The sequence below is a fragment of the Malaclemys terrapin genome, chromosome 1 (assembly GCF_027887155.1).
Source record: "Malaclemys terrapin pileata isolate rMalTer1 chromosome 1, rMalTer1.hap1, whole genome shotgun sequence".
NCBI classification, from domain to species: Eukaryota; Metazoa; Chordata; order Testudines; family Emydidae; genus Malaclemys; species Malaclemys terrapin.
Genome location: NC_071505.1, coordinates 148,733,638 through 148,805,529, shown reverse-complemented (window position 1 = coordinate 148,805,529; position 71,892 = coordinate 148,733,638). Strand labels below are relative to the sequence as shown.

Below are 71,892 nucleotides of genomic sequence, written 5' to 3'. Positions count from 1 at the left end.
GAGAGAGAGAGTTAGCTCACATAGGGGACCTTGCCTTTTCCAGCTGATGCTGACTAGATAACCAACTGAGTGGGGGCAGGGAGGAAAGATGATTCTGCGATGAAAGCTTGTATGCCTGGTTCTGTCATGGATTTGCTCTGTGACAGTAGGCAACTTGTTCTGTGTCTGTGCCTCTGTCTTCCTTATTTGTGAAACAGAGATAATCTTCCCAAGGCTGTTGTGGGGCTTAGATTGTGAAAGCCCCTGGAGGTTTTTAGCGAAAGGTGAGGTTGTAACTGATGGCATTTCTCTGGTTGAAATACAACAGCCCCTGCATCTGCCTGGGAGCTGAGCTGTACCCACCAACTCAGACAGTGGGAGGGGAAAAGGATGAAGGAGCAAAGGGGGCTGCAGCCATTTAATGAGCCCCTTCCCCCTCAAGGTCAACTCTGCATTGGCCATACAGAGAGGATATGGGATGGATGCTGTTAGTTGCTATCCAGCCTGCTTTTGAATTGCCCATACTCAGTACTGACCATCTTAGTAAAATAACTGGATCACTGCTGTCTCTCTTTGGGGCACATATCAAAGTTGTTACAGGTACAAGCAACTGTGTCCAACAGTCTAACAAACCCCCTGAGCAGTGCCGTCTGCAGATGGTGTAACTGGTATGTGGTGCCCCTTATGTCACAATAAGCAGCCATCTGTGGCATATGCTCAAAACACATAAAAGTGAAGTACACTCACACAACTTTACTGTAAAATGTTATGGGTTATCCTGGATTTATAGGATAGAGTTTTAACCCCTCTGACATTTGGGGAGGGGTTACTCTGCACTTTCATCTATCTAACAAAGAATAGACTGTATCCCTAAAAGTTGGATTTAAGTATAGAAATTACACTTACAATATTTTCAGGGTCTTTTATACAATAAATAAATAGGTAAATCAAACCTTTCTTTTAAGAGTCTGCAGCTATGTCACCTTTAGCTGTCATCTGAACTCCACTTGCACTTAGAATTGAATGAGTGTCTTTTTCACTCCCTTTTCTTACCTGTTGGGTAATATTGTTGAGTCCTGTTCATCAGGTGCTGTGTTCTAGACCAGAAATGAGTGTATTTTCAGTGGAGAGTGAAGTGATCACTGTACACTTAAAGTTCTTTGGGTTGAAAGATGGTGTATAAATAAAATTATCATTGAACCTAAACCTCATCCTAAAACCCCTTCATAAATTAGGATTCACATGTTTGAGAACAAGTCTACTACTGGTAGAGAAATGTTAGGATTGATTTGGCCCATTCTGGGATGTGTGCATTGCGAGAACATAAAATATTTTCTAGACTATAGTTTCTCCATTGGATACCTTTTGCTGATGAAGTGTATTAGTGGGATAATCCACAGCTCAAAACTATGATGACAGGAATGTATTCATAATATGAAATCAAACTCCTTATACCCATAGCTGTCTCATTTTATTCCCATGTGTTTCTAGTACTTTTTATGGGAAGTGTATTTGTTAATGAGGCTTATTTTTTGTACATTCAGTTTTGGGGAGTGGAGGATTCTGTTGTGCTGTTTTTCTTTATTTTAATAGCATTTTAATTGTCATGTTTTCTATTAGTTCAGCTAAAAATAGCACCGTACAAAAATAAAACATGCATGCACTGAAATCGGTTTCTTCATCATCACTATCATTCTTTCCATTACAGAAGCATCTGAAGGCCTCAGTCCTGACTGGGTCCCAATTGTGCAAGTCTCTGTACATACACATAGTGAGAGACTATGCCTCAATCTAGGGCAATGTCATCCATGCCGAAAAAACAAACAACTTTGGCATAGCTAACTCAATGGAAAATCCCAGTGAAGACAAGGTACTATAATGTTCTCTTTGGCGTAGCTATTTGAGATCAACTCCAAGTGGAATGTATAGGGTTGACCTTGACTAGCTGTAGCAAAGTTAAAAAATGACCGTGCCTTGTCTCCACATAAATCCTCACTGCAAAATTAACTTGGATTAACTTGGCGTGCGAGCAGCCACAGTGCAAAACCCAACCCGAGTTACTGGGTCCTCACTGATGCTGCATTTACCCATGTGTGTCACTAGGACTTCTGGGGGAAATCTGTGCTGCAGTGAGCTGTGATGCTCTGTGAGTTCTGTCACAGTGAATTGTGGGAGATCTTGTCTGTGTACACAAGGGGGGAAAGGCACTGGAATACTATCTGCACCTGTGTGATTTAGCCTACATTTTCCCTGCAAAGTGGGTGGGTTACCAGCCTGTGTGAAAGTGGACTTCAGCCTATTAGCCCAGGCAAGCCAGCTAGCCCCAACTGAAAGCGCTGCTAAACTTGGTCAGTGATTTTTGTGTGTGTTTGTGGACGGGAGTGGGACTAAGAGCAACACCTGAGTTAGAACCTGGGTTGTCTCTGCCGTGAAGACACATCCTAGCATTTTATATCAAGAAAGCTATCTAGAGTTAGGCCTGATCTAGACTAGAAAATTAGGTCAGTTTAACTGCGTCAGTCAGGGGTGTGATAATCCACACCCCCGAGCAGCGCTGTTAAGATGGCCTAAGTCCCCGCTTAGACAGCACTGTCAACAACAGAAGAATTCTTCCATTGACCGAGCTACTGCCTCTTGGGGAGGTAATTACCTGTCAGCGTAGGAAGTGTTTATACTGAAGTGCTATGGCAGCACAGCTGTGCCACTGTAGCATTTTAAGTGTAGATAAGCCCTTAACTATCTTGATGCAAAACCCCAACGACTTTATGCAGTGAAGCCATAACTTCCAAGACCAGTCAGACCAGGTGTGGGAGGGAAAATGGAGAAGTTAAGCAAATCATTTAAGGTCATGCAGTAGGTCAGTGGCAGAACAGGGAATAGAACCCAATTTTTACCTTTCCCATCCAAGGATCTCAAGACACTTTACATACAGCAGTTTAGAGATGAATCCCTCCTGTAAAGAAGGGGAAAAGTATTAATCCCTGAGGCACAGAGTGCTGAAGTGAGTTGTCCAGGTCACACAGTAAATTACTGTTAGAGAGGAATAAGGGTCTGAAAATTAGATTGCCCATCCTGGGACTTAGGTAATCTATATTCACTTTCCTGCTCTGCCAAAGATGTCTTTGTGATCTTAGACAAGTCATTTAGTGTCTCAGTTCCCTGTCTATTAAAAGGAGATAATGGCACTGCCCTACCTCAGAGGAATGTTGTGAGGATAAATACATTAAAATTGTGAAGCGCTCAGATACTGCGGCAATGGGGACTGTGACGGGTTAGATCACAGAACCCCCACTTGGGAGCTGCCACCTGATGTGCCAAGACTACTTCTACCCCTGCCTTCCCTGCCAGCTCGGGGCCCCAGCACCCTGTCTTGCTGAGCCAGACACTCCTGTCTGCTCCAACAAAGACCCAGGGTCTGAATTACTTGCCCCAAAGCTGCAGGTTTACCTGAAAGCAGCTAACAGAAGTATTCTTGTCTTTAACACTCAGATGCCCAACTTCCAATAGTGTCTAAACCCAAATAAATCAGTTTACCCTGCATAAGCTTTATACAGGGTAAAACTCATGAATTGTTCACCCTCTATAACACTGATAGAGAGAGATGCACAGCTGTTTGCTCCCCCAGGTATTAATACATACTGAATTAATTAATAAGTAAAAAGTGATTTTATTAAATAAAGAAAGTAGGATTTGTGGTTCCAGGTAGTAACCGAGAGAACAAAGTAAGTCACCAAGCAAAATAAAATAAAACCCGCAAATCTATGTCTAATCCAACTGAATACAGAAAATCTCACCCTCAGAGGTGCTTCAGTAAGTGGTTTTTTCCTCTCTCTCTCTCCTCAGACTGGACACCTTCCAGACCTGGACACAATTCTTTCCCCTGATACAGCTCTTGTTCCAGCTCAGGTGGTAGCTAGGGGATTCTTCATGATGGCTCTTCCTGCTTTGTTCTGTTCCACCCATTTATATAATCTTTTGCATAAGGCGGGAATCCTTTGTCCCTTTCTGGGTTCCCACCAACAACCACCTTCTCAATGGAAAGACACAAGGTTAAAGATGGATTCCAGTTCAAGTGACATGATCACATGTCACTGCAAGACTTCATTACCCACTTGCCAGCACACAGGTATACAGGTAAAAACAGCCATCTGCAGTCAATTGTCCTGGTTAATGGGAGTCATCAAGATTCCAAACCACCATTAATGGCCCACACGTTGCATAATTACAATAGGCCCTCGGAGTTATATTTAATATTTCTAGTTTCAGATACAAGAGTGGTACATTTATACAAATAGGATGATCACACTCAGTAGTTTATAAGCTTTGTAATGATACCTTACATGAAGCATATTCCAATTACATTATATTCACTCATTAGCATATTTTTATAAAATAGACTGCAACATCACAGGGACCATATAAGTACCATAGAAAGTTACTGGCAGGGCTCGGGAGCCAGAAACAAGAATTCTGCTTCCCAGACTCCTCCTATATCCACTAAACTACATTGCCGACTTCTCATTCATAAAACTTTTCATGCGCTTAAGTGATTTCCTCTCTTGTTTTAGTTTCTAGCTTACAATGTTGCTTTATGGGCAATTAAAATAGAGCAAATACAGTGTCAGATTTATATCTGTAGCACTTCCACAAAACTGGCATTGTTGTTGTGGTGTCACTTTGCAATAATCCACTTCTCTCAACGTGAAAATCTGCATGGGAACTGGATAGGGTTACCATACGTCCTCTTTTTCCCGGACATGTCCGGCTTTTCGGCAGTCAAACCCCCGTCCGGGGGGAATTGCCAAAAAGCGGAACATGTCCGGGAAAATGGCGGCTCTGTTTAAGAGCCCGGCTGCCTGAACGCTACCGGCTTCGGGCAGCCCCGTGCCTGGAGACCCTGCGCCGCCGGAGCCCGGGAGGGGAAGTGCCCGGCTGGGGGCGCAGGGTCTGGAGGCACGGGGCTGCCCGAAGCCGGTAGCGCTCCGGCAGCCCGGCTCTTAAATAGAGCGGGGGCGGCTGGAGCCTCCAGCCCCCGGGGCTCTGTGTAACTGACCCAGTGTCAGTTACACAGAGCCAAAGAGGAGAAAAGCCTCCAGCCCCCGGGGCTCTGTGTAACTGACACAGTGTCAGTTACACAGAGCCCCAGCCGCTGGAGGCTCTGTTTAAGAACCGGGCTGCCCGAGAGCTACCGGCTTCAGGCAGCCCCCTTGCCTCCGGACCCTGCGCCCCCAGCCGGGCACTTCCCCTCCCAGGCTCCGGCGGCGCAGGGTCCGGAGGCACGGGGGCTGCCCAAAGCCAGTAGCGCTGGGGCAGCCCGGCTCTTAAACAGAGCCTAAGAGGAGCAGAGCCTCCAGCTGCGGGGGCTCTGCTCCTCTTCGGCTCTGTGTAACTTATACAGTGTAAGTTATGCAGAGCCACCGGAGCCCCGGTGGGGAAGTGCCCGGCTGGGGGCACAGGGTCCGGAGGCATGGGGGCTGCCCAAAGCCCGAGCGCTACCGGCTTCATGGTTTGCTGGGCAGCCTCCAGACCCTGCGCCCCCGGCTGGGCGCTTCCCCTCCCGGGCACCAGCTGCGCTGGGGAAGCACCGGCTGGGGGCGCAGGGTCTGGGGGCTGCCCGGGAAACCGTGATGCTGGTAGCACTGGGGCAGCCCTTTCCCCCTGGCTGGGAGTGGGAGGGAGGAGGGGGCAGAGTTAGGGTGGGGGAAGGGGCGGAGTTGGGGCGGGGCTAGGGGTGGGGAAATGGGCGGGGCCATGGCCCGTGGAGGGTCCTCTTTTTTTATTTATGAGATATGGTAACCCTAGAACTGGATTATCCCAAAGTGAAATAGCACAACTGTGTCCTTATCACTTTTGCTATGCAGTACTTTCAACACTCACTTGATAAAGCTTGGATGCCGAGAATGGAAAAACCTTCCACAAGTCTATTTTGTAAAGCACCCAGAAAATAATTCAGTGCAGCCACAACAGCCTCAGTCAAAACTGAGCTCGGGCACCAGAGCTCAGACACTAACACTACAAACTGGTAATGTATCCTGATACAGTAGATAGGGCCCAGGCCTGGGCATTGAGAGTTTTGAGTTCTGATCCTTAAAGAATCCTTCTTTCTATATGGTCTACTAATGTGGGCACTGACTGTGCAAAAGTGCCCACGCAATGATGCAGGGCTATAGCGTAGTCCCTGCCTCTTTGAGTGACATGCCTGATTGATGAGTCCCTGATTCAGCAAAGTGCTTAAGAGCTTTGCTGAATCAGGGCCAGAATGCACATCTTGTGCAGGACATGGCTGTCTAGCAAATAGTTTCAAATATTTTATTGATGTCTTTAAATCTAAATGATTAAAAAGATGGTCATCCAAGGCTTTAGGTGCCAAAACACACCATTAATACAATAAAACTCTTACAGCATTGATCATTTCAGCAGGAACTCAGCCAGCCACCTACATAGACTCCTTTCTACCCTTTCATCGTTCTGGAAAGCATACTCTCAGCCTTTTCCAAACACCCTATCGAAGAGATGATGCTGGCAGTGAGCTAGGAAGGCTACCCAATTCAGGCTATTTCAGACCAAGGAGGGGAAGTCCGTTCCAGAGTCCTAGGGAGCCCTCGGAGAACACTCTGTTGACAGGCCCCTTCTCTTTTATAACAAGGGGATCCAGTTTGAACCCCCTGCCGACTGGAGCTGTAGGAGTATGGTGTGGGGGGAGAAGGGCAATTCCCCTCATAGGCCAGTTCAGCCCATTTAGGACTTTATAGGTCACAATTGACACTTTAAGCTTCGTCCAGAGACCAACAGGCAGACTGGTAGTATGTGCTCCCAGCAAGATGCCCTGCTCAGTAAGTGAGGTGCACCAGCTTCACCTGAAAGGATTTAAGGTGTATTGCATACAGCACAATAATCGTGTCTCTATCTTACTGGTTTTCTTTTTAAAAGGTGTAGGCAATGCTATTTAAATAAAAGGACATTCCAAGAACATCAAGCTTGCAAAATGAAGAATTCAAAAATCAGTGAATGCCAAAGCTCAGTGAGCAATCGTAACTATAACTCTGCTTCCGTGTGCAGATGCTTTGCAATGTAGGACCAAATTCTCTGCTAGTGTACATGGGTGGCTCCACTGGAGTCACTAAACTAGTACTCATTTACACCCGCAGCATATCTGGCGCAGAGTCTTTATTTACAGGCTCACATGCGGTTATTCCTGCCGAAACACTGCCTTATGCAGTACAGAGGCTGTCTGGTGCTTAGTGAATGAGACCGGTTTTCCAGATCTGTGCTTGTCTTTGGTCAAATTCTATTTATACTGACCATTATGTAAATCTGGAGTAAAACCAAATGCACACAGGTGTAACTGGGAACATATTTCTACCCTCAGACTGAGTACAGTGAATGAGGCAGGGGTTCGTTTACTGAACGAGGATAAATATTGAACATCTCCCAGCCTCATTCACTGGGCACCATTCAGACTGAAGGAAGCAGGTGTTCTATGCCAATATTTGGAAATGAAGACTATATCATAATGCATATGCACAAAGGGAAGAGGTAAGGTTGCACTTTGCCACTTTCTGACATCTGCACTTTGCAAGTTTAATGTTCTTTTAATGTAGCTATTTTATATGGAATACTCTTATAACTGTAAGATTATTTTATTGTAGATACCAAGCTATTCTACAAACTATACATTACTGGTAGCTAGAAAAAACATTTAATGGGGAAAAATGCAAACATTTCAACCAGCTCTAATATAATGAAGCACTCATACATGATCAAAATGCAATCACCATAGTCGTGTTAAGAACATGTAGAAGACATATTTTTGGCTGAGGATGATGGGTGTAAGCACACTTACAAAGGGTGCTTTGGGGCTGTTAATGTACACAGAGGACCATGGGTGTAGGGTCTGGTTCAAAAGAAGCATGTACACAGTATAAACTACATGGTATTCAGCTTATCTCTCTTGGAATGTTGATGGGCTCAGACAACCCTGGAGCAATTTGAAGCTGTGGTTCCAGGGAGTCTAGGGATTTCCAAGCTGCTTATCTTCCAGATAACTTAATTGGCAAAGAGAGAGGCATCAGAGTCTGTCTACAGCTAGAGAATGGGATCCTATAGTACAGGTTTTCCAAATGTCACAAACATAGCTGTGGAGAGTATGTCTAGTGGTTAGATCAGGGACTGCGAGTCAGGACTCCTGGGTTCCAGTCTTAGCTCTGATTTGTTGTGCGTCCCTTAAGTCACTCCGGACACTTTTTTTTTAAATTTGTTTTGGAGTGCCTCCGTTTTTGAGATCTTAGTTTGAGACACCTTGAACTTGATATTCAGAAGTGCTGGGCAATTGCCACTCCCATGTCCTTCAGTTGGAGGTGCAGTTTGCTTAAGCCCTAAGACTGAGACACCTCAAAACCACCTTTTGAGTTTGAAGAGTTTGCCTCTCACCTTTTGTGCCTCAGGTGCCCCAACTTGAAAGTAAAAATACTTACATGCACTGCAGGAGGGAGGAGCAGCAAGGAGGGAGTGGCACAAGGCTTCATTGTTAATGTTTTGAAGGGGATTTGAAGGCCTTAGATGAAAGGCACTAGAAAAATGCAAAGTATTATCAACAATGCAAAATGTTTAGATTCCTCACCCAGAGGGGGAAAAAAGCATATGAAGAAAATTAGCAAAGAATGGCCAGCGTTTGTATGTTTATCTTTGGTATCCTTGATGCTTACGTGTGCTAAATGGCCTGGGTTAGTTTTCTGTTAATGGAATCAGGACCTTATCTTCTAAAATGATCTCATTAAAACTATAAGACAAGCCAGTAGGGGGTGTGAGAGCTGTAATTACAGCCCGGGAGGTCGATGGAAATGCAGTTACACACAATCACCTTGTGTTCTGTGTCCTCGGTAAGTGAATTACCCTTTAAAAAACACAAATCCCTTTTGCTTGCCTTTTTAACCTCATTCATAGAGAGTGCTACTCTCTATGGTCAAACATCTCATTTTATCTCTTCTGCTGCTGCTGCCTGGTTTGTGGGCTATAAGTAATACCATTCTTTGAAGACTTCAGAGATAAAGGGAGGGCTGGATGGGGAGAAAAGAGAAACTGCTTCTTAATGGGAGCTGCAGGTCCTTGGCTATTCTGATGTGAAGGTCATTCTACTGTCTAAAGGCCAAAGATTACCCCTACATATGTATGTGCAACAACTCCAACTGAAGTCAAGAGGAGCTGTTTATATATACTTGAGGGCCCCTATTGCAACACCCCACACAATGCTTGTAGGTGTATTGGTCCCACAATAAAAAAGGATCAGGCAGGTAATGGGACATTCGTATACTCTTTAACTCTCTTACGCGCGCACACACACCCAGCTTCTGAGCCAGCATGGTCCTGAGTTTAGGCTCGGTCAGATGAATAAAAAGCTTGGCTTCCCTGTTATGCCAATATATGGTACATTGTAAAAGCAGGTATATGTATGTGTGGAAGGCAGCATGTCTAGCAGTAAGAACAGGAGACTGGGGGTCAGGGCTCCTGGGTTCTTATCCTGACTTAAAGAGTATATGAGTGTCCCATTACCTGCCTGATCCTTTTTTATAGACATGTGCATGGCCTTGGGCAAGTCTGCCCTCTCTGTTCCTCAATTTAATAAAATTCACCTTTGTTAAGTACTATGACAAAAAGTGCTATGTAGCTATTAAATGTTATGCACATGTTAATAACTAATACATACTTGCATTTATATAATGTGCTGAGTCTCAAAGTGATTTACCTTGTACACTCCATCTGAGGTTCACTTCATCTGCCATTGAAATGTATCCACTTATAGGGTGGAACTTGGCAGCTGAAATGTGGTTATGATGTTGGAGTCCCTGAGAAGTTGCCAGATAGAAAGAACTTTCAGCCCAATAAACCAGGGTTAAATTTAATCCACTAATCTAGAGGTGAAAGTCTCTCTACGCCATTATTGATCCTCTGAGCCACCCAGTTCCACTACCCAATGTGCTTTTTAACTTGCACAGCTAGATGCTGAAATCACAGACTTACTGATTCCATTATACTGCTATACTACTTTCCACACAAAGCATAGGCAGAGGGTATTTCTATTTTTGCCCTTAGCAACTAAACACTCGTACATAGAAGTAACTCCATTGACTGTTCTGGGGTTACTCCTAATCTACACCAGCAGAAGTAGAATTAGCCTGTTTTCACCCAAGACATTTTAGTGGTGAATTTGCAGTGTTGTACACTACAGTTTAGTTGCATTTGCAATCACAACATGTGAGGAGTATGCCCCAATGGATTAAGTGTATAAAGTGTCCTAAAGTGGCAGAACTGCTACACTGCATGGGGCTGAATGGCTCTGGAGTTTGGAAAAAGGGTATGGCATTTTTCATCTCCAAGTTGTAACTGAAAGTTGATATTGTTGACAGCTGGTTAGTTATAAGTGGAAAAAGTGTGTAGTTTCCATCCAATTCCTAGGAGGCAGGTCTCCGCATCAGATCACCACCACAACAATCAAGAACTATCCCTTTTGCAGGCAGGTTAGCAGAGAGGTCAAGGATGAGTCAAACTCATGAAGATTTTGTTTTCCTTAGATGAGACGCTTCTATCCAGGTCAGGGGTAAAGTACCTGGGGAGCACAACCTGAGAGAACCTGCTGCCCAGGCAGTATCTGTTTTCTGGATAGATCAAGGACTGCAGTCTCAAGGACTGTTGATCCAGTCCCTTTCATCGGCACTTATAAAGAAAAGAATGGACATACTGAGTTTTGAGGGCCCTCCTCCACATGTAAAGCTAAAGTAAATTCTAGTAACACACCCTTGCCCTGAAAACAATTCAGTTTATGGTTCTATAAATTGCATCTTAACAGTGTCCAGCATTGAGAGCCTTTGCTGCGAAAGGCACTACAGCACAGTGCTTTGTGTGTGATCCCTGTACGTAGTGCACATTACTTACTGCAACACAGCCTCCTCTGCAGTGGAACGTGTTAGCTGTTTTAGGAGCTCGTGGCAACACCACACAATGGTTTTGGACAGTAAGGGAGGAAAAAAATCGGTGTCCAATTGAATTTTGGTAGGTAGAATGTAATGCTGGTGACTGGAATTTGCGGAGGGTTAACACACCAATTGAAAAGTGCCACAGAAGCATCTTTGAAAGTTGGCACCTCCAGCAGCATAGTGTTCCCAAGCAACAGGTTCAGGCACTGGTTCATTCTTGAATCAAGGGCCTTGTCTAGACCAGTGGCTCTCAATCTTTCCAAACTACTGTACCCCTTTCAGGAGTCTGATTTGTCTTGTGTACCCCCAAGTATACCTCACTTAAAAATCACTTGTTCATACAATCAGACGAAAATATAAAAGTCATAGCACACTATTACTGAAAAATTGCTCACTTTCTCATTTGTACCATATACAACTTTACCCCGATAGAACGCTGTCCTCGGGAGCCAAAAAATCTTACCGCGTTATGGGTGAAACCGCGTTATATCGAACTTGCTTTGATCTGCCGGAGTGCGCAGCCCCCTCCCGCCCCGGAGCACTGCTTTACCATCTTATATCGGGTCGCGTTATATTAGGGAGAGCTGTAAATCCATTGAAATTTAAATAATGTTCTTACATTTCAGTGTATAGCAGGGGTTCCCAAACTTTAGCAACCTGTGAACCCCTTTCACTAAAATATCAAGTCTCACGAACCCCCTCCAAAAAATGAATATATCCAGGGATTTTCTCCTTTACTTGAGTATAAATTATAAAAGCAGTGATCTTGGAAATATAAAATTTGTTTTTATGACATGCTTATTACACGCTATTTATTATTATTCATCATTACAGTATTTTATTACATTATGAAAACGGCAACACTCTTCCAAGAGATCCCTTTCCTTTCGTAGCTTGTATCACTTTGAATAAGCCTGTTATAAGACAAGGCTCCTATGTTTCATCAAGGAGTATCAGATTTGAAACAGCATGAAGGTATTTAAGAAGACAACTTGAAGAGTTCCTCCTACACAAGCCTTCAGGTCTTGAGCAGTCCAGGCAAACAATGCATGTTACAACAAAGCTTAAACTTATTGTTTTTAAGATTATTACGAAGAACACTAGCTGCCTATTTAATTTTAAAAACAGCAAAAAATATCCATTTCCCTTTCCATTTCTTATAAGGAGTCGTGAAGTTTAAATCTCAGTGTGATAGATATGCTTGCTTTGATCTGCTTAGCTCTTGGAAGTCCAGGGGCTCTGGGCTGCTGGCCCTATGGGGTCCCTAGGAACAGCTCTGTCTTCCATTAAGGATTTTTTTCCCGAGAACCCGCCAGGGGTTCATGAACCCCAGTTTGGGAACCACTGGTGTATAGTATATAAAGTAGTATAAACAAGTCATTGTATGAAACTTTAGTTTGTACTGACTTTCACTAGTGCCTTTTAAGTAGCCTGTTGTAAAACTGGGCAAATATCTAGATGATTTGATGTACTCCCTGGAAAACCTCTGTACCTCAGGGGTACATGTACCCCTGGTTGAGAACCACTGGTCTAGACTAGGATTTAAGATATAATGTTAGCATATGTTAGCTAACTTTTTTTTTTTAATCTAGCATAGGCATGACGCTCAGCCTTTAGTGCATGTTAACCTGGTTGAGCTGACACTTAGAGGGGAAGATGGGCTTTAATGGGACCAGCGTAGAACATGTACAGGTATGCACTGCCGTGTCTACACTAGACTTTTAATACGTGTTACTTAGCTTGTATTAGCGAACATCACCCCTTTTAAATCCTAGGCTGGGACAGAGTGCTGCTTACTGAATCATCAACACCTGGGTTTGCCTTGGAGCTCTCCTGTCCTAATTCAGCAGAACCCTTTTTCATTCAGATTGAATTGGAACCAGGGAATGTATTCTGACCAATAAAATGTTGAATCGTGCTTTTCCTTGTCAAGGCACCTCACAAATCGGGGAGTCTTTCATGCAAGTGATGCAAAGTGAGTAACATAACTGAAACAAGTATGGGAAGAGGGAGGAGAGGGGCCAATAAGAGGAGTTTCATTGTACCGGCTTGGCACGACCCGACTTATGTAGTTGTTTGGAGTTTTGTAGCTGTGTTGGTCCAAGGATGTTAGAGAGACAAGGTGGCTGACATAATAGCTTTAGTTGGCCCAACGTCCTTTGGTTGGAAAGGACAAGCTTGCGACTGCGAGCTTTGTAGAGCTGTAGAAGAGCTCTGTGAAGTTCAGAAGCTTGTCCCTTCCACCAACAGGAGTTGATCCAATAAAACATCGCCTCACCTACCTTGTCTCTCCCACTTATATAGTGAAAGATCAGAATGACAGCTGCAGGTCAGTTTCTTAACAGGGGACTCAAATGGATTTAGGAAGGATAAGAGTGTGATGCAAGGACATTTGTGTTTAAGGTCTAGGACTGGGAGTCAGGAGAGCTGACCTCCATTCCCAGTTCCACCCCATTTTCTGCATGATGTTGGGCAGTCACTGCCCCTCTCTGGGCTGGCTTCCCCATTTGTAAAATGAGATCATGATACTTGCCTAGCACATGGGGGAGGGGGAGCGGGGGGTTGTGTGGAGCTAAAATAATGTCTGTAAATTGCTTTGAGATCTCTGGCAGTATGGTGACTAACAAGTACAAAGCGTTCGGAACAGCATAAACAATGCTTGCTTAACAATAGAGTTGGTTCCCCCACCCCCATCCCCCTGGATGAAGTGGCTAAAATGGAATGTTTATTTAATAGATTATGCCATTAAAACCTGGGTTAGCATGGTAACACCCTGTTAAAGAGAGATTCAATGATTATATTACTGTATAATGTTTCTCTAAATAAAAGCTCACTGCTGTAGAGACTATTGTATTGTCTCTGATATTCATATAGCTAGGGTTTGTAAACCTGTTAACTTCCTAAATAAGACCTAGTTTAAAAAAAATGGGTTAGCATAGATATTAATTGTATCTCCCACAACACAGAAACCTTCTTTAAAATTGATAGATCAATCAATCATTTGTTATAAAATAAACATACCCATCTTAACAGTAATAATAAAATTAAGAACTCACATAGTGCTTTCCATCTTCAAAGCACTTTACAAACACAAATTAATTAATTTAGGTCCTACACATAAACAAAGGGGTGTAACCAAATAAACTGGAGTAATAAAAATATTTTAGCTTTATTTCTGTTAGGAGGTCCGAGGACATGTTTGCACTTAAGGACACTGCAGCTGTGCCGCTGTAGCGCCTGTAGTGCAGGCCCTTCCTACATGAGTGGAAGGGTTTTTCCATCAAAGTAGATAATCCACCTTACCAAGCGGTGGTAGAGAAGTTGATGGAAGCATTTTTTTCATTGACCCAGCTGCATCTACACCCAGGGGTTAGGTTGGTTTAACAATGGTACTCGGGATGTGAATTTTTCTCACACCTTAGCAATGTAGCTAGGTCGATCTAAATTTTAACTGCAATAAGAGACATTTCTTTTCTTTGACTACCTTGATTTGGCAAAAATCAGTTTTCAAAACAGCCTTGTCCAGGCAGATCCCCTCATAGAAAACATTGACATTTTAAGTCATTCTATTTAGAAACTCTCTTGCCTCAGAAATGACAGGCATTCTCTTATACCTCATCTGCACCAGTATTGTTCAGGAAATCTCCCACCATGGCAGCTACACTGGTAGTTTTAGTGTAGATTGGCTGCAGGCATTTCAACCACCATCTTTTCTAACCCTGCTCAGAGATCAGGATCAGACCCGGAATCCTTATTTCTTTAAATTTCACATGCTGCTAATTCCCCTATCTAAAGCTAGAATGCTCTGTCTAAAACATCACAGTTTGATGCTGTGGAAATGATTTTAATAAAAATAACAGTGATGCTGCCTACATATACTGCATCTTTCATTCATGGCTTGCAAAATGCTTTACAATTATTTGAATAGGGTTGATCCCTGTTTTACAGAGAGGGAATGTGAGCTGGAAGCAGTTTAACTGCACAGGACGATAAAGTGATAGAATCTTGCATGCTCCCATTTTCCCCTTTTTAATGATCTCTAGTCTATTCTGGTTTGGGGAATTTAAAGCCTCCTCATTAAAGGACTGGATATCCTTCCTCAATAAAATGAAGGTCCATCCACTTTGACTGCTACACCAAATCCAGGAGGTACTCTAGCTCTTCCACTCCATTGAAAATAAGACTTCATTCTCTCTTTGGCTAGCACCATTTCTTGCAATTGAGCTATTTAAGGATCCACATTTCTGTAATATTACCAAGCTTACTTCTTGAAGAAAACCTACCTCTGTTCAGGCAGGTCTCCCTTAAATATCAAGATACCTTTTCATTGTGGCTCAGCTCTGAAATGTGACTAGAGAGGCAGAATAGTGGGTCTTTCTGTGTGTCCCTAACTCTCACTGCCAGGGCTGAATGGGGTCTACTGGGCTAATGAATTTATTTGATTGGCTAAAATAGGATTTATAAGCAAAGGGAGCAAACCTGCTGAGTAAGGAGAATTTTTATAGTAATTTTTCATAGCTTTTTTTTTTTTTTAAGACCACAAGGGACCCCTGTGATCTGACTTCCTGCCTAGCACAAGCCATGGAATCTTCCATAATAATGTTTGTTTCAAGCTCAGTGTTGTCAACTCCTGTGATTTTTGTCATGAGTCTGTTTTCCTTAAAGCCCCAGCTCCTGGAGCCAAGTGGATATGTGATGATTTGAGTCTTCATTCTTAAAGACAAAATAAGTTTCTAGCCCCCCTGGCTGCAGGGCCGGTGCAAGGATGTTTCGCGCCCTAGGCAAAACTTCCACCTCGCGCCCCCCACAGCCCTACGGCAGCTCCCCGCCCTGAGGTGCCCCTCCCCCGCGGTAGCTCTCCCCCCCAGGGAGCCGTGCGGAAGCTCCCCACCCTAGCTCACCTCTGCTCCGCCTCCTCCCCGAGCACGCTGACCTCGCTCTAATTCTCCTCCCCTCCCAGGCTTGCAGTGCCAATCAGCTGCAGCGACCATGCGCTCGAGGAGGGAAAGTAGCAGAAATGAGCTGGGGTGGGGAGCTGCCAGACGGCTCCCCGGGCCGGGGGGTGGAGAGTTGCCGCGGGGGGCGGGGGGGTGCCTCAGGGCGGGGAGCTGCTGCAGGGCTCCCCATCCCAGCTCACCTCTGCTATGCCCCCTCCACAAGCACGCCGCCCCCGCCAGCAATGACAATAATTGCATGGAACTGCCGCTGTGCTGGGAAAGGGAGTCTGAGCCACACGTGTCAGTGTGCCCCTGGCAGCCCAGCCCAGGAACACTTTAAAAAAAAAAAAAAAAGATGGAAAAATGGGGGCACTGCTTTTTGGTGCCCCCAAATCTTGGCGCCCTAGGCAACCGCCTAGTTTGCCTTAATGATAGCACTGGCCCTGCCTGGCTGCAGAGACAGCTTCAAAATGTGACCTCAGTACACCCTAAAGCAGAGGTTCTCGCAACAAAATTTTTGGTGGCCTTAGAGTGCAACTACCAACTCTTGCTGGTGGCCACTCTCTCGATTTTTTTCCTAAAATACTTAATTAACTTTAGGAAAAACATAGAGAGGGGCAGGGCCCAACCACTACTGATGGCCCTGGAGGAGGGGCCGATCCTTTGCATGCTCCTCCCTCCCCCCCATCACTGCCCAGGAGGCTGTGGCTGCAAGAAAAGCCCCTGGTGGTCACATGTGGCCACAGTGGCAGTACACCTCTACTCCAATATACCGCGACCCAATATAACATGAATTCAACTACAATGCGGTAAAGCAGCACTCGGGGGGGGTGGGGGCAGGGCTGCATACTCCAGCGGATCAAAACAAGTTTGATATAACACGGTTTCACCTATAACGCGGTAAGATTTTTTTGGCTCCCGAGGACAGCATTATATCGGGGTAGAGGTGTATTTGAGAAACACCGCCCTAAAGGCTCAAAAAGCAGAAGGCAAATAAAAAGCACACCAAATCTATTATTTTTACATAAACTCATGATTTTAAAGCCAATCTCATGATTTTTTGGTGAGCCTGACTCATGATTTTGGAACAATTGGGGTTGGCAATACTGCACTAGTCACAACTTGCTGGTCATAACTATGCTTGAAAGCACTGAAGTTGGCACAGTAAAATCTAGTGCAGTCTCTCATCTGATTGTTATTCAGAAGCTATTTTTTGTGGGAAAAAATAATCTATATATATTTACTGGCCTTGAGAACAGGCTGTATCAAGGCTTTAATCCTGGGATAGCAGGGCCACTGGCATTTCAAGTACTATGTCATCCAACCCTGCTCAGAGTGGGTCTAATCAACATGGTGCCTAAAATGGTGTCAGCAGCTAGTGGCCCATCTCTAGTAGAGAGTCCAGTATTGCGAACACCAGTGAAGCTGAAGTAATGCGAGTGCTGACCAGGCTTGGGTGTAGAATGGTAATGGTTACAATCTTTAAAAACTGTCACTGCTTAACAGGGACTACCAACATAGCCAGGGACTTTTCTTTGCTGAGGACAGCAACATTTCCAGTTGTGTTCTCATAGGGTGCTCTTTGGTCTACACTTACTTGGATTGTCTTAATGGCAAGCAAAAGAAATGATAGTGTGAACAGGCTTGACTCCTAAATGTGAGGAGCTGATACCTATATCTGCAAAGGTATGGTTTGACTCAATATTTATTTATGCAGTGTAGCTGATATGGTACAGATGGGTCCCATTGTGCACTTGAAGACTGTTGCCACAGACCAGTTTGAATGAATGCAAATAATGATTGCTAGTGATTGTGCAAGTCTGGCACAGCTTCAGATCCTAAAGTCTTGAAACAGCGAGCAGCGGTAAGGAGGAAAGGGTACACTTCTATTTACAAATGGTTACAGCTCCTGGAAATTATTTGATTATAGACCACATTTCAGTCGAATCACTCTCTCGGGAGAATAATTCTTTTAAAAAAAACACTAGAGTCCATAGTCAGCTTGGACACTTAGAGACAATGTGGTAGGTCAACAAGCCCCCCAAAAGGTTGAAAAGATTCAACATAGATATAATAGCAACAAGAAGATTTTGTGTGTTAAAGAATGAGGAGGTCTTGACATGCACGGAATGTGGGATGTATGTCTATGCACATCCATGGTAGCCATGCATGCAGGGCTTGATTCTCCACTCCATTGCACCTGCTGCTTTTGTAAAAATGCTACCCAATCAAAAATTCTTCACTTATGCCATTCATTAGAAGTGTTTTACACTCACTTTGCACAAGTATAAATGATGGCACATGGTGTAAGACTGTAGGCATAGACCAGATGTAGGCAACCTATGGCACGTGTGCTGAAGGCGGCATGCAAGCTAATTTTTCAGTGGCACTCTCACTGCCTGGATCCTGGCCACTGGTCCGGGGGGCTCTGCATTTTAATTTAATTTTAAATGAAGCTTCTTAAACATTTTAAAAACCTTATTTACTTTACATACAACAATAGTTTAGTTATGTATTATAGACTTATAGAAAGAGACCTTCTAAAAATGTTCAAATGTATGACTGGCACGCAAAACCTTAAATTAGAGTAAATAAATGAAGACTCGGCACACCACTTCTGAAAGGTTGCTGACCCCTGGTATAGACTGACCTCCTTAAACCTTTCTTGCATTAAATCATCGTTACTATTATATGTATTTTGTGCATATATTTTGAAAGGGTGGGGGTGGATGGGTCAGGGTGTGTCATATCAGTCATTTCTTCCTAACATTATAGTCACTAGAAAGGAGCATTGGGTGTCTGTGTCACTTCTTCTTAATACACTCCCACCCCCTCAGTACAGTCTGACTTCTTCCTCATCCCACCAAGTGTTCCCTGAGACACGTTTACGTAAGTGTCTGTTAAGTGTAGACCCTGTGGATATATGCAGTTTTTGCCTCTTCCTGAAGCACGTGGGTATTGCCCACTCCCCCAGCCAGGAGCCTAGCGCGACCAGCCTACAGGTCTGGGCCGCTGGGGGCAGGCGCACGACAGGTGCTGGGGCAGGCTGCAGGCGGGGGCTCCATGCCCGGGGGCGCGCTGGGCACAGGCGCTGCCGCACTCGCGCACCAGGCCCTAGCGCGCGCTCACTCACACGCGAAGCCGGCGGGGCGGGGGCGGGGCCTCGCTGCCTTCTTTAGGCGGCGGGAAGCGGCGCCCGCAGTCGCAGCTCGGCGGGGGCAGCAGCAGCAGCAGCAGCGGGCCGGGGAAGCCCCGGAGTCCCAGCAGCAGCAGGAGTCACCGCAGCCGGCAGCGGCGCAGGACACGTGGCAGCCCCGCACGCCCCGGCCCCGAGCGAGACGCGAACCCCGGCACCGGCACCGCCACCATGGGCAAGGGGGTGAGTGCGGGCAGCCCGGCGGATGGGATCGGGGCGGGGCGGGCCTGTGGCGCGCTGGCCCCGGCCGGCTCCGGGCGGGTGTGGCCCGGGGGGCCCTTCCCGGCCGATGCACCGGGGGCGGGGGGAGCCGCGAGGCTTTGTCTCGGCCCAGCGGCGGGACGGGACGGGCTCCCTGCCCGGCGGGGCCGCGGGGGGTCCCTGCCCAACGGGCCGCGCTGCAGGTTCCGGGGCTGTGCAGCGACTCGCCGGGGCGCGAGCAGTGACGGGGCCGTTTGCACGGGGGGGTCAGCGCGAGCTCGCGGGTTAGTCCTGGGAGCTGATCCCAGGGGGTGGGCGGGAGGCCGGGACTAGGTTGTATTTGGTTCCCGAAGGTCTGAGAGACCGACCCCAGCCAGGCAATGAATAGCTGCTGCCTGGCGTTTCAGTGGTGTCCACGCAAGGGATCAGGCAGTGTTGATGCCGAGTATGCGATGAATAAACCACTAGGGGGTGATGTGATGTGTCTCTCACACTCACACATATACACACACACACCAGGAGAGCTGTTCTTTACAACTCTACAGTTTATTTCTTTGAAAGGTATCAATCAGATCATCATAGAAATAGAGGAAGAGGTTTCAGTTTTTGAAATTGATTTTAGTTTAAGTCATAATACTTAAAAGAATTAAATTTGCTCTAACATGAGTAAAAGCTGCATAGGGGAAAATGGGAGGGGGGGACTTTAATCTAATGACAGCCGTGTTAGTCTGTATCCGCAAAAAGAACAGGAGTACTTGTGGCACCTTAGAGACTAACAAATTTATTCGAGCATAAGCTTTTGTCGGCTACAGCCCACTTCATCGGATGCATAGAATGGAACATATAGTGTGGAGATGTATATACATACAGAGAACATGATGAAGTGGGCTGTAGCCCGCGAAAGCTTATGCTCAAATCAATTTGTTAGTCTCTAAGGTGCCACAAGTATTCCTGTTCTTTTAATAAAATGTTTAGGCTATTGTAGAAACCTGGTGAGCAGATCAGTCTGTTTAAAATGGAGAGTGCCTCACCTGACCAGGTTCTGTGTATCATTTCTGATCTTTAATTTTTTTTTCTTTTCCCCTCCATTGGCTCTGTGGCTAACAAATTGGCTAAATTTTTCAGGTTATAAAGGGCTTTTGCCTGTGGATGGTGTGGGTGAACGCATGTTCCAGGTTGAAGGTTATACTAACAGTCCCCAGGTCAGGATGGAAAAGAAATCTTAGTTATATGGTAACATTATCAGATGCCCTTCTGGAGCTAAACTTGAAACTGTGGCCATTTAAATATCTTCTGGCTATTATAAAAGTACTTTACTCCTTAAAGTGCAAGGCCTGGAGGGGAAAGTTTGCATGATAATAGGTACTGCTTGTTTAGCAATAGCCAGAGCCAGTGATAAAAGGGGGAGGGAAGGAAGGTGTTCAGGATTGAGAAATTCATTGCATCACACCAAACCTGTTAACTGCTGGCATGGTATAATCTAACATAATGCTTTGTGTAGTTCTCCCCTCTTGGGTAAGGGGCTGTATCAGCATTTTTGATTCCTTTCAGTTTGCCAGGTTGTAACTGACAATGAAAAGAGCTTCTTATGGCTGATTTATTCATAATAATAAAAACCCTTAGTAAAATAAAAATGTAAGGTTGAGTGAAGCCAAGAAAGCAAAAGCCAAGATTTTTGGAGCAGACAGAGAAGAACTGTGTGTCCTAAAGCCAGCATAAAGAAAAAAAATCCTCCCTAGTTGACCACTTAGACTCAGTTTTAAAAATAAAAAGCAGTGTCTGTTTTTAATCTGAATATTTTAGATGGTGAACAGGTGACTATGTGGAGTGGAGGGATACTTTTTCTATTAAGGTTCTTAAAACATTTCCTGGAAGGTTTTAAAATGACTCTGCTTATTTAGTAATAATATTTAGCAGTTACAGTGATCTGTTTCCAAAGTGCTATACAAACATTGACTGACCTAACATTGGATTGATCAATGCCATTTAGCAGTCACAATGTTGACATAAATACATGAATGGTAGGAGAGCCATGAGAACACAAGACTGTGCAGACACTAATTAAGACAATTGTCTTCAGAAAAGTCCTTCTGATATTTAGTAGCCCAGAAAAACATTGGAGAGTATAACCTATCTCAGTCTGTTAGGTTGTTTAATTATTTACAGTGGTCCAAAAGGGTAATTGGCACTACAAACCTCATGTGGTCACTGTAACTAGGTACAGTTAATCTACTGTATTATGTAAATTGGTTTTGTAAAGCTCCTGACTCAAACACATTATCAGAACATCCTGTAGAAACTGTTCATTGCAGTTATAGCCCAAAGGCCAGAGTGGTGGTGGGGAGTGGATTAAGATGTTTTGAGTGGTGGGGGTTGTGTTTTTATTGACATGGGAGACTGTTGTTTATTTTAATGTCTTGATATTTTTAAGTGCTTACATATAATACAAGTGACGCAGGTTATGCATATTAAAAGACTGTTTGACCTAGTATGGAATCTTAAAACAAAGAAGCGGGAGGGGTACTAATGGAAAATTTGCGACAGAGTAGTTTGTGTGTATGTATGTGTGTGTACTTAGTCAGAATGTGTGTACTATCTTGTGACTTTGCAACACTCTTCTAGTGAGTGTGTCAAATCAGAGCCTATTAAAGGAAGGGATGTGAAATGGAACTGAGTGAGGAAAGACTGTGTAATTTAACCACTTGAGTATTGTTTGCCCATCTTTGCTTGGTTTGTCCAAACAGGAAAAGCTTTTTTTCAATCCAAGTTTCAGCTCATGGGAAGAGAGAACTGTGCTCCTTGTAACTGCTATATATGGGGAAGGGAGGGGGTATGAAAAGAAGCTGATGGAAACAGCCACTCTACTTACTTGGTAGTCGGGGAGGAGGGATCTGATGACTGGCTGCTTAGCTGGGTTTTCAGCTCAAATAGTACAGCTGTCAGGAGCTCAGTTCCTGTCCCTGCAAGACCCACAGGATTGTGAGGAACAGGTAGCCAGGAGACAGTCTCATTCTTTATATTATCCCTACCTGCTTTTTATATCATCTTGCCTGAAAATTGCCTAAGGAGGAGCAGCAGCTTACTCTGTTACTTCTCCCCTCCACTTCCTTTTTTTAAACTGGTTGTAGGATATACTCACTGAAGGGTATAGGTTCACCTCTGGAAGTGTGACTCAAAATTGAAGCCTGCTTAACCCTGGATAGTCGTCTTTTCTTGCCAGAAACTAGCAAAGTTTGGGGTGAACAGAGCAGCTGAGAAAGGGGATCTTTCAAAAGCAGTTACTGATTTGTGGGTTCCCAAACTGACCCTTAAAAAGGCTCTGACTTTCAGAAGGTGCTCTGTACTTACAGAAAATCAGGCCCCTGTAAAGTGTTGAGTTAGGCACCTAAAATCACTTCGCACTTTTGAAAAAGTTGGCCAACATGATGTTCTCCCTTTTGCTGTATCTGTTTGATGCTACATGGCTAGTAGTGTGCTCTATATTGTCTTGAATATTGGAGCCTATTCGTGCTGTCATACAGCAAGAGGAAATCATGCTTCACATTAGGACAGCCCCACAAATCAGGAAGGACTGCTCAGTCATGAGTTTTCTGGGTTTCAGAAGCCAGCTCTGCTTATGTTCTGATGAAAATAGCTCCATGGAACACAGAGGGTTATCTAGCATTTGTTGTCTTTTTATTCCATGAATGGGCCAGCTTTTGAACAGAGCTGGTTTTAAGTGCGGCTTGCACACACTTCTTTTCATAAAGGGGGAGGGAAAAGTTGAGTATAGGACTGAAACTAGTAAGTCTGCTCATTGTGTCCAACTGGGGTGTAATGAGGTCTCCCTAGCCATTCAGTAAAACTTCTGTGGCAGTGTGCTAATCATTCAAAGCAGTGGCTCTCAACCTTTCCAGACTACTTTACTCCTTTCAGGAGCCTGATTTGTCTTGAGTACCCCCAAGTTTCACCTCACTTAAAGACTACTTGCTTACAAAATCAGACATAAGTGTCACAGCACACCATTATGAAAAATAGCTTATTTTCTCATTTTTACCATATAATTATAAAATCAATTGGAATATAAATTTTGTATTTACATGTCAGTGTATGGTATAGAGAGCAGTATAAACAAGTCATTTTGTATGAAATTTTAGTTTGTACTGACTTCGCTAGTGCTTTTTATGTAGCCTGTTTGTAAAACTAGGCAAATATCTAGATGAGTTGATCTACCCCCTGGAAGACCTCTGAGTACTGCCAGGGGTACAGGTACCCCTGGTTGAGAGCCACTGATTCAGCATAACCGTGTTGTTCTGTAAAATCAGAAGCAGGAAGCTGAACATTCAAACTTGGCTTTTTTTGAGGGGGCAGAAGGGGAAAGGCTAGCTATAGCATTTCCTAAATTTGATGAGGGGCAGTTTTGCTGTGTATCACTAGGAAAGTGGTCCTTGCCCATGACTCATCTGGAGAATATAATTACTGGAAACTGTTTTTGAGGCGGCAGGGCAGTAACACATTGTGCCTTGTGCCATAATGTAAATATCAAAAGCAGTTCTCCAGCAATTCTTTTTATTTATTAATTTACTCTGGCTATCATCATGCATCACTTCAGTCAGCATAAATTGAGATATTATAGAATGGTACATCTGAATGCTTCTCCGCTGCCTTTCTCCCATGCCAAGAATCATTGCTTTTGTTATTTAAAGTGTCTACCATAACCTGCTCTGTTAGGCTTCCTGCTCTGTTAGGCTTCCTGCTCTCTTTTATTTGGGATCCAACATAGTCACAGATCTGGGCTGTGTAAAGCCTATAAAGCTTTGGCTAAGATGCTCTGACTGGACCAATGGAAAGCAGGGACATTTCCCAACCTCTTGCAGGGATAGTTTTCTTTTGTAGCTCCTTGTGGATCACTGTCATTTGGCAAAATCAGGGTTAGTCAATAATTTTTTTTTTTTTTTGTCAAGGTCCAAATTTCTTGGTCAAGGTCCAGACTCCAGAGAAATATTTTTCACACCTCAATAACAAAAAGTAAATGAGATTTCACGGTCTAGTCAAAAGCGACTGGCAGTCTGGATTTGGCCCGCAGTCTGCCTGTGGCTACCCCTGGGCTAAATGAAACGCCTGAAGTGTGGGTGTTCTTTGCAACCATAAGGGCTTGGAACTTTTCACTTTTGAAAAATGAAAACATAAGTTCCTGCAATTGTCACTGAATTTTGTAGGAATCATGGGTGTTCAAGCACAAGTTAGGCCAACTTCAGTGCAGTCTTAACTTGTATAGAAACTACTGGCTTAGGTTTCAGAGTAGTTGTGGCACCTTAGAGACTTGTAGCCCACAAAAGCTTATGCTCGCATAAATTTGTTAGTCTCTAAGGTGCCACAAGTACTCCTGTTCTTTTTACTGGCTTAGGCGTCTTCTTCCCTCCCTTCCCCACCCTGGCTAGGGGTAAATCCATTTTCAGTCCCTAACCAGATTATCACACTCAAATATAACTGCACTTAAGACCACTTGCAGAAACTGCCTAGCTGCTGTAGCTTTAGGTTCAGGATGAGAGCAGAATGGTATCCATGTTTAGACTGAAAATCTCAGTACTGAAACAAAACAAACATTCAATGAACATTCAATAAATGGTAGAGTAGAAATGTGAGTCAGAGCAGTATGAACTCTGAATTATGCTTTCAGTTTAGACTGCTAGATTGAATTGGCTTTTTGATGTGTAGGCCTTGCAAGGACCACTCAGTATACTTTACTCATTCAAACAGGATTCTGGGCAGTGTCCTTGGGTCAGAGTGCCCTCAGCATGTGACTTGGATTGGAGTGGAGGGTGGAATAAAAGGCTGAAATGAGCAAGTTAACCTCCAGCTACTTTCTGAACAGGCAGAATTACAAAAGTATTGGGGAGAGTAATGTGAAGCAGACAGATTTTACACAGTACTGTGCATCCCGCCCTGTATGTACATTTGGAAATCACACTTGCTTTTTAAGCTTCAGGAAGATCATGAAATGTTTACCTTCTGCTGTACACAATGTACGTCTAGTATCCATTCATAATTTATAGTCAAATAATTTGTGTTAGACTGGAGGATGTGGATTGAAATTATGGCAACTTTCTGTACTCTGAAAATATCTTTCAAATTGCCTTGTAGCAGATTCTTGTGATCTTGGAATGTCAGTATTTAAAAGTTCAGTGTTGTCCTAAGCATGTAACACTGCTTTCACCTTTTTAAAAAAATGTGGTTTTAGTATGGTGAAGACAATGTCAAGAATGCTGACAATCTTTAGCTGTACTTCATTCTTTACAGATAAAAGAGGAGGTAAAGGATAAGTTCCACTCCATTCATTAAAAATAGCCTGCAGTGTTCTTTTGCCTGTTGCACAGCTCTCCTGTGGCTGCATGCAGAAGTATGAAGAACATAAATGCTCACCTCCAGTGAAGAAGGGAATATGGTGCTTTATGGAATCTTTTGTCAGCATGGGCAATGAAAATAGACTGCTTGGATTCACTTGTTTAGTTTATGGTCAGTTTCACTTTCAGATGTACAGTGTAACTTAATGGTTTTCAACCTTTTTTTTTTTTTTTTTTTTTTTTTCATTTGCGGACTCCTAAAAAAATTTCAGATGGAGGTGCAGATCCCTTTGGAAATATTAGACATAGTCTGCAGACCCCCAGGGTCTACGGGCCATAGTTTAAAACCACTGTGGTAATTAAATATTTCTTTTTATCTTAATTTTGTGAAAGGTCATTCTTAATACTTGAATATTGGACCCTGTTAACAGGTACTTGGCATGCATTACTCTAACTTACCAGTAATCCAGCTTCTGATCAGAGGTGCATGCACAACATAGAGGTTATTGTATTAGTTTTATTATCATCCATTTCTCATATTGGCCATTACAGTTTAAGGTTTTATCACAGCCTGTCATTTTAACTGTGGTGGAAAATGTGCCAAGGGAAAATGTTAGTAATTGTTAGATGTTGCGCAAAATGGGAGGGGGAAGAGCTGTGTCACTAGAGGTTTGTGCAAGTATGGAAATCTACCTTTGAGGTGGGTGGAGCGGGAGATTGTATTTGCATTTCATGGTCCCACTGCAATAGGCAGGGACACAAAGTGCCTAGGGCTACTAATGCCTCATAGGGAAACTCCAATTGTTTTTTTGATTTAGAAATGTTTCTACTTCTTAATTGTCCTGTACTTCTCTCTTCCCTTGTCTCTTGATTGCCACAGACATTTGTATGAAAACAATCTCTATTGTTTAGATGCTTGTCTGTTGCTGCTTATTACCCTCCACAACCTGAACTAAGCATCAAAGACCACAATTTCATGCAAATGTCCTATGTAATTAAGGAGAATAAGAGATGTCTGAAAATAGATTTATGTAAGCATAATCAGTTTGTTCCATGAGGCATATGCAGCTCTACGTGGGTGGATTTTTTGTTGTTGTTTGTGATAACACACATCCTGCTTATATGCCAAAATATTTATAGAGGGATCTGCTCTATAAAATAAAACCAGTCTTCAAAAATAATTTGCACTGTTTGTTTGGGAGACTGTCAAAGAGCAAGTATGAAAGTGTCTTGAAATGAACTCTTGCCAAGTTTTGGGGATGCATGAAATGTCAAATCTGTTTTCAGATTGATTAAACTATTGAATCTCTTCTCTTCCTGCTCTATCATCCCCACACTCGCCCCCTTAGATTCAGAGCTTTGGAGCGGAGCTGCTCCGGAGCAGTGGAGCTGCAGGTTTTTGCCTGGAGCTGGAGCGGAGCCGGAGCACAGCTCCAAAGCCCTGCTTAGATTAACTTGAGAAAACAGCAGAGAGTCCTGTGGCACCTTATAGACTAACAGACGTGTTGGAGCATGAGCTTTCTTGGGTGAATACCCATCAGTCGGATGCAACGGAGGTGGGTATTCACCCACGAAAGCTCATGCTTCAATATGCCTGTTAGTCTATAAGGTGCCACAGGACTCTTTGCTGCTTTTACAGATCCAGACTAAACATGGCTACCCCTCTGATACATGAGAAAACAAAGTTAATACACATCTGAAGGAATTTTGTATGTAGTCTGAAGCTGGATTCTTGTGATGTGGATCACTTCTGGTTGGACTGAGGCTCAGACCTCAAAACTGATCTGTGAATAGTGTGCAGCTTACTGTACGTCTAGTAACTTCAGCCAGGATTTATGCAATCCCTGGCAGTAATCCGTGCAGCATTGGGATGTTATTGAGCAGACTAGTCTTTTTACCAGCTTGTTTATAAGAAAGTAGCATAATTTAAATGTAAATAGTTGACTGACATGAAATTCTGTGCATGGGGAATATAGAAACCATACACACTACTGAAGCAGTTAAACATCAGCCATTTCTCAAAACACTTTATTTTTCTCAGACTGGACGTGACAAGTATGAGCCTACTGCTACATCAGAACATGGTGCCGGTAAGAAAAAGGGGAAGAAGGAGAAAAAGAAGGATATGGATGAACTGAAAAAGGAAGTTTCAATGGTAAGAAAGCGAGGAAGGGGAAGAATTGGTGGCTCTTCAACAACATGCACTTCCTTGAAAACACTGTGTCTTTAGGTGCCTACCTTTAAAAATCTGACACTGCTACAGAGACTAAAAGCATCTAGTAAGTTTTCAGTGCAGCCGTAGTATAAATGTATACCGCAGAGTAAGTGCAGCTCAGGTAGCGGAAGTGCAGTCTTCTCCACATTGTCCTGCCAGTGTGACTCTGGTCTGCTGTGGAGCAACTGCCTTTTTAGCTAGTGAGTTCAGTCTCTATGGCTAGACTTAAACATTGGCCCCTGCAGAGACTGTGAGCAGTAGTGTGCGTTACTGCTAATCCATTTTAGTGCTGTGGACATCTGTCCACAATGAGTGAATTGTGCATCACATTTGGCTAGTATCTAAATTTCACCAGATTCTACTTTAGATCATGTTTCCTTGCTGTGATGCACAATGTGGAAACAAAAGTGTATAAGCTCTTAACCAGTTGCAAGCTTGCTGTGCACGTTAGGAAGGGGAGGTTGGATTGCTTAGCAAGTCTTCTGTATGCCTCTTCCCTTCCATTTAAAAAAAAAAAAAAAAACCACCCAAAAAACCTCCTGGGATGCAGACCACTTTCAGGCTACTCTACATCATTCGAAATGCAACCAGCTCTTGGATGGAGCATGACATCTTTCTAACAACACTCAGCAATGCTGCCTAGAATAAATCTATTCTGAACAGTGATAAGTAGGGTGAGAGGAATTAAATGGTGAAGTTACAACTTTGGAACTGTCTCAGTTTTAACACTCTTCCTTGCCATGAAAACCTCCATCTTATGAAGCTATTATTGGCAAGGGAATAGAGAGTAGAAAGCCAGTAAGTAGCCTCTGCTCACTGTTATGCATGGACTGTTATTACACATTCCCACTCCAATCTCTTCTCTTTCCTCCAGGATGATCATAAACTCAGCCTTGATGAACTTCATCGTAAATACGGAACAGACTTGAGTCGGGTAGGTAGATTTTTTGCATGTCCCATTTGTCAACTTTTAAAAAAGAACAGCTTCACCAATATGATAAGCCTGCTGTGAAGGGAGATCTGGGTGCTGTCAAATTGGTTTAGCACCCCTCTTCCAGTTAATCTTCCAGCTGCTGAGGGAGTCTGTGCATTAACAGTTTTAGCATTAGAGTTCACAAATATTTCACCTCTTACTCCCTTTATACTGATTGGCTCAAATATTTTAGTGACCGTTCGTTAACAAAGTTGGGATTTATTCATCTGCCTCTTAAGTATTCCAAGGTCAGGTTGATTCTTAGGTTTTGCATTGAGTGTTCTTGCTTGTGTTCTCTTGCACATGTATTTGTCTGGTAATCCTCTGCTGTAAACCAGGACATGGCCACAAACGTAACACTGACCATCAGTTGTTAAAATCGACAGAGTCCTGTGGCACCTTATAGACTAACAGAAGTATTGGAGCATAAGCTTTCGTGGGTGAATACCCACTTAGTCAGACGCATGTAGTTAAAATGTTACTTTTATAACAAAGGGTGCCGGAAACAGAGACCAGAAGCAAACCCCCACTGAGTTATTGTACTTGATAACTAAAGGGATAGAGCATTTTGAAATAGTCCTGTTTAAAGAGCAACTTAATGTCCTGATTGTTTTGTACAAGTATATTTCTACTCTCCTAAAAAGGGGGCCTCTCAGCAAGAGAGAAACTGACTGTACAGGGTCCACACGACCTGGGGAAAAAATTTTTTCCAGCTTTCAGGCCAAAAAAAAAAAAAAAAAATCTTATAGGTAGATGGTGTAGCTAGTTGATTTAAAAAAAAAAAAAATCTTCAGACAAAATTCAAAAAAGAATTCTACATCACTTATCTCCCACTTGACTGTTTTTTCTGAGACTTGTAGAAATGTGTAAAATGTGCTAGTTTACTAAGATTAATATCACATAAATGAATTGGTCAGCACTTTGAGCAGGGTACAATGCTGGTTTCACACCTTGGTTGGTACTATTTTGTTGACGGCTGTTTCCTACAAGGTTTGATGCAGCAAGATAACTTTTATTTTGGGTCTTATAGCACAGTAGGGCAAAAAACTTAATTCTCATACAAGTCAAGCTTTTTGAAAACTTGAGAGAGACTTTTTCGGGAAGACTAAAATCAAAATAGCCACATAAAAGGCCATTTTGATTTTTGCTTGTACCATAACTTCCGAGCCTCTGACAGTCTGCTGTGGACCGTTCTCGCGGTGGGGGTAGGGGTCATAACTTCCACAATTGTGGTCCCGTCACACCTTTGATGTTGAAGGCCCATCATCATTGTGAACTCCTGTACCATTCCTTTCACCTGGCCAGCTTGTACTTTCATCTGCGAGCTGGAAATAGAAGTTACTTGTGAGGTTATTTTATTGTGCAGATTTGTAGTACAAATAGTTACCTGGAGACACTAAAAGGCTACATAAGCTCTCATTGTCTTTGCTCTTTTATTGAAAGGAAAGTGTTCTCTCCTTTAGTTTGCAGGAGCAGAGGGGGAAGCAAAGCAGAGGCAGGCCTTTGCTTTCATTCTTGCAATGAGCTCAGAATGGCTTGCTTAATCACATTTGACCACAGTGCCTCAAACTGAGGAAGAGCCTGGTGGTGTGCCCTTACTGCAGTGCTATAACTAGACTACCTTCTCAACCTGCGTTCTAGGGTTTGACAACTGCTCGTGCTGCTGAGATTTTGGCTCGGGATGGCCCAAACGCCCTCACACCTCCCCCTACCACTCCTGAATGGGTAAAGTTCTGCCGGCAGCTGTTTGGAGGATTCTCCCTTCTATTGTGGATTGGAGCTGTTCTTTGTTTTCTGGCTTATGGCATCCAGGCTGCAATGGAGGAGGAGCCAAATAATGATAATGTGAGTACTTATGTTCTAGGCTCATTTGCATTGAGCTAGACATGTTGTTTGTCTTGCATCTAAACCTTCAGTCCAGGAACTCTTCCTAAGGTTTTTTTTAGTGAATGGTAGTATTTTCATAACTATGGTCTCACTCTAGTTTAATTTCTGTGCTTCTACATATATGGTCTTCAATTCATGCCTTCAGCAGCTGAATTCCAGCTTACATCCGATCTCATTAACGGAAGTTTCAGCTGTTTCCTGGAACATAAAATTGACTGTAGCTCTTGATTAACTTGTGCACAGACATTATGCAAAGACTGCAAGTAGCTGTCCAATTTAGTGTAAGCATTAGAAATTGATAACTAAACCCTTCGGTCAGAATCTGCTCTCAGTTGACTTTTTGTTCATTGCAGTTGTATCTGGGCGTTGTGTTGGCTGCTGTTGTTATCATAACTGGCTGCTTCTCGTACTACCAAGAAGCAAAGAGTTCTAAGATCATGGAATCCTTCAAGAACATGGTGCCTCAGGTATGTAATGTCTAATCACCCAGCGGTCGATCAGGCTTTAGCTAGCTCAGGATTGTTAACCAGATTAGAATGTTGTTGTCACTCCAAAAGATGTGACTGGATTTAAGGAGTATTTTACTAGTTTTTAGCAGATCTGACTTTTCATGCCAGCCTGTCAGTATGGGTCTCCATCTGTTAAAAGTGGAAGTTTCATATTTCTCTTGGCATTAGCAAAGTTATTTAGTGCACAATAACAAACGCTAGCTATACTCCTCGCTGGATGAGTATCACCAGTTATTGGTGTCCAGTAAAGCACTTGACTGCAGCTTCTTAGTATATTGGACTTCTGTTGGCCTGATTATAAAGCACTTAAAGAAATTTAGCTCTGATTTGGATTAAATAGCCCATGTCGCACATAACTGCCATAGGCCCTCTTCACCATGGCAAGAAGGAGCTTTTAATGACAGGAAAACTAAACCCATCCATTTTCTTCAACCACATTCCCATATGAGGTAAATAAGTTGACTTACCACCATGAGAGGAAAGACCCCTGGCCCCTTGAAGCCTTTTCTGAATTATATTTAAAGTAGTGTATTCCTTGACTCTTATAGCAAGCCCTTGTGATCAGAAATGGTGAGAAGCTGAGCATAAATGCTGAAGGTGTTGTAGTTGGAGATCTAGTGGAGGTGAAAGGAGGAGACAGAATTCCAGCTGATCTTCGTATCATAAGTGCTCATGGCTGTAAGGTGGGTACATTTTCAAATGTCTCTGAAAACCCTATTCCATACTAAGGGAGTCACTTTTCTAACTAGCTAAATTCAATGCTGAATTTATGGGATGTTAGTTTTTTCGATGATAATATAGAAGTGCCCTAGAATTCCAGTGTGTTCCCCTTAAATTGCTTTTCCTGCCTGTGTATTTGTCCGCTTGTGCAAGAAAGTGTGATGTATCTTCCATGCAGGTGGATAACTCCTCACTCACTGGTGAGTCAGAGCCTCAGACCAGGTCTCCAGATTTCACGAACGAGAACCCACTGGAGACCAGGAACATTGCTTTCTTTTCCACCAACTGTGTAGAAGGTAAGTGGCTTTAATACTCCATAAAATGTGCACTAATGTAACATGGGGGGGTTAAAACATTAAATCAAGAAACTGCTATGGCAGTATAAATGTTTAATGTGTAACTTTAAGTAGTTGGAAGCACATGGACTCCACTTCCAACTCCCATGCAAACAACCAGGGTATAGCCCCTGAGAGAGGCTGTTTCTGATAGGAAATTGACAGTGTGTCGTTAGACAGTAAGCTTCTGCAGCAATGTTAGCTTTGAGTTTCTGGTTTCCTCCAAGATGTTGCTTTACTCAACTTCTATTAATTTAACTATTTCAAATCTTTAAAAAGGAAAAGGAACATGGGTTTGTACAGCTCCCCTGGCATTGTTCTCACCCAAAGGCCCAATTGAGGTCTGGGGCACTGTAATATAATATTCAGACACAGGTGTTGTGTTTGAAAATAACGCGGCTGCTTTAGAGAATTTAGAATTCCAGTGCCCCTCAAACAGAACTAGTATTCCTCCTGCAGAATTCTTCAGCAGACTCAGTGGCTATTGTATAAATTAGCCCCTCCCTTTGTCACTTGAGTGACAGACATGTCCCGATTGTAACCAGATAAAGTGCAATGAGGATTTACAAATAAAAAGTAGTGTCGTTTTTGGTAAACATGTGGGGGTCAGTTCTGCCCTCAGATATGCATGTACATACCTTTATGGCAACACGCATAATATGCCTAGATCACTCTGTCAGTCCAGTGTTGGAGCAGAAATGTTGTACTTCGTAGCTGGTTGACACTTGTTATGTTGTACCAGAGGGATAGGCCCCAAAATTGGGACTGGCATTTGGAAGGGATTCCCTTCTTCTGCCGTAATAAGCAAGCAAAAGTCTGTGCCTGCTTATGTCATCTTGTGGCTGGTTTTCGTCATCCCTTTGTCTGAAAGCTATCTGCCCTCTTAAAAACCCTGTGGGTGCACTGCCATGCAGCAGGTCCTTGTTCCCTAATTGGAATCCAAGGGAGGAGGTGTGCAGGAAGGCTGCATGGCAGTGGTGGTTTTATTTACACAAGAATTCCTGCTCTGGGGCTGGGTTAGAGATTCTTCCTCAAGTAGGCTTGATGTGGATGAGGGCTTAAAGGCTATTGTGGTGTGAACAAACACGGTGGTTTTAAATAAATGTATGGAGATCTGATTAAGCACCTCAAAACTCAAACCAGAGTGAAGTAGCTTTCTGTGTTTGACATCAGTGAGTACTCTATTAAAAAGCCTGTTATCTCTCACTTCCAGGCACTGCCCGTGGTGTTGTTGTTAACATTGGCGATAATACTGTGATGGGCCGTATTGCCACTCTCGCATCTGGACTGGAAGGGGGGAAAACTCCCATTGCAACTGAGATCGAGCACTTTATCCACATCATCACTGGAGTGGCTGTGTTCCTGGGAGTCAGCTTCTTCATCCTCTCATTGATCCTTGAGTACACCTGGCTGGAGGCAGTCATCTTCCTCATTGGAATCATTGTTGCCAACGTTCCTGAGGGTCTGCTTGCTACTGTCACGGTGAGCTGGTGGGGAATATCAAGATGGTTTGAAATCAGTTGCGCTTAATCTTTCTCAGATTGTACTTGAAGGCAAACCATAGCATAGCAAAGGGTGTTCTCATTGCTGAACAGTCTTCTTGGTCTGTGTGGGTGGGGCCAACCTGTGATAGTGATTAATTTAGTCTGAGAAACAATCCCATGTTTCTGCCTAGTACCAACTCATCCAAACTACATTTGAACCCTTTGCAAAATTAACCACATTTTTGAAACTCTTCAGCTAGTGTAGGTGGGACCCCAAATTACTAAATCACAAAATAAGTTTCATATTGCAAGACTATTAACAACTCTCTTTAGTCAAAAGGTCAGGACTGTAAATGCAGTTCCCTTTCTGATACAGTGAAAAGCAGGAGACTATCCAATGTGGTGACATTTAACCTCTTTACTTCAAAATAGTGTGTGTGGTGCGGGGGGTTGTGTTTAAGTAAAACTCTTGTGAGGGAGTGGTAACTGCAGCTTCTAAACGCAAAATTACTGCACTCTAGTGCCAGTTGTGGGCTATGTAGAACTAAATTAGTGTACAAGCACCTGTCTGATTCTTCCATCTTTCTCACTTCCTCTCCCAGGTGTGTTTGACACTAACGGCCAAGCGTATGGCTCGTAAGAATTGTCTGGTGAAGAACTTGGAAGCCGTGGAAACCCTGGGCTCCACATCCACCATCTGCTCCGACAAAACTGGCACCCTGACTCAGAACCGCATGACAGTTGCCCACATGTGGTTTGACAATCAGATTCATGAGGCTGACACCACAGAGAACCAGAGCGGTAAGAAAAGTTCTCTCAATTAAAGTTTCTAATTAGCATGTTGTGCTAGAGGTGTCTTAGCTTACAGATAGTGTAAAAAGACTTTGGTGTCTGGAGTGCAGAGTTGGAAGGATTTAGAACTTGTCTGCTACAGTTCCTGGTTAATCAATATAAATTATTGATTTATGGCCCCATGCTAACTTCCTCTTTTATCCTGAATGTATATCTCATTGAACTGATAACTCCTAGACAGTGAGCATTGGAAAGATCACTTCCCCTAGTTCCAAATCAGGTTTTGGATTTGATCTAGGATCTTGATGTTATCGTTTGGCAAGATATCAAAGTCTTATCACCACTCAAAGTAGAATCTTACAAGCCTATTATGTAAAGTGCCTGTAAATCATGAGTTTCAGTCCTAGCTCTGCCACTGTCTAATTTTTTCTAAACTAGAAAATGTTGTTTTAGTTATCAGGTGCACTTGCACTGATGAGGAAGACTTGATTTTTCCCTAGGTCTGATCGTGCTTGTCTGATCCAGTTTTGAAAGTGGCTGTGTCTAGTCTACACTAGTACTTCAACCATCTTTAATACAGTGCAAAGTATCAAGCTATATAAATACAAAGCATTATTGGAAGCACACAAAGTGCAGTATAAACATTTGGGCTGACGATAGTAGGAATAAACCAGTGTTTATTCAATGAAGAAAAATCTTTGAGGCTTAATAGTTGTGTCCCTCCCAACTAGCAAATGACTTTTTAAAAGGCTTTTGCCTGGTTTACTCTTTCCAGGGAAACCATGTTCAATTCTTGTCATTTGAAGCTCCTCAACAATAAACATGGGGTAAATGGAGTGGATGAGTCCTTTAAGTTCTATCACAGGGATGACCATTAAATTAATTTTGCAGACTGGGCACAGTGAGGCCAGGACTTCCCTAACAATGAGTGGGAGAGCGGGAGTGGAACCCAGGAATTCTGATTCCTAGGGTCCCGATCTATGAAAGGAAGTCAGTCTGACCCTTGCTACTACTGAAAACATAACTAGTAGTCTATAGAATCTAGACTACAGAAGCCTATTCTTAAAATATTTAGCTACTCTGTTAATCCCCAGGCCTTTCCCTACTCACCACCTGCTCCCCAGAGTAACTTATGACTAGATGAGTGACTAAAATTTAGGGGAAAAGAAGCAGATGCAAAACACCCAGTAGGACAAATACGAGCTTTCTTATAGTCTGAGGTAGAAAAGACTGAGACTTTACGCCAGGCCTGCACAACTCGTAAAGCAACGAGGGCTTTATTGCTACAAAGAAAACAGCTGAGGGCCGAAACCTCCTGGCCCTGCTGGAAACACCCCCCTCCTCCCCCCAGCACCGCACAGCCCCCTGAAACACAACACCCCCTGCCCCACAGAAACAACCCCCCCCAGCGCCACTGAAACACTCCCCCAAATGCCACCAAGCCGCCCTGAAACAACCCCCTCCCCCCCCCAGCGCCGCCTGCCCCACAGAAACAAGCCCTCCTTCTGCTGCGGGCCACACAGTGAGCCCACGCGGGCCGCATGCGGCCCCCAGGCCTCATGTTGTGCAGGCCTGCTTTACGCTGAGTTGAATGAAGCCTTTTCCCATATCTATTTGGCACCATAACATTTCCCTTCTTCCCCTGCTTCCAGGTGCCTCCTTTGACAAGAGTTCTCTTACCTGGGCTGCTCTGTCCAGAGTTGCAGGTCTCTGCAATCGTGCTGTGTTCCAGGCTAATCAAGAAAATGTACCTATTCTCAAGGTGAGTTCAGTTAAAGGCATTCTAAAGTATCCTGACAACCGTTTTTTGCTCTGATTTATCTAGACTGGTGAAGGCAGTGCAGTAACAATTTATGCCCTGTCTGTCACATGCCTGCCAGTCCCAGGATTGCAGTGGACGTGTAGGGAGGGAAGGCCAGCTGGTACTCCTGGCTTTTCCTGTGAACAGACCCATAGAGGAAAGCTGGAGAAACAATTTTCCTTTCTGTGCTTCTGGCAGAGGTGGGAGGTGGTTGTGATGTATGGCTCCTGCAGCATGATCTTTGCCTTCGGTTGACCCCTCACATCTGCAGGTTAAGGGAGTAGAACACATCGGGCTGGGAATGTGCCAGAGCAAGGTTTCCTACACCGCTTGGTGCATTTTTTTTCCTCTCCTCTTTTTTTGGTTATTCCCGCATAGTATGTGGGGAGTGGGTTCCATAAAAGTATACTTTGCTTTAAAGAAACTGGCAGTGGTGGGCATAGGAGCAGAGTGAGCAGGTGTCATAGGATCTTTCATTAACTTCACACTACACTTGTGCCTAATCTTGTCTGACTTTCTGACATAACTGTAGGTAACTAAAGCAAATGCCACATGGCGATAATTGTGGAGGAGAAATGCTAAGATCCAGCCTAGTCTAATGTCTGCACAAGTAAACGCTGGATACAAAAGCAGTGCTTCGACATGTTAATTATGTCACTTAATGCATTACTGGAAGGTGCTTAGATACTATGCTTGATAACAGTGTAGAAGAAGCCATGTAGGACAGAAGAACTATCTTGACTATTCAGCAATACTGGTTCTGTGACTATAAATCCTCTATCTGTTTTTAATATCAATCGGCTACCATGCAATCTTATACCTATTGTAATCCTGATTCTTGCATCTCTTCGTTCATGACTTGAAGCCGTTAAAAAGTAATTTCTTATTACTGTAATAACTGTCTGCCACAACTCGTCTTAGATTGTCCTGTTGGTTACATAACTTTCTCCACACTCTAGAGGTCTGCTTGACTTTGGCTTCAGCCTTGTTTGAGATGCTTTGTCTCTTCACTGAAAGAGTGAACGCATGCAAGTTTACAATGTGTGAAACTTTTTTTTTTATTTTAACAGAGGGCAGTCGCAGGTGATGCGTCTGAATCTGCACTTCTAAAATGTATTGAAGTGTGCTGTGGTTCTGTCAAAGAGATGAGAGAAAGGAATGCCAAAGTAGTGGAAATACCATTCAACTCTACCAACAAATACCAGGTAAAAGGGAGCAAGACCCTCCTGAGGAAGAAGGGTTCCCAGCCCCTATATGTTAGTTTATACAAAGTGCCTCAGGGGCTAGATCATCCCTATGACTCTATGCATCCGAAGAAGTGAGGTGTTTTTACTCACGAAAGCTTATGCCCAAATAAATCTGTTAGTCTTTAAGGTGCCACCAGACTCCTTGTTGTTTTTGTAGATACAGACTAACACGGCTACCCCCTGATACTAGATCATCCCTGTATAACATGCAGTACTGTCTGCAATGGGATTGCATTGGCTGCAAATAGGGTTTTATTTTTTTGTTTTGTTATGTATCTCAGTGTTGTGATGGGAGACTAGGAGAGGTTCAGTCTGGGGAACTAACCAAATTGCAAATGTGATCTTTTAAAATAAATGAAACACACTAGAGAGTTCTCGACACCCACATATAACCAAGGTTGTGGGAGAGGACTTGCCAGAATTCCTGTGTTTCCAGAGTACTTTAAAGGGATCTGCCTTAATTCTCCAATTCACTATTGACTACTTGGAATGAGTGTTAAGCACTTTCTGCCTATGCAACTCTTCCAAATCACTGTAGAAACTAACCATTCTGTGTGGCATTTTTAATGGGAGCAATCCCATTAATCTCATGCTGTACATATATAAAGCTGTAAAAGCTCTTCTCTTACAACCTAGCTGTCTATCCATCTGAATGCCAATCCATCAGAGTCTCGCTACCTGCTGGTGATGAAGGGAGCCCCGGAGAGAATCCTGGACCGCTGCAGCTCCATTTTGATCCATGGAAAAGAACAGCCGCTGGATGAGGAGGCAAAAGATGCTTTTCAAAATGCCTACCTTGAATTGGGCGGCCTTGGGGAGAGAGTACTAGGTAAGGAAATGCAGTCATAGTGCACTGCCAGTGGCTTGGGCTCCACACATAATGCCACAGAAGCATGGATTAAGTACAGGGGGTGGTTCTGTTCTGGCAATGCAACTGTCTCTAACTTACAGGGCACTTCAGCATTTATTTGGAAAGAATCTCTCCCTTGGGAGGGATATGCACTTGTTCTAATATTGGGTGCAGCCTACATGGACATTTTGGGGTCCCATCATACAGGGTATCCGGACTGCTTGGATCAAAATGAATCAATGCATGCTGGAACCTATCATTTCCATGGGCTGCATTATATTAAAAATTGCTCCATTTCATGTAAACTAAGTAGTGCTTGGTCACCTGGCATTGGCAACTAGCCACTAGTCTAGGAAAACTTTTAAGCCAGCAGGAGTGATGCTTACTTTGAATAACATTGACTGGGCTCCTGAGCAGAAGACCTGGCACTAACTTAGAGCTCCTCACCACTGTTATTCACAATAAGTGAATTCACCACTAAACTTGTCTGCTTAGGGGCACAAACTAATCATCGTTATTGACTTGCTGCAGGCTTTTGCCACTTGGCTCTGCCAGATGATAAGTTCCCAGAAGGCTTCCAGTTTGACACAGATGACATCAACTTTCCTGTAGAAAACCTCTGCTTTGTTGGGTTGATTTCTATGATTGACCCTCCTCGTGCTGCTGTGCCAGATGCTGTTGGGAAATGCAGAAGTGCTGGAATCAAGGTATCTCTCTTTTTAAGTATGTGTGATGACATAAGCTAAAATACAAATGAAATGAGTGAGCCCAGTATTCAGACCTGGAAGAAACAGACCTTCGAGTGCTGATCCTTGTGTGTTCCAAATGTGGGTACACGTGTACTGCATGTGCCTGAGACTGGAGATTTGTAGCTAATAGTGAATACTTCCCTGGGCCCAGTTCACTCTGATGCCATTCTTAAAGGCTAAGACACTTAATGCTTTGGAAGTTTGCCATTTAACCTAACGGAGCAATGCAGGGTCCATGCTAATCAAATAGCGGACTGAAAAAAAATTTTTTTTGATGGAGAGTCCAAATTCCTCATATCAATGGCTGAACTGGTCTGAGTCAGACAAAAGTGGGCCTAATATTCTGTTGGTTCTCTCCTGTCTCTTAACCTCAGCTGGTCTAAAAGTATTGCTGACAGCCCCATAGATGGAAGTCTTCTTCCTGACCAGGAATTGCAAGCTTCCCCACACTGGTCTCTTTTTCCTTCCTCGGGGGAACCACCTGGGGATGGGGAGCTCTGTTCCTATCTTGTTGGCCTCTGAGATCCCCAGCAAATGGGCCAGTTGTAATGCAATGGCTATGAAATATCTGGCTGAGCTCAAATTTACTTCACGGGCGTCACCTTGTTGACTCTCTCGCAGTCTGAATTGACATGGCGGGGTTCAACAAGAACAGAGCAACTCTGGAAATAAGACTTAATCTTTACCACAGTTTAGTTGGGACAACACAAGGAAATGTTAACACTCCTTCAGTACGCACTCTGTCTCTCTTTTACAGAGCACTGCTTGACCGGATGGGTTAGGCTTTCACAATGTCTGATATTTGCATTGCAGGTTATCATGGTTACAGGAGACCATCCAATCACAGCCAAAGCTATTGCCAAGGGTGTCGGCATCATCTCTGAGGGCAATGAAACAGTAGAGGATATTGCTGCTCGTCTGAATATCCCAGTCAGCCAGGTCAACCCCAGGTACTGAACAGAAAAAACATGGTAGATAGAAAGGAAAAGGCTGTCTTAGAATAAAGCCTGCCTCTCATGTCTCCCCTGCACAATCCCTTCTTAACTTCTAGTCTCAGATAAAATAAAGCGAACATGTCTAATGCTGCACATGGTGTTTCCTTGGCACTTGTCACATGCCCAGTGAAATGTTCACTTGACTCCAAAATGTTCTAGATTTTTACATAAGGGCAAATAGCTTTGACGCAAAACCCGAAAAGCTTGTTTGGATTACGTTAGTGTGCATAAACCAAAAGCAGGACACACCTTCCTGATTTCATAGCTGCCAGCACTGGTAACTGTGTCCTGAGTGGAGATGGTGGAATTATTAACTGGGAATTTAGCAGATGAACAACTGACCAAATCACCATTGAAGATGTATTTAATGTTAAGATGAATCAATGTTTCAGTGGCTTGAGTACTTAAAGGTGTGCTTTAGTCCAGTTTTCACCCAAAACTTATTTAAACTTCTTTATAATATAACAATATTGTTAGGCTTGGAAGGATTAGATTGTTTTATTGGTAAATACCAGAAAACATTTTCACTGTACATGCACAAACTGATGAAAAAAATCCATCAGTAATTGAAATTTTGAGATAAGCAAAGTAAGAAAAGCACTGCTTGAGAACTGTTTGTTTTAACAGTATTTTGTAAATGTTTATATCTGATGTTTGTGTCTTGCTGATTATAGTTTTAACTTTTTGAATGTCAACGCCTACTGTCGTTAAATTGTCAGATCCTTCCCCATAATTTCCCATAACTGTGAAAATTTAAGTAGATAAAAAAATCTTTATATGTATAAAAAAAATCAGTTACCAGTTGAAATTATAAAAATAATTGAATCCTGCCAAGCGTCATTAAAGAAAAGCTTAATTATAAATAAATTACATGTCAAAACTGGACTGAAAGCCCCCTTTGAGGCCCAAGACACTGAAACATTGGTTAAAGGTTCATGGAAGAACTCAAATGAAAAGTGAAAATGACTAGGCTGTTTTAACTATCTAAGCTGAGTGGCCTGCAAAAATTCAAAGAGGATAAATAGTTATTTTGAGTGTAAGGTTCCTTACTTGTAATGTAAGGAAACGTAACTGGAACTCTCTCTTAAAATTTGACTTCTCATTCAACTCCAAAGATAAATATTTTTAAATTTAAAATCAAACCAGGTGGTTAAGATTCTCAGAAGTCAAAACAATACCCTGTTCCCTCAAGAGTTCCAAATCTGAATTTTTTGGGTGGGCAGAGGAACTGAGGAGCTCTGGGGATAGCATTCAAAACTGATCTTAAGGTCCATAGCACCGAAGTAGGGTAGATAGATTTCCAAAATGAAAACAGTCCTATGGACAGATTACTTAGGTTCTCTTCAGGACTTCACTTCCCCTCACTGGTTAATACATGGCGCCTTCACTACCCGAGAGCACAACATTTGAAATATTTATCAGGCAAATTCACCTATTCATAAGCTGGCTGCTTATAGGGTTACTGGGCTGCCTGCGTTGTTTAGCCTGACCAAGCCTTTGTTTTGCTTGGAGAATCTCCACAGAGCACTTGTGAACTGTGAATAGAGGGCCCGTGGAATGAATTGCTGAGGAAGATGAAATATTGTGGTTAGATTTTTGAGAGGGTAACTTCATAACACTCGTTGTGTGCTCATACAGGCCAAGTAGAATAACTGGACCACATCTTTGGGGGTCTTGGTGTCTGGCAGTGAGGTCAGAAAGTAATTTCCCCTTATGTACAACGTAGCATCATTAGCTACATGTATTATTCATTTGGCTGGTAATGGGTGGGATGCTGGACTACATAAGAGCTGGTGGTTTAATGTAGTCTGGCATGAATATACACCTTACGTGGGTAAGAAAATCTAAAATATTAGAACATAACATGAGCTGTGTTTGTTAGACTATTTTGTAATGGTAGGCTAGGTTTCCTGTAAGCTGTGCAGCTACCTTCTTAGTGCCACACAGGCGCTCAGGGAACCCACCCAGGGACCTGCTAGGATAGGGGTGCCCCTCCCCCGGCCTCAACCTAGCCCAGCTCTGTCATGGTCGGAGTGCCCCTACCCCGCGGGGCCTGGACCTGCCGGGAGAGGGGTGCCTTTCCTGCAGCCCCAGTCCCAGAGCTGCCGTAGCAGGGAGAGGCGCCGCTTCCTCCCCCCCAGCCAGGTGCTGCTGTGGGGGGAGAGTCCTCTCTCCCTGCCATAGCCCTGGAGCACCCTCCTGCACCCCAAACTCCTCATCCCTGGCCCCACCCCAGAGTCCACACCCCCAGCTGGCGCCCTCACACCCCTGCACCCCAACTCTCTGTCCCAGCCCACACTCCAAACTCCTTGGCCCCACCCCCACCACATTAATTTTATGTGCAACAATATGAAAAGGATGTGTCACCTCCATATTGGTGCACATAACAAAATTCATTCTGCACATGGGTGGGAAAAATTAGAGGGAACGCTGACCGTAGGAGAACACAGGAATAGTCTTTCTTCCCTCTCCTACGGTAAGAGTTGGTCACACAAGATTCCAAACATTATAAAATTTGGAATCTCCTCCTTGAAGGCTGTACTTTTAAGTATATTAAAAGCTGCAACTTCCCTTTTGTAGTGTGTATAAGAGTTGTGGGTTAATGGAAGGTGTGTGAGTGTTTTTGTTAAATTCTAGGGATGCCAAGGCCTGTGTTGTCCATGGCACAGATCTGAAGGACATGACCAGTGAACAGCTAGATGACATTCTGACTCATCATACAGAAATTGTGTTTGCCAGGACATCTCCTCAGCAGAAGCTTATAATTGTGGAAGGTTGCCAGCGACAGGTAATGAGAGAGTGCTAAGCTATTTGATCATCCATAAAAGTATTCGCTTTAAACTACCAGCTCAAGTATGCAGCATGTTCAAGAGCAACAGCATGGCCTAGACATCTCTCACCACTCTGGGGGATGTCTGCCCAGTTGTTCAAGGTTTTCTTTATAGTAACGGCAATGGCTGCAAAAGCATCTTGTGATGCTGGTCTGAGCCACAGCTAGGTAGTCAGTATAGACTTCATATGTGAATATGGACACTATGAGGAAAGGTGTATGATCTATAGTGATGCATGGCCCTGAAGTGATCTGCAAGGGGAAAAGTAGTTGCTGAAGTTAGGTTTAAGGTCTAAACACTTTGGAGGGGGGAGGCTTTACAACCACCCCACCCTAAGACCAAATGTGTTCTCCAGAGAAAGCAGCAAGTCCAGATATGAAATTCCTGACTGACTGCAGGCTTCAGAGAGGCATACCAGCTTTCTGTACTTCAAAGAAGACACAGGCTGTCTTTTCAAAGATCCTTCACTGGTCACCTACAACCTTGATCGGGTCCCAAACATAGCACTAAAAGAGCTGTTTCCAGCTACGTCGTCCCGTTCAGAAAAATAGCTGATCAGGGTTGGGGAAGGGTTAACGGTAATACCTGTGGAAGATTGGGACACTCTCAAGGGAATGTTACAAGTTTGCACGTTCCTATTGTAGGAACCGAAATCTTCCCTTTCTCTTTCTCTGTGCATAGGGAGCCATTGTAGCTGTTACTGGTGATGGTGTGAATGACTCCCCAGCTCTGAAGAAAGCAGACATTGGTGTTGCCATGGGTATTGCTGGCTCTGACGTCTCTAAACAGGCAGCTGACATGATTCTCCTGGATGACAACTTTGCCTCCATTGTAACTGGTGTAGAGGAAGGTGAGTTTCCAAGCCCCTGTTGAACTTCAGTTAGCACACTAAGTGTAGCCACTTAGTTGGCGATACCCTGTGGGATAAACTAGATCTCTGAAAGACTTCCCTTTACTGTGAAAGTGAATTATAAACCCAAGTTAAGTCTTACAAAACCTACCCAAGCAGGAAATTCTACCCCCCCAAAAAGTCATTGGGATCTGTACTTAATCTGGGTTAAGGGCTCCCTTGGCTACTAAGTGAAGGGATTCCAAGGCTAGGGTTAGGCCTGAAGCCTGTTGTAAGGTAGGGCTTTCTGAGCTACAGTTAGGGTTACTAAGGGTATGGCCTACGCAGCAAAGAAAAAACTGTGGCTTGCTTGTGCCAGCTAGCTCGGGCTTGCGGGACTTAGGACCTTTTTATTGCAGTGTAGACTTCCGGGCCTGGTCTGAAGTTAGTTAACTTATTATCCCACTTCTGTTCTCTAATATGTGTTGGTAGCTGTGAAAGTAAGGATCCTAATTTTGATCTGGCTGTTCACCTCCAGCAGAAGTGAAATGGAAGGTAGCCTCTCCCCATGCCTGCTGTTGAATCCCCAGCCACAGCTGCTTGCGATGACTGAAAGGTGTTGGGTTTTGAGAGGGCATTGGCAGTCGGAAGTGGGAGCTCACAGGAACAGTTATGTCTGAACTCCCCCAGTGAACTTGAAAATAAGATGGTTCCACTGAATATGGAGAAAGGAAACCTGCTGGTGGTGAGCTGAGATAGTGATACTGCCTTCGTGATGACTTGAATAGAATACCCGAACTTCCACTGCACTGCAGTTCTGCTTGTGATAGAAGCTCTGCATAAAAGGAAAACTAGTGGGTTTAGGCTTTCAAGCACCAGTGTGTTAGCTTTAGGAATAAAGCTTTCTGTAAGCTGCCTGGCTGCCATGTGGTAGTAAAGAATCTGTATTTGTTCCTTCCTAGGTCGTCTGATCTTTGATAATCTGAAGAAGTCCATTGCTTACACCTTGACCAGTAACATCCCTGAGATCACACCTTTCCTAATCTTCATCATCGCTAACATCCCCCTGCCCCTGGGAACAGTCACTATTCTCTGCATTGACTTGGGCACTGACATGGTAAGTACCTTAGAATACCAGGGGCACATATGGGTTCGACATAGCCCTAAAGAACTTCAGATTCAAGAGAATATGGAACCAGCTTGTTTCTTAGCCCTGTAACAAAGCTGGTCAGTAGATACTCTTTCCATAGCGCAGTTTACCTATCTCCTGAGAATCGAAGCTTGATGGCTTAGAGTGTTTCGCTCCTCTCTCAGGGCCAATATAAGGGCAAGGTACTATATATAGGCCCTCAGTCTAACTTCATTATTTGGCAACAGGCCTGTACGTTTCTTAGCCACTATAATGGGACAGAGGGGAAGCCGCCCACTCCTTTTTGAAAATAGAAAAGCATGTTGTTTTCAAAGCTCCCAAGTATGCCAACTCTTGTCCTCCACCCCAAAGGTTCCTGCTATCTCCTTGGCATATGAGCAAGCTGAGAGCGATATCATGAAGAGACAGCCCAGAAACCCCAAAACGGACAAGCTAGTGAACGAGAGACTGATCAGTATGGCCTACGGGCAGATAGGTAAGCTGCTGCTTCGCTTCATCCTTTGGGACTGTGCTTGGCACTGATGGGGGGCTGGCTTGGCCTCAAGGGGGATTGTGCAATCAGTCTAGGGCAGTAGCTGCTATCAGGTTTCTGTAGGGTACAGGCTTTTGGCCACATAGGCCATCTTGTATTTGGGAAGCCAGAAATTCAGGCTTTTAAGAGAACTTCAGGCAACTGCACATAGTGGCTGCTTGTGCAGCTTACTTCATCCACTGAATCACTTTCACAGTAATTTTATTTAATTACACAGCACTGCAAAGTAGCTGGCGGCCAACTAGTTCTCCTTGGGTTCAGACTTGTTTGGAGGAACATAGATCCCATTGTTAGTTTAATGAGAAGTAAAAGATTCTCTCCAGTATAGCCCTGTACACACATCATCATTAGAGGCTTGATGAAAGGAAGTACAAAAATATGTCACAGTTCACAGGGTGGTTAATTGCAGCAGACCTTGAAGCTTCATTAATGTAGCTGTTTGTGGGGAACATGGGATGAGGCTTAAAATGGGTGTTTTCATCCTGTGTCCCTGATCCAGAGTTTCAGGCCTTTACAGTAAAGTATGGAACATGGGTAACTGTACAAAATTGGGGACATTTTCCTTGGGGAGGGGGAAGGAACAAATGTTGGATGGTGGTCAAAGGAACAGAATGTTATAGCTGCAGAAATGCAAATTTCCTGTAGTTAGGGGTCCAGTAAATGAGAAAAGAGGGACTTAATGTGCCTGGAGCTTCCGTGTAAGAAACAACTCCTGTCTAGCAAATCACTTGTCTGTGATGACCATGTTTCACAGATTGCATAGCTTTATCTGTCACTTTCTAATCCAATCAGGTATGATCCAGGCTCTCGGAGGCTTCTTCACGTACTTTGTAATCCTAGCAGAGAATGGGTTCTTGCCCTCCTCCTTGATAGGGATCAGAGTGAAATGGGATGACCGGTGGGTGAATGATGTGGAGGACAGCTATGGGCAGCAGTGGGTAAGTTTGAGCACAGCGTGGGGGCCACAAGCCAGATTACTAATGTGCATATCCTGCATTGGGATACAAGGAGATCTGCACTTGGAATGGAGAAGGTGAATGTATGAGAACTAACACTCTTCCTCCTCGTTTCCAGACCTACGAACAGAGGAAAATTGTGGAGTTCACTTGCCACACAGCCTTCTTTGTCAGCATTGTGGTGGTGCAGTGGGCAGACTTGGTCATCTGTAAGACCAGAAGGAATTCAGTCTTCCAGCAAGGGATGAAGTAAGTGGTGTGGGATGGAAAGGTTTTAAGGAGGAGTCCATATGCTGCTGCAGCTGGCAGGCAGTGGCAATAGTCTTCACTGTCTCTTCAGTATAATGTTGGGCCTATCTCAGCAAGCGCAAAACAATTAAATAAGGTGCATTAATAGTGGCATAGTGCTGATTAGGTGCATTAATGGGTCAAGTAGAGAGGCTTATGGCTTCTGAGCAATCCACTGTTCTCTGTGATCAGACAGAATATGACTCGGTGGACAACTGACTGTCTCTGATCCTTGGCTGTAAGAACATCTGAAGATAACTCATTCTCAAATATTGACTGTGTTGTGAAGGCCATACGAAGATCAGGGTGAAATAAAGAGGGTTTAATTCCATAACTGTTTTGTACAAAGAATATCCTAGCGAATCAGATTCCCCAGTGAAAATCTGCGTGTTTGGTGAGGAAGATGCCTTGGCACTAATTTTTCTGTCTTTCCTAGGAACAAGATCTTAATATTTGGTCTATTTGAGGAGACTGCCCTGGCTGCCTTCCTCTCTTATTGTCCTGGCATGGATGTTGCCTTAAGGATGTATCCACTGAAGTAAGTCGTGTCTTGATATTTCAGCTCACAGTTACTCCCCAACAGTTGCAACAGAACAGACGTTGCTAAGATGTGATTGCATAAATTGACTCTCCAAGAGTTTGAGTAGCTTATAAAATGTAGCTTTGGAACTCTTCACTGGATCGAGCCTGGAGAATGACCTCTTAAGTCACCCACTGGTAGTCTCTTCTTCGCTTACATTGCCCACCAGAAATCCATCCCTCTCTCTCTCTCTCTCCCTCCTCCCCCCCACCCCCCTCACCTTGGCAGGTGACTATGATGATGAAATCTCTTCAAAGCACAGGGCTTGTCTAAACATAAGTTGTACCACTTCACCTATGCCAGTGTAGTTAAGCAGCACAACTCCCTAGGGTGCCTGCAGTTACACTAATAGAGCTTATTTATGTGCAGGAAGGGGAATAGTGCCTTGAGATCCTCAGATGAAAGATACTATAGGTGACTTGTCAGTCTGTAGGCCTCCCTTCCCCAGTTGCTGAAGTGCAGTCCTCTGCTGCAGTGGGTTGTGGCATCTGTTTAATATTGCACAACAACTCTTCAAGGCAGGAAGTGGAAAATATCCTGTATCTGATTGATTGAAACCAGAATGGGGAATTTAGCAGCAGAATGAAGTTGAATTTATCCAAAACTAAACAACCACTTACAATTACCCCATGTAGTCTCAATGAGAAAATTACTGGGACTTTTAAATCTACAAAAGCTGGCATTCCCAGCTATACAGTGTCACCCAGTGTGATGCTGAGGCACCAGTGCCACTTCTGCAGCTCCTAGATATGATAGTCTCCTGTGTGAGTGGCTTGTGCTGTGATAGTTTGGATTCAGAAGGTTCAAAGGTTACCTGTGATTGGAAGGAAATCTTCCCAGATCAGAGTGCTGGGGGTGGGAGGAGCTACTACTAAATGGGACAAAGGTGCCGTGGCACACCTTTGTTGGAATCTTTATCTGGAATCAGATTAGTTTCCTGTGGGAAAACTCAGTGGTAATTCTTGGCCCTGGTGATTCTTGGTTCAGCAGAGCCCCTTGCAGAAGTTACTGTATTGGCAGGTCTGGACTTGCCTCCATTCAGTGATCTACACAATTCGTAGCATAAATGCGAAGATCTGCTGCCAAATGCCAGTTAATGAATCTTTCTGCAATGTACTGTCTGTATTCTTACTCATGTCTGTTTCTCCGAAACAGACCAAGCTGGTGGTTCTGTGCCTTCCCATACTCTCTCCTTATCTTCGTGTATGATGAGGTCCGAAAACTAATCATCAGACGGAGCCCTGGAGGTAAGAATATATGGTTCCAGTGTACTGAGCACTGTTACATATGCAGTAAAAATCTCAGCCCTGTTGAGCAGTGTGTTCTTAGTCTCTGGGCATCAGGGCACAACATTGCAATGCTGGAGAGGAGGAGAGGGAATCCCCAGGTGCCATTTCACATATATCCCATTGCTTATAGGGGTTGACATTTTGGAGTTGCACTGTCACTTCATTTCTTTAAAATGAGATTGTAGTAATTATAAAATGTGATTTTTAAACTCAAATTAGGGACAATACCAATTGAATAGTGATAATTAGTCTTGAAGCCCAGTTCTTCCTGTGTGTGAACGTGCCATAGGGATGGGCAAAGTTCATCTAAATTTGCCCCTTATCACTGTTCTGGTGTCATCACTAACAAATAAGGTTCTGATTCGGTATTTTGTTCCCCCTCTTGCCACTGCCTGCAAGGCGGGGGAGGGAAGAACTACCCTGAAGATTTGCTACTGTGGCCTTAATCTCTCTAACATCTGAGTTCTTAATATGCTCAGATTACGAAATACTTCCTCCCCAATCTCTTTCCTTTCCCTGGAAGTATTTACACACTGTACTAGAAAATAATGGTTCATGTTTGTCTAGCTCAGGGAAGTCAGAGCAGTTTGAAAATTGCAAGTCATCAAGTATTTTGAAAGACTTTCCATTACAGCAAGGTCACTTAATCTTACATTGACATTCATTTGTGCTACTCCACCTAAGAGTTCAGACGTTTGGTCGTCCTAGCTTAGCTTGTCCATTAGACAGCAAATGTAAAAAATCGGGACAGGGGAGCGGGAGGGTGTAATAGGAGCCTATGTAAGAAAAAGACCCAAAAATCGGGGCTGTCCCTATAAAATCAGGACATCTGGTCACCCTATATATAAGCGGCTTCATGAGATTGACTTAGTTCGTTCTTTCTTTCTCTTTTTGTAGGTTGGGTGGAAAAGGAAACATACTACTAAAATTCAACTGCAAAACCAATGTCCGTGCACAGCACAGCCTTCCACCTCCCCTGTGTATGTGTACGTTCAGCATTTGAATGCAGAATTGTGCCCTGAAAAGAACGAAATGAAGAATGAAGTGAACCCGAAGAAACGTGGACTGGCGGAGAAGGGGGGAAGGGAGTTTCTTTGACATATCAGTCTACGGCGATGAAAGATGGGAGTAGTTTTTTATGTGCCTTTTTGTTTTTTAAAAGGAGAGAAATGTTAAGATTTTAATATTTGGATTTTTACAAATAAAGATGGATTATAACAGGATGCTTCTTGTGTGTATTGTACATATGCTGTATCAAATAGTGCTTGTATCAGAGCAATGTATGGATAAGAGTGTTCAAAACTCATGGAGGTGCAGACACTAGCTCCTGGTACGTTGTGCTTCACGATGATCCAAGCAACTCAACTTCTCTACTGAATCAGTTCTATGCTGTCACCTGTTGCCACCACATTTTAAATTCTGCTCTATAAGTGTTAGGTTTGTTATGTGGTTCATAAAACTCTTTGGGGATCCCCTAGATCAAAAATCCACATTACATCTTCCTTCTTTCCCTCTCCCAATCTAATTGGAGCAGCTTTCATGGTTGCTTTTTCTCATTGAGACTATGAATGAAGCCTTTTGTCTCCTCCCTGTTCAAGCTTAGTGACAGCAGAGACCTCACCCTGCCAAGCCACCACATCTTGTGGAAGGGACTGGGGAAGGACTGCAGAGATTTTCTGCATTTTTATACAATTCTAAACCCCTCTTTACTGCAGCAGGAACATTGGCATCTTGTTTTGATTCACCAGCTGATGCTGGTTGACCTTGGTAATGAATTCATCCCTAGGACTCTTCCTGCAATGCACAAGCCTTGGTACTTAAGAGCGGAAGTTGTGGATTTATGGCGCATGGAGAAGGTTCATTAAGAGAAATGGGGAAACCTGCAGTTCATGCACATGAACCTGCATTTCAGCCCTATCACAATGGAATATAGTTCCTTAAGCTTGACAAGCACTGAGCAATTTGTATGAAACCGTGATGGAGATAAAGCTGCATGTGTAATGTCCCTATGGGGCAGCCACTTTCTTCTCCTCCTCTCCCCCCCGCCCCATCCTCCCAACCCCAAAACAAAATCCCTAAGGGGAATTGTTCCTCTTGACTTCTTCCTTTCTTCCTTCCTGGTTTGTTTCTGCTAATTGGCCAATGTGCTCCCCACTCTCCTTGCTAGAATTCAAACAGCCTATCCCCGTCACTGCAAGCTGCTGCTTCCAGACTGTCAGCCTCTTGAGAGCCTCCTTAGAAGTCCAGAAAAAATGCTTCATGGGGCAGGGGAGGGTCTGCTGAAGGTCAGTGCTCATGTCTGAGGAGTTCAACATGGACCTCTGTACAGTGCACTAAGAACTGGAAGGAAAACTGCCCATGGGGGAGAAGAGGAGGGATCTGGGTTCTAGGCATGACTTGCTGTGTAACCATTTCACTGCCTACTGCTCATCTTTAAAAAAGGGACAAACCCTTCAAATGAAAGGTGGCAGAGAATTGCAAAGTATCTTACCAAGGTAACTTCCTAGAGCCTTATCTCTGCATCTGAGGGAATGAGGGGAGATCATACCCAGCCACATCAGCGTTAAATGACCTAAACAACAGGGCTTCCTCCTTCCTTTGTGGAGGGAAGGAACTACTTCAGGATCTTGGATCCCAGGATTTTTCCTGTTCAGCTTTTTAATGGCCCCTGTACTGAAATTTCCTGGTATTTATAAACAATGCTGAGCTGCTAGCTACACCCCAGACAGAGTCCATATTTAAAGAGAAAACAATTCTGAAGCTGAATCTGAAGTAGAAATAACCAATATTTAATGTACTTGATTCAGTTGGAGTGAACTGGTGAAGGTAGCCATGGCTTTGCATGTATGGAGGAGTGGTGGGTTGTTTGGTTGGGGGGGAATGGGGCTGGGAGTTGTAGAGAGCAGGGGTTAAAGAATGTGGGGGAGGGGAAGCTAAGCAGAGTAGGAAAGAAGCCCCCCGGGAAGAATAGCATCAAGGACTTCTGGGGTGGCTTTGCAAATGCCTCAGAATTCCAGTCTGAACAATGCTTAAACTTTTAATGCTAATCCTTAAATGAAGTGAATGCTGAGTGCACATGGCACTGAAATTTAAGAATGGTGTGTGTGGATTATTATTTTTTTTAATGAAACTCATACAAACCCTCTTCCCCCCAGTGTTGGAAAGACTGAAGATTGAAAGTGTGGAAGTGCATTGTTAGCTTTAACTCTGATCTCCTCTCTGGGAATAACCAGAAGCTTAGAAAATACTAACAAGCAAGTTCACTGTATCAGTGTCCCTTCCCAAAATGAAGAGCACATCCTATTAAACTCGCTTCTGCTTAGTAATTAGAAATACCATGGTATTCACTCACTATTCCACTTGCATTTACATTGCTAACTCCCATGATACCTGCAGGGATATGTGCTTAGCCACTTGTGAATCCAAAATATCTACAGTGGAGACAACAGGTAGATCTTCATTGTTCTGATCAGATACGTATGTGCCTCCAAACCTGGATGGTGCAGATCTGTGCCCAGACTGCTGTATTACAGGACTCGCAAGATGAGAGTACAAGGCAATGTGATGGCAAAAAAATTATACACCTTGGGGATGTCTGTGTAAATCTGGTGTGCTATGCTAACATTGGACAGCACCTGCAATCTGTATAAATCTTTTGTGTGTTTAGGTCAGGGTATTCAGTGTGTGGATTCTTCAAGCTCCTACAGAAATAACAAAATGTGTGTAAGCAAAATCTTTACTTCAATAACACTATCTTACAAAGGTGAGGAGTGATAGCACATGAGAAGTTGGCAGTAGTGGTAAGGCAGAGGTCAGGTTATTTTAGATATGTCCTTGCTTTCCAGTGTCTAGATTTTAATTAAAACTTAAACTTTGGATTTCCCGGCTGGCTGAAGCTTGAGTTTTCTAAACAGGTTGTTTCTGTGTCTGCTGCATTGTCATTCAGGCTTTGAAATCTACAATGTAGGGCCCAATCACCCAGCTCCAGCAAGCTCCACTGCTAGGATGGAGCCACATCTTTCTCCATCTAAACACAGGCTAACAGGCAAAGAATTTCTGATTTGACTGTGGCTTAGGTTGTTTAGAGCTTTGTGTTTAGTAACCCCATGTCTTGAGTTTACCCTGGAAGTTAATTGGCAGCCAGTGCATGGTGCCAAGGATTATTGTACTAGCACTTGTGTGGTCACAGTCTCACTAGCCAACTACTTGAAGCTTGACTCCAGGCAGAGCACATTGCAATGACAACCTTGTAGAAAAGGTTGCAAAAGTGGGGGAGTGATGAGCACTGCATCAGTGAGGAAAGGATGCGATCTCTTCCCCCACCTGACGATTAAAAGAGCTTCTGGTTGTCAGAGTTCAGGGCAGCTGCACCTGTAGTCCCCCTCAGTGGTTCAGCAAGGGCACCCACCCTCCACTTCCAGCTCCCCACCTATTGAGTTTCTCGGTGACGATGCACATCTTTCTCTTCTGACCAGGGTATTTCTGGTCTGCACGGTTCCCTGCCTTCCTGGTGTATTTCCAGCAGCCGTTCTGCCTAAACGGCCCTGCTGGCTTTCTCTTCAGAGACAGGTTTCAGAGCAGCAGCTGTGTCAGTCTGTATCCACAAAAAGAACAGGAGTACTTGTGGCACCTTAGAGACTAACAAATTTATTTGAGCATAAGCTTTTCGGACCCGATGAAGTGGGCTGTCGCCCACGAAAGCTTATGCTGAAATAAATTTGTTAGTCTCTAAGGTGCCACAAGTACTCCTGTCTTCAGAGATGGATACCACAGTGATTTACAATACAGCACTTCCTATATATGTCTGCTTTAGTCTTAAGATGGTAAGCATTATGGAGAAAAATGTATTAAAACAATAAGACCCTGCATGAGTACTAATAAGCTTACCAGAGATCATACTACCCTAGGGGTTTCTGAGTGGTCACAAGTCCATCACAGCTTCTGCCCAGAACAAGCACCCAGTCTTATGAGACCTCCGTAGATCAAGTCCTTCCAATAATCCCCCCCAGGATTGGGGCCCACTGTGGACCAGAGTGTCTAATCTGTTTGCTGGATCAGGAAAAAGGCCCTGAGTCATCTAAACTCAGGTGTTTTATGATCAAAAATACTTTTCTATGGCTGTTGGTCTCTGGAGAATCTCATTTGGAGAGCTAGGTGTATACTAGTTCAGAGGGCTTCAAAGGCTGATGATGGAGGAAGGTCATTAACATTCCCCACTGCTGGAGAAAGTACATAGATTGTAACCACACCACATACACAACGGCATTTTTAATACAATGTACCTGAACAGTATTAACTCTAATTCAAAAAGGCTTCAGTTAATTCCATAAACTTTATCTTAATTCCATAGCGTTTGTTCCGTATATTGTCATGCTACAGGGGCAGCCGGGGGCCATGGCCCCATCACTTTTAAAAGTGGGAGGGCTTCGCTGTCACACTTTTTACCTGCCTTAAGGGCGAGTGAGGGGGTTGGAGAGGAGAAAGTGGGGGTGGGGCCATGTGGTAAAGTGGGGGTGGGGCCACAATTCAGGTGCTGGCAGCTCCCTGACATCTAGGGAGCTTCTGGCGGGCCTGTCACTCTATCACATTGAAGAGTTGTTCTCTGAGAAGCCACACAGAGGAGAGGCCAATAAAATCCACTCAGTTTGAGAGCCACTTTGACAAAGAGCAGTCAGTATATGTTCTCATTCTGAGGAATGGTTACATGCTCTGCCTGTTCCTCTAAGGGTCTGGCCAAACTGCAATCGGCAGTGTGCTGAAGCTCATGTAGACATACCTGCACTAGCTGCTAGCGCACTAACAACAGTGAAGAATATGCAATAGTGCAGGCAGGACATACCCACGCTGCCAGCTTGCACTGCTGTGTTTTCGCTGCTCTTTAAAGCCATGCTACCTGGATTAAAGCTAGCATGTGCATGTATAACTATGCTGCAATCACCCCTCCCCCTGCAGTGCAGTCATAGGGATATGCCCTTCTACTCATCATCACTTTAGTCTTTCTTACCCCCATTCAGCCTAACTGGTTTTCATCCAGGTCCCTACTCCTGGCAGACATTGGGCCTCAAAGGAAACATCATCCTCTTGGTCCTGCAACAACACAGTGTAGCGCTGAACCAGACATTAGTTCAGAATGTATCTCAATCTCCCCCAGCAGCTTCACACAAATATTGATTAGGACAAGGCCTGAGCCGTGTAGACCTCCACACCAGAGACCTTGGGGAGGAGAAAGTTGCCCAGCACCACTCTGAAATGTCTCCAAAAGCCAAGCAGGTCCCCACTTTAAAGTGAGTCTCGCCACTCCTGCCAGATCTGACGGTCATGTCACTTCATGCTCAACGGTATGGAAGGGCGTTGAAAGATCTAGTCACACAAGCAAAGATAGCTAGCTGAGCTTTGTCTAAGGGCCTGAGGGAACCACTGACCACCGAGACAGGGATAAACAATGGCACTAGCAGCTGCCCAGATCCAAAGCTACCTGATGCTAAAGCATTACAAGTTAGAAATCAAAAACAGCTCCTTCAACTTTCTTACATACAGTCCCCATTGTCTCTTCCCTGCCAGCTACCCCACATAGCTGCCTTTCCAGCTCTGTGGTAGAGCTGGTGGGGAATTTTCTGACTCAATGATTTTTTTTTTTTTTTTTTTTGAAAAACGCCAACTCATCAAAACTTGTTGAGGGAATGCATCAGTTTTGACAACACTTTCTCAGGTTCAGGATGGAATTTCTAGTCACACCCAGAAAGAGAGAGAGAGAGCCCAGACTAAGGCCTGGTCTACACTACGGGTTTAGGTCGACTTTAGCAGCGTTAAACCGAATTAAGCCTGGACACGTCCACACAACGAGGCCCTTTCTTTCGAATTAAAGGGCCCTTTAAACCGGTTTCTTTACACCACCTCCGACGAGGGGATTAGCGATAAAACCGGCCTTTGCGGGTCGGAATTGGGGTAGTGTGGACGGAATTCGATGTTATTGGCCTCCGGGAGCTATCCCACAGTGCTTCATTGTGACCGCTCTGGACAGCGCTCTCAACTCAGATGCACTGACCAGGTAGACAGGAAAAGACCCGCGAAGGTTTGAATTTCATTTCCTGTTTGCCCAGCGTGGAGAGCACAGGTGACCACGCAGAGCTCATCAGCACAGGTAACCGTCATGGAGTCCTCCCAGGATCGCAAAAGAGCTCCAGCATGGACCGAACGGGAGGTACGAGATCTGCTCGCCATATGGGGAGATGAAGCAGTGATAGCTGAACTCCGTAGCAGTAAAAGAAATGGAAAAGTATTAGAAAAGATCTCCAAGGCCATGAAGGACCGAGGCCATAACAGGGACACACAGCAGTGCCGCGTGAAAATTAAGGAGCTAAGGCAAGCCTACCACAAAGCCAGAGAAGCAAACGGAAGGTCCGGGGCAGAGCCGCAAACTTGCCGCTACTACGCGGAGCTGCATGCGATCCTAGGGGGTGCAGCCACCACTACCCCAACCGTGTGCTATGACTCTCTCACTGGAGAAACACACAGGGAAGACGGTTCGGGGAACGAGGAAGATGACGATGGAGGTACTGTAGGTAGCTCACAGCAGCAAGGAAGCGGAGAAACCGGTTTCCCCAACAGCCAGGATATGTTTGTGACCCTGGACCTGGAACCAGTAACCCCCGAACTCACCCAAGACCCTCAGGGCACACAGGAGACCTCTGGTGAGTGTAACTTTGTAAATATTTGTAAACATTACAAAAAAAAAGCAAGCAAGCAAGTCTGTTAACGTGTATGGGGATGGGGCGGAAATCCTCCAGGGACATCTCCAGAAAGCTCTCCTGGTTGAAATGGGGTGATTTTATTAAGGGGGACATTCAGAGGCGCCCGTTCCTGCTCTTCTGACCAGAAATGTTCCCCGCTGTTAACCACGCGGTGGGGGGGAGGGGTGAAGTGATCATCCCAGAGAATCGTGTGTGTGTGTGTGGGGGGGGTGGTTTACTTGTGTTTGTGCCGCATGTTAACCGGGAAACCGCAGCCCCCTCCTTTTACATTGAAACCCCATTTTAAATGGACAACCCAATTCATCCTTGATATGGGAAATGCGCTGCTGTTTGCAACCTTTCCCGCATGTTAAGAAGGTTAAAAAAGCCAAAACACTGTGGCCTACGATGGCTGCCTGCAAGCCGAAATATGCGACCTTGTAATGAAAGAGTGTACCCATTGTTCCCTAAAATGTGTCCTTTTTAACCACCTCTCCCTTCTCCTCCACCAGCTGCAAATGTTTCTCCTTCGCAGAGGCTCGTGAACATTAGAAAGAGAAAACGTAAGACGAGGGACGAGATGTTCACGGAGCTGCAGATGTCCGCCCAGGCTGATAGAGCACAGCAGAATGCGTGGAGGCAGTCAATGACGGAGATGAGAAAAGCCCAATATGAACGAGAGGAGAGGTGGCGGGCTGAATCGCGGGAAGAACAGAGCAAGTGGCGGGCTGAAGACGATAGGTGGCGTCAGCTTGCAGACAGACGGCAAGAGGCAATGCTCCGTCTGCTGGAGCATCAAAGTGATATGCTCGAGCGTATGGTTGAGTTGCAGGAAAGGCAGCAGGAGCAGAGACCGCCGCTACAGCCCCTGTGTAACCAACAGCCCTCCTCCCCAAGTTCCATAGCCTCCTCACCCAGACGCCCAAGAACACGGTGGGGGGGCCTCCGTCCACCCAGTCACTCCACCCCAGATGATCGCCAAAGCATCAGAAGGCTGGCCTTCAATAAGAGTTAAAGTTTTAAAATGCAGTGTGTCCTTTTCCATCCCTCCTCCCCCACCCATCCCAGGCTACCTTGGCAATTATCCCCCTACCTCTGTAAGGAACTAATAAAGAATGCATGAATGTGAAAAAACAATGACTTTATTGCCTCTGCAAGGGGGAGGGGAGGGTGGGGTGGGGTGGTTGGTTTACAGGGAAGTAGAGTGAACCGGGTCGGGGGGGGGGGTTGGAGGGTTCATCAAGGAGAAACAAACAGAAGTTTCACACAGTAGCCTGGCCAGTCACAAAACTCGTTTTCAAAGCTTCTCTGATGCGCACCGCGCCCTGCTGTGCTCCTCTAACCGCCCTGGTGTCTGGCTGCGCGTAATCAGCGGCCAGGCGAGTTGCCTCAACCTCCCACCCCGCCATAAAGGTCTCCCCCTTACTCTCACAGATATTGTGGAGCGCACAGCAAGCAGCAATAACAATAGGGATATTCTTTTCGCTGAGGTCTGAGCGAGTCAGTAAGCTGCGCCAGCGCGCTTTTAAACGTCCAAATGCACATTCCACCACCATTCGGCACTTGCTCAGCCTGTAGTTGAACAGGTCCTGACTCCTGTCCAGGCTGCCTGTGTACGGCTTCATGAGCCATGGCATTAAGGGGTAGGCTGGGTCCCCAAGGATCACGATAGGCATTTCAACATCCCCAATGGTCACTTTCTGGTCCGGGAAGAAAGTCCCTTCCTCCAGCTTTCGAAACAGAGCAGAGTTCCTGAAGACGCGAGCATCATGTACCTTTCCCGGCCATCCCACGTTGATGTTGGTGAAACGTCCCTTGTGATCCACCAGGGCTTGCAGCAGCATTGAAAAGTACCCCTTGCGGTTTACGTAGTCGGTGGCTTGGTGCTCCGGTGACAAGATAGGGATATGGGTTCCGTCTATGGCCCCGCCACAGTTTGGGAATCCCATTTCAGCAAAACCATCCACTATTGACTGCACGTTGCCCAGAGTCACTACCCTTGCTATCACCAGGTCTTTCATTGCCCTGGCAAATTGGATCACAGCAGCCCCCACCGTAGATTTGCCCACTCCAAATTGATTCCCGACTGACCGGTAGCTGTCTGGCGTTGCAAGCTTCCACAGGGCTATCGCCACTCGCTTCTCAACTGTGAGGGCTGCTCTCATCTTGGTATTCTGGCGCTTCAGGGCAGGGGAAAGCAAGTCACAAAGTTCCATGAAAGTGGCCTTACGCATGCGAAAGTTTCGCAGCCACTGGGAATCGTCCCATACCTGCAGCACGATGCGATCCCACCAGTCTGTGCTTGTTTCCCGGGCCCAGAATCGGCGTTCCACGGTATCAACCTGCCCCAGTGACACCATGATTTCCACATTGCTGGGGCCTGTGCCTTGTGAGAGGTCTATGGCCATGTCAATTTCCTCATCACTCTCGTCGCCGTGCTGCAATCGCCTCCTCGCCTGGTCCGGGTTTCGCCTTGGCATGTTCTGGCTCTGCATATACTCCAGGACAATGCGCGTGGTGTTCATAGTGCTCATAATTGCCGCGGTGATCTGAGCGGGCTCCATGATCCCAGTGCTAGCTATGGCGCCTGGTCAGAAAAAAGGCGCGAAAGTAGTATCTGATGGACCAGGAGAAGGAGGGCGGGAGGGAGGGAGGGAGGGAGGGAGGGCCAAGTGACGACATGGCGTACAGGTACAGGAACAGGGAGAAACACAAACAACTGTCACACAGAATGGTCCCCCCAAAGATTAAACTGGAAACCCTGGGCTTAGCAGGCCATTGATTTCACGGAGGAAGGGGAAGCAAATGAACACAGAATAAATCTATTTTTTACATCTTAAGGTGGCAGCCGACGCTGCAGCATGAGTGACAGCCATACCAGTATGATGATGATGGGTACCAATCATAATATACCATCATCTGCCAAAAGGCAAGGGGCTGCTGCTGTGTAGCAATGCAGCCCCATGTCTGCCAGCCCCACGTCCGCCAGCACCCAGCATCGCCCTCGGCCTCTTCTGGGTGCTTAGCAGACAATATTGGGCAATTGGCAGAAAATAGTACATTATGACTGGTAACCGTCATCATCGAGACAGTAGCATGTCTGCCCAGGTGGCCATGATTGACAGCCACTCCAGTACGACGACGACGGGTACCAGTCATAATATACCATCGCCTGGAAGGGGCTGGTGCAATGCAGCCCTACGGCTGCCAGCCCCACGGCTATCACTCATGCTACACCGTCTACTGCCAAAAGGCAGTTAGCAGCTGCTGCTGTGTAGCAATGCAGTCCCACGTCTGCCGGCACCCAGAGGACATATGGTGACGGTGAGCTCAGCTGTGCTGAGCGGGCTCCATGTTGTCTGCACAGGTAACCCAGGTAACCCAGGTAAAAAGGCGCGAATCTATTGTCTGCCGTTGCTGTGACGGGGGAGGGAGGGGCCTGACGACATGTACCCAGAACCGCCCGCGACACTGTTTTGCATCATCCGGGCATTGGGATCTCAACCCAGAATTCAAAGAAAAGGCGTGAACCGCTTCGCGGCTCGAGCTGTGGCGCAAACGTAGTATCTGACGGCCTAGGGGAAGGAGGGAGGGGGGCCGAGTGACGACATGGCGTACAGGCACAGGGAATTAAAATAAAGAACGGTGGCTGTGCATCAGGGAGAGACACAAACAACTGTCACAGACTGGTCCCCCCCAAAGATTAAACTGAAAACCCTGGGTTTAGCAGGCCGTTGATTTGACGGACGGAGGGGGAAGCAAATGAATACAGAGAAAATCTATTTTTTACATCTTAAGACGACGGTGCAGCGTGACTGATAGCCCTCGGCATCTTTCTGGGTGCTTGGCAGCAAATACGGGGCGGTGTATGACGATGGTCTTCAGGCCTATTGCACGAGCTGCTGCTCAGGGAAGACTCTGCTAATGTGCGATGACCCGACTTGTAATAGGCCGGCTAACAGTCATAATACACCATTTACTGCCAAAAGGCAAGCCCCACGGCTGCCAGCACCCAGATCGCCGATGAAGGCTACCAGTCTACTGCACCGTCTACCGCCAAAAGGCAGTTAGCAGCTGCTGCTGTGTAGCAATGCAGTCCCACGTCTGCCGGCACCAAGAGGATATATGGTGACGGTGAGCTCAGCTGTGCTGAGCGGGCTCCATGTTGTCTGCACAGGTAACCCAGGTAACCCAGATAAAAAGGCGCGAATCTATTGTCTGCCGTTGCTGTGACGGGGGAGGGAGGGGCCTGACGACATGTACCCAGAACCGCCCGCGACACTGTTTTGCATCATCCGGGCATTGGGATCTCAACCCAGAATTCCAAGGGGCGGCGGAGACTGCGGGAACTGTGGGATAGCTGTGGGATAGCTACCCATAGTGCAATGCTCCGGAAGTCGACGCTAGCCTCGTACTGTGGACGCGGTCTGCCGACTAGAGCACCTAGAGCATTTTATTGTGTGGACATACACAATCGGCTGTATACAACCGATTTCAATAAAACCGGCTTCTATAAATTCGAACTAATTTCGTAGTGTAGACATACCCTAAAGGCTGTATCTCCCACCTCCCTGGTGAATGCCCTAACCACCGGAACTGAGGGCTGAGAAACTTGGCCCATGTGTCCATTAAATATACAAGGCTGATCATGTGGCTTTCAGGCTTTTCAGCTTGGCCATGTTGCATCCTGCATAAAGAGCAAATGTAAAGGTTGCCGCTGCAGGGTGCTTGACTCCGCCGGCCTTGTGTTTGGCAACTGTCCCGTTCCATGGACTCATTTTTGGGCTTGGTTTCTTGGATTCCCTTTTGCATGTTGCAGAAGATTATTTCAATGACAAAGGGGGCCTCAGGGGTGTTTGTGTGTGACTGTGCTGCTTCCTTTGTACAGACTGGAACCTCGTGAATTCCTAAGCTTTGTCCTAATAGATGAATAGACCCATTGTAATCTTCAAACCTTTAAAAACAAGAAGCTTTATTGGCAATATCTGTCTCGTAGGAAGTACAGGACTGAATAGTGTCTTGTGAGAAAAGCAGATGCGACATTGGGCTTCTCTGGCACGCGGTTTTGTGGGAATGGCAGCAAGGTTGTATCTGTAGCAATTAATCAGACAAGACCTTGAGCATCTGGCTGCCAATCATACCGGAGTTGCTAACCCACAAGGTTTGTTTCTGGAGCACTCCCACTGCTCCCCCTGATAACGCTGCAGACAAGTAGCTCAAAAAGACCAATGTGTTTTTGTTCAGTCCCCTATTATCCAATTTATCCTCACTCAAAAAGGTTTTCTTGTTTCAAGCTGACGGACTGGAAATGTGCCAGGACATGCCAGGAACTTACTGTTCCCAAAAGGGGGAGGTAATTTAAAAGAAGTGAGAGCTTTATTAGAAAATATTTTGAAATGCTTTATCACCGAGCCCTCCTTGTCATTACAAAAATGTTAGACCCAGTTAAAACAACCCTAGTCCTTCCCTTCTGGGTGAAAAGGTGTTGCACCAAATCTTTGCCTGGACAGCCTTGAGTTTGGAACGCCTGTACAACTCCTTGGGGCCACACACAGCAGCCACCCCAGGCATTTCACAGAGACTGGTTTCCCCTATTGGTTGCAACCCCTGGGGAAAGGGTCTTTAGTTCAGGTCTAGTTGGACCAGTGGAGTTGATAACAGCTTCTCTTCAGTGAGGCAGGGAAGGCACAAGGGTTGATGCCGCACTGGTTTCACCAGTCTTCCTAACCCCCCACCCTGCTAGCTTCTTCTTAGAGTGATGGTCCTATTGTATTCCACTGAGGGTTGTATGCATGCTCCATGCGCCAGGAGCTGGAGAATTTGAAAGTAGTAGTGTCTGTTGGTCTGCAAGAGACCTAACAGTGGCATAGCTACACATACTGCATTCCTCCTCTGTGCTGCATGGGGACCTAGGCTTGGCATTGCAAGAGGAGGAGCAGGGCAGGGATGAGGTGTACGAGCAGAGCTGGGGCAGGACTGGAGTAGCAGAGATGTTGCAAGTCAGGATTTAAGAGATTTGATAGAATCGTATATATGGGAAGCTTGGCCAGTGCCTACTTGCCCTGTGCCTGGCTCGAATCAGTGCTTTTAATCCTTCGCTTTCATGAGCCCCAAATTAAAGAGAAGAAAGAAAGTAATCAGGCCCAGAGATCTGTTGCCAATGCATAATTCCTCAAGGGATAAAACATTTTTCGACACGATCTACAACTGATTTTCTTCTGCTCTACATTATTCCTTTGACTGGCTCTGTTGCCTAAAAAAACTCCAAACAAACAAAAAAGCCCCTCCACTCTGTGAGGCTTCTGAAACGGATGATTAGCTAAATCAGGAAGAGGATTACTACCGATCAGGTGGAAATGTGTAAACAAACATACACTCAGCAAAATGAGGTGATTAGCTGAGTGACCGATTTGATGCAACCTGCTTGGTACATGCACCCTGGGAAGTTTGAGGCACACTAATACAGCCCAGTGCAGATGCTAAGGCCCATCCACACTAAAAACACAACTGTATTTTGTAACCAGGTTGTGACACACTCGCCAGAAAACACAGATGAGTTGTGTCTATGCTGTAGTTTGGTTCCCCCTCCCCACAATACAACCAAGTCTGAGCATCCACCCCTACCACACTGCCTAAGCATGCATCAGCGCATTCTGAACTATCTGGGTAGCACCTCCATAGCACCTCAGCAGGAGATATTGTGGCCCAAAATGACACAAGCAGCCCATGGACAATGTACTCTGGACTTGTTCTACTGCACAGAGACCCGGAGAAGGACTGGCCAAACTGTAGTAGGCACAATGTGCCAGTAACTCACACCATTCAGTGTGGCACTCTGTCCCCCTCTAGAAGTGGCTGGGCCACATATAGTGGTTAATGAGCCTGTTGCAGCCTTGGTTAACAGAGGGAGCTTCTAGATCTAGAGGCCCTCCGTTCAATCCCTGTTGCCTGTGAGCCCTCCCAGAGTGTTACACCAGTCTAGGCCACTTGCCAGGGGTGAAACACTGATAGCTGCCATGGGTACTAATGAGTATTAACCACATTATGTGGAGACACAAACCAGCATTTCCAGCACAGCTTTTCTGGTCTGTATAATGGGCCAAACCAAAACCATAGAGCCAAACACACTCCGGCTTTGGAGGGCTGCAGAACCAATGCCAAATACTATACCAAAGGCGCCTCACAAATCTGCAGAATAAAAATAGCAAATAGGGATTATTTATTCTTTCTCTCTAACCTCCTGGGAAGGCTGGACCTAGGCTGTGACCTCCGATTACTTCCAGACTCTCCACACTAGTTTAAATTCATCATCTCCCCGTCTGCCCCTCCCCCACAATCCTTGGCCCCCCACTTCCTTTTATGAGGGATAGTCAATTTGAGAAGATGTTTCCTTAGCTGAGGGATGGGGAGAAGTTTGTCCTCTCTATCAGAGATCAACCCCTTACCTCCAAAGCTAGGAAGAACATGGAGGGGGGGGTTCCCCCCATATATTCCCTCCCCATCTCTACTTCTTTTCTCACAGTAGCGTGCTCTGTTTCTCACTCTCTCCTGCTCTCCACCCCCCAATTTCTCAAACCCAATCACATCAGAGTTTGGGTGAGCTTCTGAACCCGTGACCCTCAAAAGGGTTGGAAGTGAGGTAAAAATGAGTTTGCCCATCCCTAGTAATAATAATATTCATAGCATCCCTCATTTCCATGCTCCTCTCACTTTAAAAAAATATATATTTTCAGCATCACACACACACACACACGGCCACCTCTGGAGTGTCTGCAGCAAGCAGGCAAGGAACCAGTACACAAGTTGGAGGGGAGATTTGGCCAGGACACAGACAAACCCTTCATTTTGCACCTGCACAGGACCCTGGATTTTTACATTGCCTCCCAGAGACCTATACCTCGTGCACTGCATGGAACTCCACCCCATCTGCCTTGGAAGGATGAAAGGTTGGGTAGACCTTTGCTGGGGTTCACAACCCGGGCTTCCTGTGAGGCAACGTATTTCAAACCTGATCCATTGAGCTGGCTTAAAAAAAAAAATCTGAGAAACACCAGGGGTACTCTTGAAAATGTCAACAGCAAGTGATGGAAAATGTCATTACTTGGACGGAATAGGAAAATTCCTAGACTCAGCCAGCCAAGGAAAGCTGTGTTATTAAGGTGGGACTGGAAGGCAGGCAAAGTGAAGAAAATACACGTTTCTAATGTAAAAATTATTCTTTATCCTGTATCATAAATATGGACTGGTCCCAAAGCAAACTGAAGTCAATGGAAAAACTTGCATGGACTCCAATGGACTTTGGATCTGGCCTTATACGAATTAGTTCCAATATACTGTGCAAAGTTTGTTTTCTATTTAGGGCTATTTAACTTAGCCATCAGATCATCATGGATTATGACAGTCGTGTCAGCTTTCATGACCAAATGGGGCCGGGCTTAGACAGGAGACAGCCAAAGAGAAAGTTCAGAAATGTTAATGATTCAGGTGGGTGCTCTTTTCTTCAAGTGAGTACAGAACCGGTGCCTCACCTGGTGCTACGGAGTCTCAAAATTTATATATTCCTTCATCTGTCTTTCCGTCTGAATTACTTCCTAATTGTCCAAATAGCTTGTCCTTAATTTTTTTTCTTAAAGACAGGATTTTAAAAATTGAGGTCAGTATTTCAGCCAGTTTTCAGTCATCATTAATTTTCTCCTACTTTGCACTTATTTAAGGACCTACTTGCAGGGCCGGCTCCAGGCACCAGCCGAGCAAGCTGGTGCTTGGGGCGCCAGCTTGTAGGAGGCGGCATTCCGCCCAATCCTAGGGTGGCACGGCCGCTTTTTTTTTTTTTTTTTTTGTGGTGGTGTTCTGCTCTGGCCGCCCTGTAGGGGGCGGTGGCGCAGAGGACGGGAGCGCCCTGCAGCAAGCCCGGCAGGGCAGCCCGTGTCCTTCCTGCCCAGCCAATCAGAGCAGCGCAGAGCCCTCCCGGCAGGTGGCGGGGCCTCCCCCCTTTTCTCTCTCTCCCCCCTCGCTCGCCTGGGCACATCTGCAGCGCAAGGAGTCTCCCTGCACCCTGGCTCTGGCCACGCTGCAGGGTTTTTTTTGCTTTGCCATTCTGGCCGCCCCGTTTTTGTTTTTTTTTTGCTTGGGGCGGCCAAAAAGCCAGAGCCGGCCCTGCCTACTTGATCCCTAGTCTTTCTTTCTTTCCATCCTGTTCACTACAGTTTCAGAGGCCCTGGCCCTCAAAAGTATGACGGTACCTAGCGCTCATTGAAATCAGTGGGAGTTAGGTGGCTGAACACTTGAAGATCTGAGGTTGAGTACATACATTTGTGTGTTCTTATTGGCTTGCCTCCTCTCTTTTCCAGCACAGATTTTATTTTGTTTCGCCCTCAGAGAAATTCAGAAAAACAAAAGTTTTCCCTTGGCGGTGAAGAGAATCAAAGCAAGCATTGGGCTTGAAACTTCTGCAACGAGATATTCCACCCCCTGGAGAAATCAGTTTAAAATGAGGGGATCCATTTGCCAAAATAAGAGGGGTAGTTGGCAGGCTAAGTAAGTCTAGCTAGCCAGGGCAGGATCAGGTGACCTGCGGCTGCTGCTGCAGTCCAGTAGAACAAGATGGAATTAGCATGATCTTCTGGAAATGTGGAACGATGATATGAAACAAGACTGTTTTGTCTGTATCTGCTTGTTGCTATCCGGATGAGCTCTGGATTTCAGGATGTGATTCAAATAACACGCAAGGGGCTTGAGGACCTAGGGCTCTGGGGATGGACTTCACAGCCTGTCCTGTCCAGTTCAAACCAAGCCCAGGCAGGTAGTGACAGGGCCGGCTCCAGGCACCAGCTTGGCAAGCAGGTGCTTGGGGCGGCCCCTCGGGAGAGGGGCGGTACCTCCAGCTATTTGGCGGCAATTCGGTGGACGGTCCCTCACTCCTGCTCAGAGCGAAGGACCTTCCGCTGAATTGCCGCCACAGATCGCAATCACGGCTTTTTTTTTTGGCTGCTTGGGGCGACCAAAACCCTGGAGCCGGCCCTGGGTAGTGACTGAATTGTAATAATTTGCCTGACCTACCACCTTCTCTCCAAGGATTTCATTACGAACAGTTAACAAAACATTTCTCTATCCTTGGGTCTGCTAACGCTGCTACTACCTACACCTAACTCCCACTGAAAATCCTACTGAGCCCACTCCGTGATGTACACTAGTATTATTCTCATCTCATCGATAAGGAAACTGAGGAAGGGTGCTCAAATCCCTGAGTCATTGACAGTTCAGGGAAGAGGGCTGAAATCTCCCAATTCCTAGATCTGTGCCTTAGCCATAAATTCATCCTTCCCAGGATAAGATCCTCATTTCTTTCTAGGAGCTGCTTGCAATGGCTGACGTGTAATGAGCTGTTAGTCCTCCTCCGTCCATTTTTCTGGCAGACAGGTGCCCACATCACAAAAGCACAAGTATAACTACACATTAGGAACTCCATTGGGAGGGACAAACCTGCCATAGCAGGGGGGCAGATTAGATGCAATTTAACAGGCTATTTCCAACTCTAATTTCTGTTATTCTTATCGGGCTTCTTGTAATCAGTCTCAGTGGAGAAGCCAAGGAGCTTGAACTTGTTATATTCATGGCATACTTACAGAGAAATTACATAAATAAATACTTTCAATGGAAGGGTGCAAGACTATTCTGTCTTAGAATTCAGAATGCTAACACACAAGAAAACAGAGGGAGACCAAGCAGGCTGCCCCCTAAGGCAAAATTCACCCCACCTTGCTTTAAGCTGGCTCTGTCCAGGCTGATTCTGATTGCACTCTTTGCTACAGAGCCTCCTAGCAGGACCAAGAAGCCCTCTACTCTTAGCGTGATAATGTGTAATCCCAGCACAGTCCTCAATATACCACAGAACTCTCCTTTCACGGTCTCTTTAGTACATGGCTACAGATATACCTGGATAAGTTAGTTATTTATATGGACCCCATCACCATCATACCGGGAGCACCACGCCGTCATTAATGTATTTACCCTCACAACATCCCTGTTGCAGTGCTATTACCCCCACACTCCAGATGTGGAACCATGGTACAGAGAAACTGAGAGACTTCCATTAGGACTTAGGTGCCTAAATACCTTTTTGGATCTGGGCCCAAGGGACGTGGCAGAGCATGGAATTAAAGCCAGGCCTCCTATGACCCAGACTAGTGCCCTAGCCACTGGACCATCCTTCCTCTCTACTTACAGATCTAATCTGTATGGGAGCACCCCATCCTCAGAAGGCTCTCGAATGTATTCCCACAAGGGGTTAGGTGTAACACAGAGCAAGCCCAAATCACTGTCCCACTCCATCAGCAATGGGATCTGAGCAGGAAACCGGAAGAAACAGGTCCTGGAGAGAATACAGCTTGTTTGAGAGCTGACAGCAGATCTAAGGGGCTGAAACAATTTGCAGGCGCATCCTCCCCAAATACATCCCGTGGACCCTCCCACTTTGCATTGCCCGTTGGTCCCAACCCAAGTTCTTAGCTGCAATTCTTAGCTGAAGAATTAATCCCTCCTGCCCACCCCCACTTTCCTGGGGGGAGGCACCTGGTGGTTGCATTAAGCAGATTAAAAACTCTTCCTCCTCCTGTTTTGTGCCCATTTAGTGCTAATGTTTTTTGTGAGAGCGAGGCAATTGGCAGGGGAAAGCAGCACCTTCCAAAGCACTCGGGAGAAGCAGGAGCAGCTCTAGCTTTTTTGCCGCCCCAAGCACGACAGTCAGGCTGCCTTCGGCGGCACGCCTGAGGGAGGTCCCAGGTCCCGCAGCTTCGGTGACTTGCCTGCGGGAGGTCCGCCAGTTCCGCGGGACCGGCGTACCCGCTGCCGAATTGCCACTGAAGCCACGGGACCGGCGGACCTCCCGCAGGAAAGCCGCTGAAAGCAGCCTGACTGCCGCCCTCATGGCGACCGGCAGGCTGCCCCCCCGTCGCTTGCCACCCTAGGCACGTGCTTGGTGCACTGGTGCCTGGAGCCGCCGCTGGGGAGAAGGGGAGATTGTTAACACCAAACCTAGGCCTGGGCTACACCTAAAACTTAAGTCGACCTAGCCACATTGCTCAAGGCTGTGAAACTGAGGTTGACCTAACCTCCCCTGTAGATTCAACTTGGTTGATGGAAGAATTCTACTACTCCTCTCAAGGGGGTGGATTTACTATAGCTACAGAAAAAACCCTTCCCTCGCTGTAGCAAGTGTCTGTGCTACAGTGGGATAGCAGAAGTGTTGCAGCCATGCCACTGTAGGGCTTGCAGTGTAGACGTACCCCTAGCTTCCCATTTACAGTGACAGTGTGAAGAGGGAGTGAGTATGAGGAGTCCGTGCCCTGACTAGTCCCTTAGTACTGGGCCTGGGCAGCAAAGACTGGATATGGATTTGAATGTTCCTAAATCTGCACTGCTCTTCTGGAGGGGCGCCAGACCGGGGTGTGGAGGCAGGGGGCCATGGCCACATCACTTTTTACTGGCCGTAAGGGAGAGCGATGGAGGGGGAAGGGGCGGAGAGGAGTGGGCGGGGGGGGGGCAGAGGCTTGGTGGGAAGGGGCATCACAGGGGCAGGACCTCAGGGGAAGGGGCAGTTTGAGGGCGGGGGTTCAGGGAGACAGGGCAGCATGGCGGCGGGGACTCCGGGGGCATCAAAGGGCCTCGGGGATGTGGTGGCGCAGGGGCGGGGCCATGGTTCAGGCGCCGGTGGGCCCTCCATTTTTAAGGAGCTTCCGCCACTCCTGCTTCTGGGCCCAGCTCTATAATTCATTCCTACTTGTTCAGCACATCCAGACCCTTATCCCATGTCTGCAAACATAACGACTCGTGCATTGTCTGTGTTCTGATGGGTTAAGTCCTCTGGGCTTCCCCCTTACCATCTATGAATCTAGTCACACAACCCTGCATGTTGTAGGTCAGGATTGTTAGCAGATCTCAGAGCCAGGGCTTTTTGCTTACACTAGTTAAAGAGATGCTCCCTTGAGCACCGCAAAGCGCTCACTGTCTAAATGAGATAAAGACCCAACATGACAGCTCAGGAGAGGGGAGAGGCTGGGCTCCTGAGGATAAGGGGGAGACAGGACAGGAGTGCTTGAAGGAGGAGAGAGGGGGCACTTGGTCTCTTGCCCCTTTCACGGCATGCGCGGCAGAGAGCGCGCAACGAAGGTGCTTGTTGTGGTCCCTACTACAACAGGCTCTAATTTAATTAGGGGGATGCATCCTGCATTAGAGTCTCATATGAGGCAAGCCATTTGGCCTCGTTGCGTTCCAGTCGCTCCATCTATAAACCTAGCAGTGCTACACTGCAGCGATCTACCCAGGCTCCATCTACCCATGGAGCTTTTGTGCTCACCATGTATTGTTGAATCCTTCTAATACTTCCCAAGTGTCCACAGGCCCCTTGGACACCTGCCAGCCTGCAGCAGTTAAAGCAGAGCCCACCTACACAAGCGGACAGATGAAGAAGGAAACTGATAAGGATCGCAGTGGAAAGATCTTGAGCCAGGACTAGTCGCTTGCCTGAAGGCTTTACACTGTCTGCAGTACCTTTCATGTGCAAAGCGCTGCCGAGGGCCAGTCAGCGGGGATGGCTGGACAGGGCCGCCCAGAGGATTCAGGGGGCCTGGGGCAAAGCAATTTCAGGGGCACCTTCCATAAAAAAAAGTTGCAATACTACAGAATACTATATTCTCATGGGGGTCCCAGCGGGGCACAGGGCCTGGGGCAAATTGCCCCACTTGCCCCCCCCCCCCCCCCTTTGGGCGGCCCCGTGGCTGGATTAGATCAGATTACTACCATCATTACATGGATTCTTTATTTCTACCTGCTATGCTCACTCACCCCTTGTACTACTTGTGGAGAGAGCCACAACACAGTTTTCCTCTGGGACCCAGGCACGACTAGCTGTAAATCACACCCCCACTGCCTGACAACTTTTAGCTGGCCAGTTCCGGCCACCTCCAGCAGCTGCAGGGTTCCTGCATTTCTCACTCTTGGCTCCTCCCCCAAAACTCTTTGGGAAGGTTGGTATCACTTCTGCTATGGGTCCCACTGGCTTCCGGGCCCTCTGCTGTGACTCATCCCATGGAACTCTTGAGAGCAGCCGTGGGCTTTGTTCTTGCCATAAATGGCCTTGCCCTGCTGCTCCAAATGCCTTGTCATCATCTAGGCTGCGCATGGGGGCTCGAGCGATCAGATGGGCTCTCAGAGAGAAGTCTTTGCAGACACAGGAGGTCAATAGAGAAGCGATTGATGGGAGACGCGTTAGACAGAGGGGAAGGCAGCCGACTGTTCTGTTACTGACTTCCCCGGCTGAGCGCCGGCCGTCAGGTGAAAGGGGTGCATGGCACAGAGTGTTCTCGGCATTTTGCTTCAGTCTGTGGCAGTTCAGCCCTTATCAGATCACTCCATGGCAAATGATTTTCACGATGCAGAACATTGCCAAGCCATACAGAAAAGACTCATAAACTGAACTAATGGGCAGCCAAGCAGAATGTTCCCTGCCTGGTACACGGGGTGTGGTTTTGCTTTTTTAACAATTCTCCCTGGAACATGTTTGCTGTCCTCTACATTGACTGATGTGACCTGCTGTGAACTTCATACTGCACCTGAAGAGGAGTAAACTCAGTCTGTGTCCCTCTAATAGTCGTACTCCATGCACTGAAGCTCATTCTAAACCCTGCCCCCACGAACCTTTCTCAAGCCTTCTTGCAACCTGCCCCCACGCTCCACAAAGAACCCCAGTCTGACCCCTTCTCCCTGGCCTTAGTCCTTCCCTTTCCTTGCCCACCTTGTACCTGCTTTAGCCAAGCACAAGTTATTGAGGTGTCAAGTCATGGGTAACTGGGTGAAATGTAATGGCCTGTGACATACAGGCGATCAGACTAGATGAGCTAATGATCCTTTCCGGCCTATAACTATGAATCTATGATTTTGCCACCAGCCTGTCTCTTGGGGAACGTTGACAGTGCAATCAGAGGTGTGACTCACCCCATGGAAAACTTGAGAGCAGCCCATGGGCTTTGTCCTTGCCATAAATGGCCTTGCCCTGCTGCTCCAAATGCCCTGTCATCATCCAGGCTGCGCATGGGGGCTCGAGCGATCAGATGGGCTCTCAGAGAGAAGTCTTTGTAGACACAGGAGGTCAATAGAGACGCGACTGATGGGAGGAGCGTTAGACAGAGGGGAAGGCAGCCGACTGTTCTGTTACTGACTTCCCCGGCTGAGCGCCTGCCATCTGGTGAAAGGGGTGCATGGCACAGAGCATTCTTGGCATTTTGCTCCAGTCTGTGGCAGTTCAGCCCTTATCAGATCTCTCCATGGCAAATGATTTTTCACGGCGCAGAACGTTGCCAAGCCATACAAACAAGACTCATAAACTGAACTAATGGGCAGCCGAACAGAATGTTCCCTGCCTGGTACACGGGGTGTGGTTTTGCTTTTTTAACACTTCTCCCTGGAACATGTTTGCTGTCCTCTACATTGACTGATGTGACCTGCTGTGAACTTCACGCTGCACCTGAAGAGGAGTAAACTCAGTCTG

At 45.5% G+C, this 71,892-nt stretch overlaps 1 protein-coding gene across 1 annotated transcript; it reads left to right on the top strand.

The window, feature by feature from the left end:
- The first annotated feature begins 19,089 nt into the window (after positions 1 to 19,089).
- ATP1A1 (ATPase Na+/K+ transporting subunit alpha 1) lies at positions 19,090 to 49,841 on the top strand. Its single transcript, XM_054043305.1, has 23 exons — positions 19,090 to 19,265; positions 27,648 to 27,761; positions 28,696 to 28,755; positions 30,436 to 30,639; positions 31,035 to 31,148; positions 31,739 to 31,873; positions 32,089 to 32,206; positions 33,459 to 33,727; positions 34,332 to 34,530; positions 36,174 to 36,283; positions 37,393 to 37,527; positions 38,206 to 38,398; positions 38,951 to 39,126; positions 39,982 to 40,118; positions 42,801 to 42,951; positions 43,676 to 43,844; positions 44,786 to 44,940; positions 45,325 to 45,448; positions 46,298 to 46,443; positions 46,580 to 46,710; positions 47,186 to 47,287; positions 48,485 to 48,576; positions 49,516 to 49,841. The coding sequence occupies exons 1-23, from the start codon at positions 19,254 to 19,256 to the stop codon at positions 49,542 to 49,544; spliced, it is 3,075 nt and encodes a 1,024-aa protein (XP_053899280.1). The 5' UTR covers positions 19,090 to 19,253; the 3' UTR covers positions 49,545 to 49,841.
- The last annotated feature ends 22,051 nt before the right edge of the window (positions 49,842 to 71,892 follow it).

Coding starts and splice junctions, on each gene's coding strand:
- ATP1A1 (XM_054043305.1), top strand. Junction 31,874..32,088: donor TAAGTGCTCATGGCTGTAAG/GTGGGTACATTT, acceptor TCTTCCATGCAG/GTGGATAACTCCTCACTCAC. Junction 37,528..38,205: donor ACTCTACCAACAAATACCAG/GTAAAAGGGAGC, acceptor CTTACAACCTAG/CTGTCTATCCATCTGAATGC.